Genomic DNA, 60,516 nt, shown 5'->3' on the forward strand with positions numbered 1-60,516 from the left:
AGAGAAATAACTTTATACTGAAAAACACAAGTAGAACTTTTTTAAAAACAATATTGAAAGGTTTCAAAAACAAGTAAAAATGCAAACTAAAAGCAAGAAGGAAAAAAGGAAGAAATAAATGTAAGGTTAAGTAAAAAAAGAAAAAAGAAGAAAAATAGATAAAAAAGGGTAGAATTATATAACTTTTAAAGTAATGAGTTACAATTTAAAAAGTACGAGTTGAAATTTGGAATCAAAACTAATGAGAATGAGCTTCAAATAGTATCCCAATCATTTTAATTAAAAACAACCCTGTCAGTTCTGTATGTAAAAAGTGCTGTGCATTGACTGTCATTTCTTTGCAAACAAACAAAAAATGTTACAGAAATAAATGTTTTGCTTCTGTTGATCAGAAATCTGCGTGGGAGCAACATTGCAGAGTTGGATCCTTTTCTCTGGTGCAACATCAGAACGATTTCTGTTCTTCCTTTTCATTGTAATGTGATATGAAAATCCTGCTCTACATAAATACATCAAACAATAAATAAGTAGCAGTCAGTTTGCTTGTTTTTTGCATTTGAAAACTCATGAATTATGCTGTTAAATTCACTTAGGGAATTGTTAAATATTTCTGTTGAGAATCAAAAATAAGGAACTCAGATTCTCATATTCATGGACTGCAGTACTGAGCTGACAGGCTTGACTAATTCAACAATTATTTGTGGGAGTGTAATATTAATCTGTTAATCAAATGTATACACTGCCAATCTCAGTGTCTAAGTGAATTTGAACTATTCTCAAAAAATAAAGCACAAATCCTACAGTTGCTGTCCTGTGGCCCTGTATATATTATCATATATACAGAACTGTTTTAACTATAATTAATACTTGATGATATAAGCTGATATATTAATAGATTTTTCTGACAATTGCCCACATTGAATTGCACAGTGGTAACAGCACTTGTAAAAGGGTTTTTTAGGACTGGTTCAATTTATTATGTTTTAAAAATTAAGAAAATAGTGCCAGCTGTAATCTTTCTATTCTTTTTTTCCTTTGATGGGGAACTCATCAAATTTGCAGATGACACCAAGCTGGCAGGAATAGCCAACACTCCAGAAGACAGGCTTCAGATACAGAAGGATCTGGACAGACTTGAACACTGGGCACTAACTAACAAAATGAAATTCAATGGTGAAAAAAGCAAGGTTCTACATTTAGGCAAGAAAAACCAAATGCACAAGTACAGCATAGGTGGCACCATGCTCAATAGTAGTAACTGTGAGAGGGACCTCGGAGTCCTAGTAGACAATCACTTAAATATGAGCCAGCAGTGTGCTGCAGCTGCCAAAAAGGCCAACACAGTGCTAGGCTGCATTAACAGAGGGATAGAATCAAGATCACGTGAAGTATTAATACCACTCTTCAATGCCTTGGTAAGGCCACACTTGGAATACTGCATCCAGTTTTGGTCACCACGATGTAAAAAAGATGTTGAGACTCTAGAAAGAGTACAGAGAAGAGCAACAAAGATGATTAGGGGACTGGAGGCTAAAACATATAAGGAACGGTTGCGAGAATTGGGTATGTCTAGTTTAACGAAGAGAAGGACAAGGGGGGACATGATAGCAGTATTCCAATATCTCAGGGGCTGCCATAAAGAAGAGGGAATTAAGCTATTTTCCAAAGCACCTGAAGGCAGGACAAGAAGCAACGGGTGGAAACTAATCAAGGAGAGAAGCAACCTAGAACTAAGGAGAAACTTCCTGACAGTGAGAACAATTAATCAGTGGAACAGCTTGCCTCCAGAAGCAGTAAATGCTCCAACACTGGAAGTTTTTAAGAAGAGACTGGACAGCCATTTGTCCGAAATGGTGTAGGGTTTCCTGCCCGAGCAGGGGGTTGGACTAGATGACCTCCAAGGTCCCTTCCAACTTTACTACTATTACTAATTACATGATTTGCTGAAAATTTGAAACACAAGAGTAAGACTAATACAAAATACAATAGAGCAAAAAAAAAAAAGGGGGGGGGACAGGGAAAGAAAAAATTAAAGATGCAAAAAGAAAAACAGTAGCAAAAAGAGAAGAGAAAAAAGATATTAAAAAGTAGCTTTCAATCTTTTTTACATCAGTTATAAATAAAAATTGGCCAATGTTATCATTATTAGCTGGGAATTGTAGAAGTTTTTGCACTTCCGGAGTTCACTAAGATACAAAATGCCAATCCATTGACTGACTCCACCTGATGCAGACATCTGATTGCAGATAAAAAGCAAAAACAATCTGAATTCTGAGCAGCCAAATTCTTGTGTATTAGAATTACTTGTCTCAACAAGAGTTTAATGCCAGTTTATTAATATCAGAGCTCTTGAGAAGATATTATAAAAGAGATTATGCAAATAACTGATGAATTCCAGGAATGTATTTTTAAGATGTATTTTGTCAGTATTCCTTGGTAATGAATCATTACTAAGGAAACACGCAAAGCAATAGCTAATTTACAGTGTCAACCCTTCTTCAACACTAATCTTTCCAAAAACATCTTTTGATTGCCTTGTGTACATGGAAGCAATTTCTCTTTCCAGCAGAGCATTTCCATTTAATGCCAAGTTAAACTGCCAATCTGGTATGCATTACCGAGATCCAGTTAGGCTCTCTCTGAAATGTGCCTTGCCAAATACAGGGTATGGCAACAGCCAAGTTCCAGGGCAACTGGAGGGGAATAGCAGTTGTCATCTGGGAGTCTGTTGGTCTTCAGGGACATTGCTGCACAAATTGCAGGTTATGAGATTCTGTTTCTGAAACTAGGTTTGTTGGATTGAGTTGAGATTGTTGCTACTGTGCCAACCTCTATACTACGTAACAACCTTCCTACCTGAGATATTGAAGGCCATCTCAAGAGTTGTCTGTGAAATTCCCCAGACTGATAGTCTTAGGGGACTTGAATTTGCCGCCCCCAGGACAGGCCTCAAAAGCAACTCAGAAGTTCATGGCCACCAGGGTCCTACTCAAAGCAGGAGGGACATATTAGACATAGTTTTCTTGAGGAAGTAGACAGGGTGTTTGAAACTGCAAGTGCAACCTCCTGTGAATTAAATTTGACCAACCCTCGTGGTTGGTCAAAGCTGTCTAGGAGATGAGATGTAGTGGGTGCTAGTGATGGTTAATTCATCCTCATCCTTTCATTACCAAACTAGGTAACATCATCAGTGCATTGTACATTGGTTTGATTCCCAGTTTTTAGGGAAGTGGGATTCTCCCTTCGTTAGAACTGTTACGTTTTCAGAAAAAATGTGCATTAACAATATTGTATTTATAGTGATCTATTGATATTGTACACTAAACGATACACTTTAATCATTGATTTTAATTTTAATTCAAACATTAGTGTTCCCTGCCCCATCCTGGTGTTCTCAAAGTGTATGAATTGCAACCCCCTAAACTCAGCCATCATAGCATATAACTGTTAGCTTGATGTTATATTAGTATACAACAGACTATGCCATATAAGTGTTATAAAATTATTATGAATATTATAAAATTGTCATTTGAGTATCATTGACAAATTATCAATTGTAATCCATTTATATAAAACAACAATCAAGTTCTCATTCTCTAAAGGAAGATCATCTAAATCAATAAGGAATTATTGTTGCTTTACAATAATACTTTCCCAAGTATTAGAGTGACACTTAGTGGAAAGGAAAGGAATATGCCAACTCATGTCTATTCTTTTTTTTCTGCAATAAATTAAATCACAGATGGTGTGCAGTCATAGTGAACTAATGTCAGTTGCTCACATACACAGTTTTGTTTTTGTTCCTTTTTATTTCTTGCTTTTTAGTGTAATAATCCTATTTTAAAAAATACTTTTTAAATTGGTAGTCAATGGACAGATTATTATTTTTCAAATAGGCAACATCTTCAAGAGTTTCTTCATCTGCAAGTGTTAGCAACTGTATATTTTTTAAACTAAATTCCTACCATCTTAAAGTGGGTCAAAATACATTTCAATATCTAATTGGCATCTTAAATCTCTTAAACTAGTCATATCTTAATTGTATTCTTTTTAATTTTATTACTGTAATGTATAAACAAAAAATTAAAAGTATAAAGTATAAAACTATGTTTTGAAAAAGCAACAAATGAAAAAAGCCTTGCCCATATAAAATTATAACAACTAATTTTCCTATAACTTAATAAAAATTCTGTTGAAAGGCTAGAGCTAACTATATATCTTCAGATAAGTTTTTTTTTTAAGTTGTGAGTATTGTACAGGTAATCCCAACTTACTACCACCATTGAACACAAAATATAAGTGTTTGCAAGTCACAAACAAGATTCCACTGGGACCACCAGTGAAATGAACTGAAGTGTGTACTGTCTCAGACAGCGAGGGACAGTCTTCTAAACCATCCAGGGTTACTCTCTCAGTTAAGCTTAAAGTCTTACATGTTGTTATTTTATAGCAGTGGTGAATTTGGAATCCCCCCCCCCAAAAAAATCCTGACATAACTGAGTCTTTCATCCAAACCAAGTACTTTTCAAGACACAAATAACGAACAAATAACTCCCAGAGGATTTGATCCTACTGATAAATCCTTGGAGGAAGACAAATGGAGGTATGTCACACAGAGAAGGAAACAATACTCAAAGAAAGAAACAGCATACAACAAACAAACTCCTGCCCAATCCTACACAACCAGAAGCAGCCCCATTAAAACTGAACAATTGATTTCTCCCCTTGGATGGAAACACGCAGACCCACAACTTCCCCTTCAAAGAAAACATGCCTAGCAAAAAAAACAACTTCAAATATCCCTAAAAATGTCTCTTCAAATATCCCTTTAAAAAGCCACATCAACAAACACACCTGAGATACATAGAAAAGCACCCCAGACTGCAGCCCCCCTAAAGGAAGGCAAGTGTTGGTAATAGGAGATTCTATCCCCAAAGGAACAGAATCATCCATCTGCAGACCAGACATACAATCCAGGGAGGTATGTTGTCTCCCTGGAGAAAAAAATCAAAGATGTGGCTGAGAACCTAACCAAAATAATTAGACCTACAGATTACTACCCCTTCCTCCTTCTCCACATTGGGATGGATGACACAACAAACAACCTGAGTACAATAGTGAGAGATTACAAACAACTAGGCAATACAGTTAAGAAGCTAGGAGCACAAGTAGTGTTCTCATCAGTACTCCCAACAAAAGGCCAACACCCATTGAGGGAAAAAAGAATTTTAGAAATAAACCATTGACTAAAGGGTTGATGTCACCAAAAATTTTTTGGTTTCCTGGATCAGGGACTGCATTTCCTATGTGAAGGACTCTTGGCAAGGGATGAGCTGCACCTCATGAAAACAGGGGAAAATGTACTTGGAAAAAGACTGGCCCAACTCATCAGGAAGGCTTTAAAATAAAACTGAGGGGGAAGGGTCACCAATCTCTAGAATCTCTAGAACCGAAAACCAATCACAAATCCCAAGAAAACATATCAAACAATGAGGTAGGTAGTGATGAGGAAAAAAGAAAAACTCAAACACAATCAAGAGATGCAGAAAGCATACCTATGGACAGGCATAAAAGTGTTAAATGCTTATATACAAATGCTCAAAGCTTGGGGAACAAATGGTGAACTAGAAGCAATAGAATACGGAAGGTATGACATAGTTGGTATAACAGAAACCTGGTGGGACGAAACCGATGAATGGAATGGAATGATGGATGGATACAAATTGTTCAAAAGAAACAGGTCTACAAAAAGAGGAGGCGGAGTTGCACTATATATAAGAGAACACTACATATCTACAAAAATGCACATGATCAAAGATAAAATCTCTCCAGAATGTATATGGGTCAATATAAAAGAGAAAAAAGTGACATTGCCATAGGTGTATGTTACAGGCCACCTAAGCAATCAGAGAACCTAGGAAAGATCACATGGATGAAAATCCTAAAGCGGAAAATAACCCAAGAAGCACGAAAACTTTCAAAAATGCGATCATAAAAGCCCAGACCAGCACAATACCACTGAAAAAGAAAAACAAGAAATTCAAGAAGAAATCAGCATGACTACACAAAGATCTCTCTGACAAACTGAAAGACAAAAAGGACAAACACAAAAAAATGGAAAGAGGGGCACATAACTAAGGCTGATTATCAGCAGACAGAACATGAAAAGATGAAGTCAGGAAAGCAAAGGCTCAGAATGAACAAAGTCTTGCAACAGAAATCATGGATAATAAAAAAAAGTTTCTTCCAACATATTAATAACAAGAAAAAAATCAAGGAAACTGTAGGCCCACTAAAGAGAGAAGATGGCAAGGAAATAACAAGCAACAGGGAGAAAGCAGAGATGCTTAACTCATACTTTGCATCAGTCTTCACACAAAAAGAAACTATAGCCCAACATACCAAAAAAAACTCCACTGCAAATGATAAGAGAACATCTATCTGACCTTGACGAGTATAAATCACTGGGACCCAACAGATTTCATCCCAGAGTTCTGAAAGAGCTGGCAGATGTTATCTCAGAACCATTGCACCACATCTTTCATAAATCCTGGAGCACTGGGGAAGTACTTGAGGATTGGAAAAGGGCTGATGTGGTTCCCATCTTCAAGAAAGGAAAAAAACGGACCCAGGAAACTACAGACCAATCAGTTTAACATCAATACCTGGGAAGATCCCAGAAAAGATAATCAAAAAGCAGATCTGCGAACAATTAGAAGCAAACAAAGTCATAACTAGTAGCTAGCATGGGTTTGTTAAAAACAGATGCCAAACCAATCTTATTTTATTCTTTGATAAAGTGACTAAACTAGTAGACTAGCAAAATGCTGTGGACGTAATATACTTAGATTTCAGTAAGACACTTGATAAAGTAGAGCACAACCTGCTCCTTGATAAGCTAGAAAAAGGTGGAATAGACAACATCCCCACCAAATGGATCTGTAGCTGGCTGGCAAACTGTACTCAATGAGTAGTCCTTAATGGCAGTACATCCACATGGAGAGAAGTAAGCAATAGGATACCACAAGGTTCCATCTTAGGCCCAGTACTCCTCAATATCTTCATTAATGACTTAAATGAGGGAATTGAAGGGGAATTCATCAAATTTGCAGATGACACCAAACTGACAGGAGTAGCCAACACCCCAGAAGACAAACTCAGTATCCAAAAAGATCTTGACAAACTTGAACAATGGGCCCTATCCAACAAAATGAGTTTCAATGTGGAGAAAAGCAAAGTTTTACATTTAGGCAGGAAAAATCAAAGGTACAAGTACAGATTGGGCGAACCTGGCTTAAAAACAGTAACTGTGAGAAGGACCTTGGAGTCCTAGTGGACGAACACTTGACTATGAGCCAGCAGTGTGCAGCAGCAACAAAAAAACTAATACAATCCTGGCCTAAAATCAAGATCATGCAAAGTATTAGTACCGCTTTATAAAATCTAGTAAGACCACATCTGGAATACTGCAGCCAGTTTTGATCACCATATCACAAAAAAGATGTTGAGAGTTTGGAAAAATTTTAGAGAAGACCAACTAAGATGATCAAAGGCCTGGAGACTAAAACATATGAAGAAAGCTGCGGGACTTGGGTTTTGCTAGTCTAAAGAAAAGAAGAAAGAGGGGAGACATTATAGCAGTATTCCAGTATCAGAGGGGCTGCCACAAGGAAGAGGGGGTCACGTTGTTCACCAGAGCACCAGAGAAAAGGACGAGAAATAATGGTTGGAAACTGATTAAAGAGAGAAGCAACCTGGAATTAAGGAGAAACTTCCTGACAGTGAGGACAATTAACCAACAGCTTACCTCCAGAAATCGTGGGCGTTCAATCACTAGAGATTTTAAAGAAGAGAGTAGACAATCACCTGTCTGGGATGGTATAGGTCAGTGGTGGCAAACCTATGGCACACATGCCACAGGTGGCATGCAGAGCCGTCCCTGTGAGCACACATGCCATTTCTGGGCTCCTCCCCTTCCCCTCTCCACACATGCACAGTCCGGGAATAGCTGCAAGAGCTGGGCAGGGTGAGGAAACATATAAAAGGAGCAGTTTTCGTGGGAGAGTGAGTGAGCCGCCATCTGCCTTCCTCAGTGCAGCCTTAACGGCGTGAGTGGAGACAGCCCTGGGACGGCCGGAAAGGAGCCCTCACCTGGTGCGGGTCCTGCCTACAGGGTGGCTCTGACAGGGATGGCGGCTGCTGCTCTGAGCCCCTTGACTGGCCAACCACACAGAGAAGCAGGAGGAGGAGGAGGCGGTGATCCCTGCATCACCAAGCCCAGCCGGCCGCAGATCTGGAAGCAAAGCTGTGCTGACCATCCTCATGCTGGTAGGGGCAGTGGTGGGGGAAGGTGAGCTGTGGCAGATGCCCTCCCCTCCCCATCCGGAGGCACATGTGGGACAATGTGCGGCAGTAGCAGCAAAGGGTGCCCGCATGCCAGATCCTGCCTACCCCCCCCCCATCGCTGCCGCCAGCACAAGGATGGTCGGCAGAGTTTCGCTTCCGGATCTGCTGCCTGACACTATTGGCCCCCACACACAGAAGCCAGCAAGCGCATGGGGGCCGACGGTGTCTGTCAGCAGCCACAGCATGCTGGCTGTCTTGCATAATGGCGGACTGGCCACAGAGCCCCATTGGCACGGGTGGAAATTGCTCTGGGATAGCCAGAAGAAAGCCTTTGCCTAGCCTGGGTGCATCCACTCGATGGATCTGACGGGGGTGGCTTCTGCTACTGCTCTGACTGGTCAGCCCTGCAGGGAAGCAGAAGGGGCAGCTGGTGCGCAAATCTGCCTTGACGGACTGCTAGTGAGCAGCCGAGGTGGCTCCAGACCCCCGGCTGCCCCTCCACCTCCTCCTGCTTCCCTGCATGGCTGACCGGTCAGAGCAGCAGCAGAAGCCACCCCCGTCAGATCCGCGAGTGGATGCGCCCAGGCCAGGTAAAGGCTTCCTCCTCCCCATAAATCGGCGAGAAGTAAAACCTCTCTTATTATGGCTTAGTTCACAACCATAATAAGTTGCAATAAGTTGCTCCTCCTGAGCAAAGGCACATGAGCTGGGTTTGCACCTCAACCTAGATTTTTGGGTGGAGGGGGGGAAATAGCAAGCCCCCGGGCGCTAATGCAGCAAAAAGATTAATGGGCTGCTGCGACCCGCCTCTTGTTCTGGCTGCTGCGTATGATGGAGCTGCCAGCACCAGGCAGAAGAGCGGAGCCCTGAGGTGGGGGGGTGAGTCTCATTCCCTGGGCTGCGAAGCGTAGAGCAATTGGGGGGTGGGGTACAGACAACACATGGGCAAGAGAATTGAGAATGAGAAAGACGTGGGCGGAAATGGCTCCGGGACACTTGCCTCGGGGCTCCGCTCTTCTGCTTGACTGCTAGGAAAAAAATTCTCAGGAACAAAGGTTTTTTTTATTGTTGTGAACTAAGCCGTAATAAGAGAGGTTTTACTTCTTACCGATTTATGGGGGGGAGGAAGCCCTTGCCCGGCATCCACTTGATGGATCTGATGGGGGTGGCTTCTGCTGCTGCTTGGACTGGTCAGCCATGCAGGGAAGCAGGAGGTGGAGGGGCAGCCAGGGGTCTGGAGCTGCCTCGGCTGCTCACTAGCAGCCCAACGAAGCAGTAGATTCATGCACCAGCTGCCCCTTCTGCTTCCCTGCAGGGCTGACTGGTCAGAGCAGCAGCAGCTACCGCCCCCCTCAGAGCCTCCTTGTAGACAGGACCTACACTAGGTGAGGGTTCCTTCTGGCCGTCCCAGGGCCATCTCCGCTTACGCCAATAGGGCTGCCATGATGCAGGAGGCTGTGGCTGCTGATGGACACCGGCGGCCCCCATGCGCTCACTGGCCTTTGTGTGTGGGGGGGCTGATGGTGTCAGGCAGCAGCTGCTCCAGCCCCTGCCTTGCTTTGCCTTGCCCCGCAGCAATTAGCACACACGCCCTGCCTCTCCTCTCCTTACCCCACAGGATGAGCCTCCGGTCCACCGCCCCACCCGCCAGAGACCCCTGGATCTCCCCCAACCCTGCCCGGACCCCACAAGCATCCCTCCACACAAACACCATCAAGATGGCTACACCCACTGTGGCCACGCCCACCCAGTTGGCTGTGACCACCGAGGCCATGCCCACCCAGTCAGCCACACCCACCCAGCATACAGTGATAAATAAATGGGTTTTGGGTTGCGATTTGGGCACTCGGTCTCTAAAAGGTTCCCCACCACTGGTATAGATTCTCCTGCTTGAGCAGGGGGCTGGACTAAAAAACCTCCAAGGTCCTTTCTGTCTGTATTCTATTCACTTCACACCTGTGTTGCCAGGCATAGCAAATTTAATAGCTGAAAAGATTTATATTTCCTGAACAGGCAAGGAACACTGCTAAACTTTTCCCCGTTGTGTTGCTCATGCATTTTTCATTTGGAATCCATTGAGAAATACTATTTTGCAAGTTTATTAAGTTGGTCTTTAAAATCATTTAGAATGCATGCCTTATAAATATGCATAGGATTCAAATGAAGCAAATGATATATGCAAGGGTATGACAGTTACATTTCATAAAATTAATATTGTATTTTAAATAAGAAAGGATGTATCTTAATGAGCTATAGAATAAGTGCCGATGTTTTAAATCCTCTTCAGAAATGTATAGCCTTAAATGCGCTGATTAATAGTGAATTTAATTACAGCTTGTTTAGATAGATGTCATAGTTTTAAATGTGATTGCTTGTCTCTTTATTTCTTAGAGATACAATGAAGATGTGTGGGTTGAAAAACAAAATATTCATGTTTGTTAATGGTACTTTCAGATTTTTATTTTGAAAATATTTTCTCTTTGAATAGATATTGAGTAAATATTAACGGCCAGTATCTTCATGCCTTAGAAGGGGGCATCTGACTGTGTAAAGCAACAGTCTGCGGGTATGGCTATGGATCAAAATCTGTAAGACAACAAGTATGTCATTGTGATCCATCCCCTGCCCCTTTTGTATGTGCCTGTGATGCCAACACACATACAAAAGAGGTGAAGCTTGGGTCACATTGCTGTATCCACTATTTTGTAGATTTTGATGTGACTGCAGATACTGTGAATGTACTGTTGTATATTCACAGTAGGGTTGTGTGTGCTCAAGATGGCAATTGGAATAGGGCAATTATAGAACAAGATTCTTTCAATATAGCTTTACAATAAAGTAGATTTAGCTTATCTGGTGGTGATGCCTATCTGGTTTACCCAGCAAAGCCAATATCAATTTTACAAGTCTGAAAGTACAATTCTTCTTGCCTCTCCCACTTTCTAGCTGCATGCTGTGCTGTCTCTCAGATGACCATTCCATTGGCAGCATTTCTTCACCTACTAACTCTAGGTCTTTCCTACATCTGATTTACAGCGTTGCTGAAAAGTAGACTTTGATTGTATCATCAATCTAAATGTGTCACGGACTGCAGTGGTTTAGAAGATGTTGAGAAAATACAGAGATTGAAGATTACTTCAGACCTAATTTAATTTGCTGTAAAACAGCAAATCTGTCAAAAGAATAATTCATAAAACACTCCAATCTGCTAAATTTGCAATAGAAAATTTGTGCTGAGAGGGTTTTTTATATAGTATAAAATATAGCACTTGATTGGATTTCTTTATTTAGGATAAAACATTTAACCTTAAAATGCCTCCCATAGAAGGATAATTTGCTTATTAAGGGACTCAGTGTAAAGAAAGCTCCTTCCATTTTTGAAGCAAACATGAGGTTAATAGAGATGCTTGAGATATGTAGGAGATTGTCATATAAAGATCCAGCTGAAAGTTTCTGTTATCAATGAAAAGCCCTGCCTCCTCACCAGATCAGAGGAAGAATGTTAGAAAAAACATTTTTTAATCCATTCCCCTAATATACATGGGAGCATATTTGTTCTAAATGGCAATAAGCCCAGGCAGAATTTTTGTAAATCCACTCTTTTCTTCTAAAAGAGACTCTAAGAATGATGCTTTGAAGGAATCATGTTTAGTTTTAGAGTCATTTGCAATGGAAAAAACCCTCCTGAATGTTTCAGTGAGAAAAATAGAAGAGTCAATGGGGCTTACTAATGAAACCATAATCCTACTTCTGGTGTAAAATGAACTCCTTGGTGATTAAATCACTGGGGACTTGAAAATCAGACACATTGTGATATTCTTCATAATAACAATTAAATTTCATGCCTACTTTCATTTCTCCCCTTACACTATTCTGAGGTAAATCCTTCCTCTGAAATAAAAGTTCACCTTTGAATGAAGCCCTTCTTTAGCATCAAAAGGGATTTCTCTGGCAATTGTTAACTTTAAACAAGCAATAAAAATTACATTTCCATGTACTTTTCAATGCTGTACCTCTGATATAATTCAGGAACATTTTCTCCATAACAAAAAAGTCTTACATTTTAACAGTTACAACGAACACTTCTATTTTCTCCATAATTGAAGTTCTCTGAGTAAATTAAAGAATTTAAAATTAAAAACTGAAAGACAAAAATAGTTCAAACAAGAAAATACACTAATAAATAATGTGAGAATTATATAACAGAATCCAGTCTAATGCAAAGTTTTAATATTAAAAGAAAAAGGTATGCAAATATCTGAAAGGACATCTTAAATTATTCCTAGCTGATCAAATCTTACTTTCCTAGTTTAAATATATATTTCACTGAATTATTTTAATTAGGAAAAAGACCAAGAAAACACAGCTTTTTTTTTCTTGTAACATTGTTTTATGTACAGCTGATGAAATCCCAATGGAAGATAGGAATCTCAGAGTTTGATCCTGAAGCCATAAGCCACCATGGATTTGTGGTATCTGGAGAGGTGAGAATAAATGGGAATATCCACAATAATTTCTTCTTGTGGAACTTTCTGCATAAGTTTCTTTCGGTCCTCCCCATGGCAAAGCCTCTCACTCTTCTCCAGAAATAGGGTGTCTTCTCGGGCTCCACTATATAGTTCAACCTGGTCAGCATGCTAATGAAGGAAAATCAGTTGTTTTATATCCATGTAGAAAGGGTCTTCCAATAATGATATGATTAACATTGGTATTAATTTATTTGAAATACAAGTAGTCCTTGAGTTATGACCACAACTGAGCCCAACTGTTGCTAAGTGAGACATTTGTTAAGTGAGTTTTGCCCCATTTTATACCTTTCTTGCCACATTTGTTAAGTGAATCACTGCAGATGTTAAGTTAGTAACACGGTTGTTATGTGAATCTGGCTTCCCCATAGACTTTACTTGTCAGAAGGTCAAAAAAGGGCATCAGATGACCCAGGATACTGCAACTGTCATAAATATGAGTCAGTTGCCAAGAGTTTGAATTTTGATCACATGACCACAGAGATGCTGCAATGGTCGTAAGTATGAAAATCAGTCATAAGTTACTTTTTTCAGTGCCATTGTAGCTTTGAAAGGTCACTAAATGAACTGTTGTACATCGAAGATTACCTGTAATATATTTATGCATGTAAACACCTTTATTTTACAACCAGTTCAGTCAAAAGAGTCTCTGGATGGTGAACAACAAACCAGAAACCAAATCATAAAATATACTATTACTAATCATAATTGTATACTAGTATTATAAGTCCATGAGCAGAGAAAAATTACAATGGATTTATCTGAGTACGCGGTGTGTACTCTTGAGATCTAATCTGAAAGGTCTTAATTTCAAAAGCTTCCTTGAAGCATGTGATGCCCCCAATGAATACCTGCAACCCATATTGTCCAACTTCAAAGTATTGTTTTTTTAAAAAATCACTGATACCCATGGCTCTGTATTCTTCAAAGAGGAAAGCTCTTACATGAATAAAATAAAATGGTCATAATTAATTCTGGAAGTGGAGATGCCTTTTCTCTCTGTTCTGTTTGTGTGGAATCAGACTTGGAAAGGTCTTTGAGTACAACTGCCTGCTATGTAAAAATTCAAATTGATGTATCCCAGACAGATGGCCATCTAACTTCTGATTAATACATCCAGTGAAAGGAAACGCACCATCTCTCTCTCTGGGCTATTGATTTAATTACCAAATTGATTTTTCTGAAAGTGTTTTCTACCACTAACATTTAACTAGAACCCGTCTTCCTGTAACTTCAGACCTTTATTCTATATCCTCTGGAATGATGGAAAATGGTCTTGAATTTCTTTCAGATATTCAGATATTCAGAAAACTGTCTTAACTTTCCTCAATTGCCTTTTCTCAGTTGAATTCTACCCAGCTGTTTCATTCCCTTGTTGTTGTTGTTATTGTAACTTAAAGTCAGTGTTGACTCGTAGTGACTACCTGGACAAGTCTCTACTGTTTGCTTGGCAAAATTTCAGAACTGGTTTGCCATTGCCTCTTTCCTAGGGCTGAGAGAGAATGAATTGGTCCAAGGCCACCCACCTGGCTTTGTGCCTAAGGTGCAGTGGTGGGAGTCAAATATGTGAACAACCGGTTCTCTGTGTGGATGCCACTTTCGGAAGTCCATTCTGGGCTGGGGCAAAAAAAAATTAGCTACCAATTCTGCCGAAGTGGTGCAAACTGGCTGAATACCATCACTGCTAAGGTGGGATTAGAACTCATGGTTTCCCAGATTTTAGTCTGGTGCTTTAATCACAACATGAAATTCACTCTCTATTCCCAAGTTAATCACTGTTGTCCTTCCCAAACCACTTCAGAATTTTCTGAATTCTCCTTAAAATGTGGTACTTGGAAAGATACTCAAAGTAGTATCTTATTAAATCATACATGCATACATGTATGTTTCATTAAGGATGTCTGGCCAATCATGGGTAAAGAGCCATGTTTGCCTTGGACATCAGGTTGAGCATGATTTTCTTCCTCTTTAATAGAAGAAAGAATGAGCTATTAAATTTGATAGGACTCAATAGTGATTTAATAAGTATTTATTGAGAGACAGTTTGGTGTAATGGTTAAGGCACCAGGCTAGAAACTGAGAGGCTATGAATTCTAGTCCCACCATAGCACAAAGCCAGCTGAATGACCTTAAGCCAGTCACTGTCTCTCAGTTCCAAGGAGACAATGGCAAACGATTTCTGAAAAACTTTGCCAAGAAAACTGCAAGGATTTATCCAGCCAGTCTCTGAGAATCAGACATGATTGACAGAGTAAAACACAATTATTACATGTTAAAAATGAGGCCCTTGTTGTTCTGCATAAAAAGCGTAATTGTTTCCCTGGTTCCTACCTGCAAATGTAATGCTCGGTATTTCATATCTTGTTTCCAGGGCATCACATACCGTTTTGGAATCATCCCATGTTTGCATGAAAAACTTGGTAAATGGCAGTGAATAAACCTGGGAATATAATAAGCAAGTAAGGAGGTGATAAATAAATGCATAAAAGTGTGAAAAGGATAACACTGCCATACATCAAAAACATTCACAATCTACTATGCAACCACATGGTCTCACCTTAGCACACAATCTAAATAAAGGTATCCAAAACATTCTAAGTAAACCAAAAGGCCCAGCAGCCCCAGAAGAAAAAACAGGAGTCATCTTACTACAACATACAGTGTAAGAATTGTACAGCCAGTGTGTAGGACAAACAGGCAGATTAGCAGAAAAACAAACTATCCAACACATAGTGACAGAGTGTCAAAACAGAATCTATAATTAAGATTTCACTAATTTTCTGTCTGCAACCAATGAAGTGCCCTCACAATGCCAATTATATTTGTACACTTTATATACTTTTGTAATCTTCCTGTTAAGATTTCATATTTTATATTCTGTGTTTTGTATTTTAGCCCTGTGTTCCTTTTTACTGAAATATCTTATGAATGTACCATAAGACAAATGATAATAATTTGCATCTAGAGGGCTGCAGAAAGCATGAAGATATAAAAAGCATGAAGGTCAGTTGGGGATCAAGCTATGTCAATCTCAATGTCTCTTTCTCACTGCCACTGATGATATTCCATGCTCTCCTTCTAGCTCCTAAAACTCGCAGAGGTGTAATAGTGCCAGTCAGTCAGAATAATCAAGGCTGTCTTTCATTAGTTGTGCAGCATGCTTTAATTGTTTCTGCATTCATTTCAAGTTACCACTTCAAATTTGCTCAAGTAAAATGAAGAAAACTCGTAGGAAAAAATGATAATTTAACATATTCATCTGGATTGGATATTAGCCTATGAAACATAATGTAATGTCTCTAAAACATTTCTTTGCATTATTGATCATTCATGCCAGATTAATTTTTTTAAACAAATCCATTTTTTTCAAAGCAAAGCATGAGCAAACATCAACATGTTTGTAAATTACTTGCCTTAACACAATGGTTCTCAACCTTTCTAATGACGTGACCCCATAATACAGTTCCCCATGTTGTGGTGACCCCCAACCACTTTTACATCACTGGGTGCCAGGGGCGTGGCCAAAGAAAAGGGGAAAAAATGGCGGACAGCCTTGTTTGGCGACCCCCGTGAAATGGTCGTTCGACCCCAAATGGAGTCCCGACCCACAGGTTGAGAACCACTGCCTTAACAATTCATATCTGTATCTTTGAAATTCTAATAGTGTCAAATCAGCTTTACCTTTATCCATCATTTCTTAATGTTATAGAAAAGAATGTTATAGAAAAAGAATGATTCTTCACATTAAGGAAACTCAAGAGGAAGACCTAATGCTTAACGAGCTTCTGTAATAAAGACATACCTCAAATTTAAAACAAAATATTATGCTTTACTTATATATTTTCCTTTTTATTATTCACCATTTCCCATTCTGATAATATGGACTATTTAAGCTGTTTTTTTATTTGTAAAAACTTTTAATAACTTTTTATAAAAATCAACATTTTTATTAAGTTTCATTCTGGTTAACAACCATCTCACTAGATGAGACAATGGAAAAGTTACGATCACATTACACACATTACCACAAACACTAAAAAGTAAGTTCAAAGAAAATGTTTACCATATTAAAGAGAAAAACATTGAAATACTTTGTTACCTATTATTCTTCAAAAATAAAAAAGTTCAAAATACATATGAGAACATTTTGGTGCTTTACCCCATTATCCTGTCCTAATTTTCAGTAAAATAGAATAATTACGGTAAGATAAAAATTCCTCTTAGGATACTAAAGATTTAAGGGATAAAGTACACCTTACACTATTTCATAAAAATGCAAAATGTTGCATTTTCTACAGTAAAGTGCTTTGGGAAATGATAATTTGTGCTGGAAATGGAATACAAGTAGTGGAAAAAAATGCTTGTTCTTTCCTAATTTATAAATTGCTTTTGATTCTAGAACATTTATTTTGCAAAAATGGGACTGATAGGAAATAAAACAAAATGCAGTCAAATATAGTCAAATAAGAAAAAAGGGGGAAAAAGCAATTGGCACAAGATAGCTTTTCAATGGAAAAGATCCAATTACAGCTTTTAAATTTCATGCTTGTGTAACTTCATGTTAATATAGTATACCCTTAAGGCCTGATGTGCATGCACAAACAAGCATAACCAATTCATGAGTTCAGATAAAATATTATGATGTTCAGCTGAGAATCCGCTGAAGAATTAACAAATAGGTTGCATGCATGCATGAAAAAAAAATTGCAAGTCAATGTAACTTTGTCTCAATGTGTACCAAGGTTCCTGAAGTATAATAATTATTATTACACTATAATAATTATTATTGGATAAGATGCTGGTCACAGGACTGATTTAAATTGATATCTGTATGTATATAAAATCATATTAGAACATGAACATGAGCTTCTCACATTGTTAAAAAAAGACATTTTAAAATATAACCACAAAACGTTGCTTGTTTTTAGTATTTCTAAAGCATTTTCTTATTTACATTTTTAAAGAGGATTACTGAACAAAGAATTGGGGACCTTTGGCAAGGTCACTGCATTCTTAATCATTAACTTCAACGTCTTCCATTTCTAAAATACCTTCTGTGCTTGTTTGTTATTTGCATAATAAACTGCAATTGAAAAGCAAGCACAATAACCCACTTGAGAAAAAATGGGCATTAAAATCCATCTGTTTCTGAGTGATGCTGCTGGAAGATACATTCTTATCCTCCCAAATATATGTTCAGTTTGAAATTCTGTCTTACCCTCTTAGGTCTGTATTGACCCCCTTGGAAATCCTATTGGTTTTAGACCCCTCAGGGGGTTCAGCTTTGTGGCTGCTCATGCTGCAGGAACTGCCACACTCTGTAATTGGTAACCTATCAAGCAAACTGGCGCCTGCATCAGGACAAGGATTATGATGCATCAGCCATTGTCAGGTTGATGACACAAATAATAAGAAATGCCCTCTCAGTCGACACATGGCTAAAATGTAACAAAATCCAAACAAAGCTTTGACTGTTTCCCTGAGGTATTGATGAGGAAGCAGATGCTTATATATTTTGATGCAGGTGGAAAATATAAAGAATAGTAGGCTTGACCGAGAGAAGAATATGGGGATGGGATCAAGATCATTGGAGCTTTGAAAACCTAGACTATCAGAGGAAACAGGGCAAGACAGAAGGTAGTTGTTCTTAGCTGATCTTGGGAGAAGATCAAACTAATTCAACAGAGCCTTTATATATGATTAAATTATCAAACATAATTGTGCTTCCAATTTAAGTCTATTGGCGAGTATGCAGTTAGTAAGCTTCATTATTAGAAAGGGACATAACGTGGGTTTCTACTATGATGTCTTACTGCTCTCTTCCTGCCATTCCCATTCTTATGAGTGCAACTTATACTGCAACATTTTAGGAAAGTAGAGATGTAAATGTAATATTTTACGCATGATAGGAATTGACTATGCTATGTGAGTATTGATGATAGCGATTATGTATCTAAGGCCATTGGTATCTAAATATCATTATGTATCTAAGGCCAAGAGACTAGGAGTTTGGGGAGGTCAGATCTGCTGTACAGGCAGTCCTCAACGTACAACCACAATTGAGTCCAAAATTTCCATTGCTAAGCAAGCCGTTAAGTGAGTTTTGTCCCATTTTACAACCTTTCTTGTCACAATTGTTAAGTGAATCATTTCATTGTTAAGTTAGCACAGTTTAAGTGAATCTGACTTCCCCCTTGACTTTGGTGGTAGGTCACAAAAGGTGATGTCATGACCCAGAACACTACAACTGTCATAAATACGTATCAGTTGCCAAGCATCTGAATTTTGATCACATGGGGATGATGCAATGCTCATGCGAAAAATGGTCATAAATCAGTTTTTTCATAAGTCATAAGTCAGTGCCATGGTAACTTCGGACAGTCAAATATAATGTTGTAAGTTGAGGACTACCTGTATTTTCTCTGGTCGTTGATAAAATATATACTAATTTATACGTTATTTCTTCCTCAAAGGATTCACAAATCAGGAACAAATATGTACATGAAGGGAAAAAAATGGATGCGTGACAAATACCAATCCCACAGGAACAGCCTTACCTCTCATCTACTTCACCAATATTTTTTTAAAAAATCTTTTAAACATCCTAGCAATAACTAAAAATTGATTAAATCATTCCAAGGCAATATGGTTTCTTTCTGATTATAAAGGAAGCACTGACTTTTAGGTTTCTAAGAATTCCCATCATAATGAAAAGACCGCAAGGTACTAAAGGAAGACTAGAGGAAAATATAACTTTGCTACAGGCAGTTCAGTGTACAAATCCTTTTAATACACAAAAACACAAACTTTTTTTTTTGTTCAGCAGCATCTCCTATTTTCACAATAAAATCACTGAAACTCATTGTGTAAGTTTGAACTAAAAATTTAATATATGCAAATGTATATAACTGAAAGAAGTTGTTATATAACTGTATATAACTGAAAGAAGCTGTTGCACTTCAAGGACTTAATTACCAGTGGTGAAGTTTGATATATTGACAGAATAATTTAAGCAACACAGAGTTCATTTCACTTTCCCACCTCTTTCATTTTTTTAAAGGCCAACTGACATCCTAAAGTCTGGGCAAATTGAATAAATACATTTTAAAAAAACCAATAATTTTATTTATTGTACATATTATAAATGAAAATTAAACCAGATTTGCAATTTCCACTCTAATAATGTGAAACCTTGGACTTATGATACATAAGTCTCTTGCTATAATTCAGACAAATGCGCTGCTTGACTTCTTAACTGTTTTGTTCCTTTAAAATTATTGTAATTAATAGGAAGAACAATGCTAAGTAAATCTTACAGTCAACTCCCATCTTCAGAATTATTAACTTCAAAACAAAATGTGAAACTGAGACAAGTTTTCTACCCATTTATGCTGGCTGAATTCAAACAGAGGGGTTCTTCAGATCTCTGATATCAATTAAGTCTAAGTCACAACTAAAGATTCACTGATTTAAGTGGTCTACTTTTAGTACAACTAATTTTATACAGGATTGTTAGCTCAAAACTCAGGTATAAGAAACTGAAAACTGAAAAAATTGTAAAAGAGAAAAGTCTGTTTTAATTATTGCAAGTTTATATGATTTCCTCAGAACTAATGGTCAACGTAAGCTGAAATTGAAGTTCTCTACGCATGCAACATGTAGTATTTACCATTTTGTATTAAGGAACAAAATCTCAGGTTCTATCATTAAAACAGGAGACAAACTGGACAAGAGCATATCTTCTTTAGAAACAGTCTTTTCAATTGTTAAGGGCATCCAAATAAAGAATATTTGACATGGCTGCATTATATTCTTTACTGTTCCATCTAAAATATCTTGCAAGCAGACTGAATACCGATCTGGCTCATAGGTAAAACCTGTTCCCAAATTCATCATGAAAACAATGATCATGCTAAAAGGCTTCCATATCAGAATGTCAGTGATATTTGTTTATATTACTATTAGTTAAATGAAACAGTGTTTCCATGCAGTTACATTCAGTTCCATACACAGGTTTTACTCTGGGATGAGAGCATTCAGTTGTTTTCTAATGTTAAACTAACCTTGAAATGAAAGAATGTACATCAGGTGTTAAGTATCTGTTGAAGTTATGAAATAAATGAAACTATACAGCATTCATGATCTGAAGCAAACTGAAAACTTAAGCATCAATTGTGAGAAATAAAACGATCCTTTCCAGCACCTGACTGATTCACATAATAGGCACTATTGCAACTAATGACAAGATATAAAATTGACCATTAATACAGACATCAAAAGATTTTGATTCCTCAAGTATCTAGTGCACAAAATATAGCATCACCTTCATCTATTTCAAAAACATGTTCTACATCAAGTTTTATTTCCCCATGTCCTTCTTGCAAGTCATCCAGAGAAGCCAGGGCTTCATTTGTGTCACTTGCAAAAGTCTCTCGGGAGGCATCATCGTATTCGTGAAGATTAAGTCCTTTAATAGCTTGCTTCATCTTTTTGCCCAGCACTTGAAATCTCCTCTTCTTTGCAGCACATTTGTTCTCATACTCCTTCTGATTTTCAATATAGAAGATTTCCTTTAAAGAGAATGTTAATACCCCATGAAGTGAGAAGGAATAATAGACAAAAGCAGCTTTCAGAAAACACCAATTGCCCTAACCAACTTTTAGAGATAATCATGGCTACCTAACAAAGAACCCTCAAGTTTTTTTAAAAGCCATTATTTTTTCAAATATTGCTGCAGAATTACTTGAAGATGTATTCTTCTCTATAAAGTTAAAAGAAAGCCTTGTTGTAAAATAATAATTTTATAATAAAATAGATGTCTCTCCATTTATAATATTGAGAAAGAGAGTATCTAAAAATTGAGAGATATACCTTGGATCTATTGAAAGGAAGGGGGCAAAAAAAAAAAAAAAAAGCAGGAGAATGAGCCAGTTTATTGTAGATAGGAAATATGCTACAAGGAGAATTTGAATCCCAAAAAACATCCTTGCAGAGATGAGGCTTCTCGCCTTTGCCTTTACCTCAGAAGAGAGACACTAAGCAATAAAGTGGACCGGCCCACAGACTCGGCATTCTCTTCTTTCTACTTTTTGGAAATCCATGCATTCTAAAGATTACATATGTTTTTCTTCTTTACGCATTAAATATGTACTCTACAAAGAAGCTTTACAGAGAGCAAAAAGGCACACAAACTTTGAATGAAAAGAATAGGCATCCTACAATTTGAAATAAAGAAAGGCACCAGGCAGAGTTAGCAATATCAATTCCATACATCTTTCAAATAAAGTTGGACAGGATCCAAATATAAAACACAACAGTGGGGTGTTATTTAGCTGACTTACTACAACAGAGGCCTCATGCCTACAATAAGACAATTATCATTTACTAGTTTGTCAGCTTGGGTTATTCCATCATTATATTACTAGAACAGTATATTTACAGGCAGTTGTCTGCAGAGTGAAGAATTTAACGATTAGGGAATGCTGATTTTGAGTATACAATGTTCTTTTTTGTCAGTTCATTTTTGCATACTTGCAGCTATACGAGAAAGAGTTGAACCTGAAATTGCTTAAGAGTAACCTCTGCAATAGTAAGAGTTAAGAATGAAAGCCTGGGTTATTGGTATAGAAAACAGCTGACAGGAAGTCCTTGACTTACAACCACTTGTTTACTGACCGTTCAAAGTTACAACACACTGAAAAAAGTGACTCACTGTATGACCATTTTTCACACTCATGAGACCCTTGCAGCATCCCTATGCATGTGATCAAAATTTGGATGCTTGGCAACTGGCATGTATTTATAATGGTTGCAGAGTCCCACAGTCATGTGATCACCTTTTGCCACCTTCTGACAAGCAAAGTCAATGGATTCTCTTAACAACCGGATTACTAACAACTGCAGTGATTCACTTAACGACTGTAGCAAGAATGGTCATAAAATGAGGCAAAACTCAACAACTGTCTTGCTTAGCAACAGAAACGTTTGGGTTCAATTGTGGCTGTAAGATGAGGATTACCTGTATTTCATGAAATATATAAAGGAATGTGAGAAAGTAAAGCCAGAATATTGTATTAATAATTTTTTTTTAAGTTGTATAAAACTATGAGGCAAATTGGAATGTAGAAAGTAATATTTACCTTGATTTGTTCACTGGTTATGCAAGGTGTGTTTTTCAGCAAGTTTATATAAACTCCACCTGGAGTTCTTCTTCTAGAACCATCCTGAATGATGAAAAATTAACCTTTTAAAAGCTGCAAGTATAAAATGTATCAAATGTTTTGGACTTGGAATCTGAGTATTTATCTGAGATACAATGAGAAATAGAAAATGCAAAATGAGAAATAGAAAATGCAATTATTAGTAAAAATATTAACAGGGCTTTATATAATTATTAAAAGACTGACTGTATAAACTGAAAAAATATTGTTTGAAATGTCAAATGTTTCAAGAAATAAAGCAGCAATCAGTAGAGATTATGGTTTCGTCCTATTTTGTTTTTCTTGAAGGTTTCTGGCAAGATAGTGATGTGTTATAATGTTATTTATTTCTCTAGCCTTCCAAAATTTGTGAAAACAGTACTTGTGATTTTTTTTTTTTTTTTAAAAAAGTTAGTATGGGCAATGGAAAAAAAGTCACGGTATGTTGCGACACATCACGTCATGTTGCGAATTTGACACCCCTGAGCTAGTAGGCAAAAATACAAATTATATTGTTATTTGTTATTCCTAATGTTTTGGTAGGATTAAAAATTAAGTTTTAAAACCTCAGAGAGAGTCTTTCTGCTTTGGGTTCTGTTCCAATTGTGCAGACATCCTTCAGACAGCCTCTGAATTCTGATTTCTATAGAAGTGAATTAAACCTGGAAGTGAGATTTTGAGTGAAAAATTATCCATACATCCCTTTATGAGGTCTGGCTGAAACCCCAACCCAAAAGGGAAATACATAGACAATAACTCTCCTTCTTGTAATTCCATCAGATGTTTCTAAGATGTGACCAATTTTGAGATTCTGGTAATGTTAGACCACACATGTCAAACTTGTGACATCACGTGACATCGCGCAACATATCGGAGCTTTTTCGCCATTGTCAGCAATGGGGTGGGCGTGGTTTCCCGATGACGCATCCGGCCCATGGGCCGGCAGTTTGACACCCCTATGTTAGACACAATAACTTGCCATCTCTTAGAGCAGGGATCCCCAACTTATGGGCTGCGGCCTCTTGGCCAGTGGGCTATAGCAATGGCTGGCCGGTATGCGCACATATGCACACACATTCCCTGCCATTTGCGCTAGCGCCCATGGGCCCGTTTGCGCATGCGTGTGGGTACGAATGGGGCAGCTAGCGCCAGGTGTGTGTGCATGGACCTTTTCCACATGTGTGAATGGGGATGCTAGCCCAGGCTGGTGTGCGCGGCCCTTTTGCACAAGTGCAAACAGGGCTACTAGTACCACACCAGCTCGTGGCACCGTTTGTGTGAACACACACCAATTTGGAACCTGTTCTCCTTCCCTCCGGGCCACGAACCCGGAAAGGTTGGAGACCTCTGTCTTAGAGTATACTGACAAAGCAGAATACATGGAGGAAAAAAAATCTAATAATATTTAAGAAAAAGTTAAAAAACAAGAAAGAATCAAAGCAAATGAGAAATAAATTAGTCATTCAAAATAAAACAAGATACAGTATAAAGAGCTGTTGGCTTGCCAGGAAGCGCTGGAAAATATTCAAGGTCATGTATGTCGAAGTAAAATGCCTTCAGGAACTACTTCAATTAAGCTATGCTGATTAGATTGACAGAGTCCCTTGGAGTCATAATCTCCCAATCCTCTTATCATATCTTTGCAGATCTGAATGGGATAAAATATTATAAGCAAATAAAATAATCCAAATGTTGGGTTATGGGGTAAAGAAAACTCACTTTATTTCTATAATTGTCTCAGGCATTATAAAAAGAATGGAAGTTTCCTTGAATATGCCCTGTGGCCAAGTAAAAGAGGATAAAGACCTTTTCTTTTCTACATTCTGCAATTTTGAGCTTATTCCTGGACCCTCGTGGAAGGCAACTGAACAACCCAGTTAGTTACTTTGGGGGCCCTACGAAATTATCCCAAAAGCCTGGCCAGAAATGATTTCATGGTTTGAATGGTAGGTTTTAAGAAAATACCATTAAGAAAAAATATGTATTGGTTTCACTGAAATATTTCACACATTGACAAGATAATAGTCACATTTTCATGGAAGGAATGAACACCTAGGATTTCTCTTTTAAACCTACTGCTTTTACGTGATGAAGGTGGTTTTAATTTCCTGATTTTAATTATAATTAAGCATGTGTTAACTTAAGGCATTGGTATGGAAAAGGCATTGATTCTTCACCACTATAGAGAGGCTCAACTGGAGTGTCACTCAACTGGAGTGACTCTAATATAGCAGAAATTTGGTATATTTTTCAACCCTGAAGACAGTTAAAACACATTCAGATCCCACTGGGAAAAAAATTCAGTAGATTCCTGTTCGCATGAGAAATTGATGCTGTGACTAATCTTTATTTCAAAACAACTGGGAATATTTTGGAGGAGAGAGAATTTGGGCTGAAAATGAAAATAATGCTCCCATTCAGATGATGATGAAAATAATAATGATGATGTTGGAAAGTCCAACCCTCTGCTCAGGCAGGAAACCCTATTCCATTTCAGTCTCTTCTTAAAAACATCCAGTGTTGGAGCATTTACAACTTCTTGAGGCAGGTTGTTCCACTGATTAATTATTCTGTCAGGCAATTTCTCCTTAGTTCTAGGTTGCTTCTCTCCTTGATTAGTTTCCATCCATTGCTTCTTGTCCTGCCTTCAGATGTTTTGGAGAATAGCTTGACTCCCTCTTCTTTGTGGCAACCCCTGAGATATTGGAATACTGCTATCATGTCACCCCTCGTCCTTCTCTTGATTAAACTAAATAATAGCTGATAGACCAGATAATACAACCAATGCCTTCAACTCTTCTAAGCATCATCAAAACTACCTAATATAACGGAATATTACAAAGCTTGTAGGCATATGTATTTGAGAACCTAAAGTATTTCATCAACCAATCTGTCAAATTATGGTCAAATAATTTGGGGTCTCCAACCTTGACAACTTTAAGACTTATGGACATCCAGAATTCCTCAGACCGCCATTTATTACAATACCAAAGTCATTTTTCCAGTGAGAATTGTATGTAATAAGCTAATTCATTAACCATCATCAGCACCAAGGCTTATTTAAACACAATAAAAGAAGTGCTGGTTAACTATCAATGTTTGACCCAAATGGCTGATCTGTAATCCTAACGTGAGCCAATAATGCAATTTAATTCAAAGAGGATGGTTATGAATATATTGTGCTTTTACAGCAGGTAAAATTGCCAAAAGAAAGTATCTAATAGATATACAGGTAATCTGATAGGGATAGTGTTTGATAGCAACAAATGTATTCATTGGATGGTAATGGGTAATGGAACAAAAGTGACATTATCAATAGTAACAAGCAGGAAAAATATAGGGAAAGAAATACCATTTGGTCTCATTTAATATTAGTTAAGCTGCAATCCTAACAAACTACATGACAAATTATTTCTTACCATGATTAAAAGACCTCCATTTTGCTCCACCTCAGTGGTTTCCATCAATAGTTCAATAGATTTCTTTTTCCCAATGATTTTCACTACCCGTGCAATTAGATCTTTCTTTGGTTCATGAAGCCTGAAAGAAAGATGGAAATTCTGTATTTGCCAAATAATTTGAGTGGCAATATTTTCAAAAACAAATCCATTATTACAAATTTTAGTTATGTTTTGGCATATTTGATAACAAAAAGTTTTCCTTTTGCAGCCATAATTACAGTGACATGGATAGGTGTATATATATATGTATATATATATATATGAGAAAGAAAGATCTGGAACAGATATTTAGCACTCTGAATAACAAAAGCACTTGAATGGACTTTAAAGTTGTTTATCTAAACAACAGCTTTTCTTTAAGATAAAAAAATGCTTTAATAAAAATTATTCAAAACCAGAATATCTTTATCTTTTGCTATTATCGTGAAACATCACTTTTGTTGAAAATTTCTTAAATAAAATATCAAAATCTTACCGATACGCAATTTCATCTGCCACTTTTTCTTCAGGATCGTCTTCTGTAATTTCATATCTCCCTTTATAATTCATTTCTTGTCTTTGACCGAATTTCTCCTTTATGGGCCTTTTCCGTTTCCAGAGACCTTGTCCATTCACCTCTTCTTCCTCCTCTTTTGATACAGTCTTTTTATCATCTTGCATATATTCTTCCAACTCTTTGTCTAGTGTCTTAACTGCTTCTGATTCAGAGCTTTTCACCAACTCTTTTGCTAACATGTAGTTGTAGGTCTCGGAGCCTCGACTTCTGTCCAGGTTGCCATCCATCCATAGAATCCCAAGATTTCTTGACATATCATCTTGATTCTGTTTCTGCAGAACTTCACCCCATATATTGTTGACTTTTTTACGGATCTCTTTGTGAGGGTTTGGAGAAAAATGGAAAGGCTCTGGTTTGAGGGGAGGATGGTTTGAACATTTTTGTCGCTTTCGCTTCCATAGACCACTCTCTTCATCAGAATCTGAAAAACTTTCATCAGTTGAATCCATACTTTTCACGGTCCGATAAGGAACACTTGTTGTTGATTGTGAACTGCTGCTTGGAAAAGATATTGCTGGATTACCACTATCATTCTGAAATATAAATGTATATATTTATATTAACAAACCACTTTCACTATTTTTAACTTTTTCATGTAGCATGCGAGAGAAAAAATGCTGAAATTTTAGTAGGGATTAATTAGAAATCCAAAACTTGCAGAAATCTATATTGGGGGAGAATATTCAGAGAGCTCCCAACACACAAAAACAATTAAGGGAGAATTTGGGCAGAGTGAACAGAACTTCAGGTACAACAGAAAATTTAACAGAGTACCTTGGACCTTATCACAGGTAATCCACGTGTATAAAAATATTATATTATTACAATATTTTTTACAAAATTAAATGTTATTCATTATGTCAACCTTGCTGCTTAATGGGAATGATAGCCCAATATATTTGAAGTGCACATGCTGAACTCAGAGAATTGATAAAATCAATTGATGAATGTTGAGAGGACAAAGACACCTAAGTGCCTTTAAATTTGATTTAATATGACATCTGTTAAAAATGCATACAAATCATAACAATCATCTACTGATGGTACACTCAGATCGCATATACACACTCTGTCTGTCTATATCTTCTATCTTTCTATCTATTCCCCTCTTCCCTGAAGAACTCGCTCTTCTGCAAAGCACAAACTCTAAATAGTGTTTATTAGATAGTTAAAGATTTTGTTTTAAAAATTATAAAAAATTTGAGCCGCCTATCGAATTTGATTTCAGATTTCTTTATAAATGATAATTAGAAGCCTTGGTGGTACAATGGTTAAAATGCATTATTTCAGGCTGACTCTGCCCACAACCTGGAGTTCGACCCTGATGGGCTCAAGGTTGATTCAGCCTTCCATCCTTCTGAGGTTAGAAAAATGAGACCCAGAGTGTTGGGGGCAATAGGCTGACACTATAAACCGCTCAGAGAGTGCTGTAAAGTACTGTGGGGTGGTATGTAAGTGTAAGGGCTACTGCTACTGCTAATTTTTTAAAAAGATGCAATTGTCTCAACAATTATGAAGTTGTTTGTAATATTAAATATATCACTTTTTACTGTAAAGTTCATTCATGTTTATTCACCACATTGAAAATATATAGACACTTATATGTCTAAGTAATCATAAAGTGATAAAGAATGAATGGTAGAATGGTATTCAGTACTGTCATATGCAAGTTATCAAAACAGCTGCACACATATGTCATCAGAAATATTTCACATAAAGATACTATATTTTTACCAGATAGTGCAGTAAGAGTTTAGGCCAGTGTCTTTTAACCTTGCTTTTATCACCCTTATAATAGTTTGCTGGTTGATAATTATAGATTGCCTACATTATTGTCCAATATATCTGGAAAGCAGCAAATTGGGAAGAGAATGCTAGTTTATACAGATAATTTTATACAAGCTTTTCCTTGTTATACTGCAGCAATAGAAGACTGTTTTCAGAACATCTTGGTCATATTAAACATTTAAGTGCTTTGCAGTTAATGGATATTTGATAGTGTAAGGTATTCTAAGGACATTTTAATAATTCTTAAATCTGAAGATGTCAACAGTCCACTCACATTTTATAGAAGATGCTGATGCCTACTTTTTACTACACCAATTACCTTTTTCTATTACTGCATTAAAAAGTAACTCCTAGCACAAACATGAGATTCATACTAATCCAATAAACATGTTCCTATTTACTTATAAGAAAGCTCCATTAAACAAAATAGGAGATACCTCTAAGTAGATATTAGATTACACCATAAAAATCTGATGTAAGACTAAGCACTGTAAGATCAGCTAATGGCAATTCATGCTTCTCACAGCAATAATTCATGCACTCTTCGTATGGAATTAGACTGTATTGACATCCAGGGCATACTGACCTAACTATCTATTTAAAACAACTATTATGACTAATATTTACATTGCTGTTAATAGTTCTTAACTAGTTCTTAACTCAAGTATGTTCTACTTAGGTTAGTTTTATCTTGAAGATATTTTATGAGGGGGGAAAATAAAGATTACTGAAATTCACAGAAGATTCCAGTATTTTGCTGATGTATTGCAGGGCTTTTCAACATTTTCACCCATTGTACCACTTTTAGGATATGGCAATATCCGAGTACCACCAGTCGCCTAGCAAGGTGTCAAAAACTTGATAACAAAAAAAAAGGGAAAAAAGTGATAAAGTACAGGTAGTCCTCGACTTACAACAGTTCGTTTAGTGACTGTTTGAAGTTACAATGGCACTGAAAAAGTGCCCCCCAAGCCACAGCCGGGCAAGACAGCACCCAGCAGCACTCTTCCTCCCGTCCAAGGTTTTCATTGTTGTGAGCATTTTTGTTGAGGATTGGCAGCAGGGGTGGGGTGGGGGTGTTTGGTTTTTATTCCCCCCCTCTCTGCTGGGTGGTTGCAGCAAGTTTTGGTCACTTCACATGACCCTGGGACACTGTGACCGTCATAAATATGAGTCAATTGCCAAGCATCTGAATGTAAATCACAAGACCCTGGAGATGCTGCAACATTCCAGCTGATCGGCGCTTCTTCTGGGCTCAGCAGAAGCACCAGGATCAGTGCCGAGCTCCAGCTGGAGCCTGGCGTTGATCCTGGAGCTTCCACTGAGCCCTGACGGCCCCGAAGAAGTGTCGATCAGCTGGAAAGCGGCAGGATCCTGGCGCTTCTGCAGAGCCCTGACAGCCCTGCAGCTCCAGCCATCTCTTGCTCAGGCTTGTGCAGTGCTACCACCGGTTCAGCTCATTCCTCTCCCCGCTACCACTTTTCTAGGATGGTCGTGTATTACCTGCCAGGTGCCAATGTACCACAGGTGGTACCTGTAACACTGGTTGAAAAGTCCTGAATTGGATACAAGTTATTTGCCATCATACAAAAATTTAAATATAATCTGCTGCTGAAAATTGAAATTCTATGATGCAAATTCATATCATCTGCATGAGGTTGCCCCATAGAATTTTAATTTTCAGTGTTCTGCATAAAAAGTTTAATTGGCCAGACAACCTGGATGGTCATAGGCAGCTTTCTGAGAATCATGGGAATTATAGATCCACCTTACAACTGAGACCATAATTTCCACTGCTAAGAAAGACAGTTGTTCAGTTAGTTATGACCCATTTCCAACCTTTTTGCCGTGGTCGATAAGTGAATCAATACAGTTGTTAAGTGAATCGTGAGGTCATTAAGCAAATCTGCTTTCCCCCATTGACTTTGCTTGTCACAAGCTCCTAGGAAGGTTGCAAATGACTATCCCAGGACACCAAGACACTGCAATCATTGTAAATATATGCTGGCTGGCAGGCACCCAAAGTTTGATCATGTGAATGAGGAATGCTGCAATAGTCGTAAGTGTGAGAACTAGTCATAAGTGATTTTCTTCAGTGCTGTTGATCTCTGAACTGTCATTCAAGAAATGGTTATAAGTTGAAGATTACCTGTATATGGATGCAGAATTCTATGAAACCATGCAGTAATACGCCCAGTGAACCATGGCTTATGAAGGAAAGCTTTAGATCATTGTATGCAATTGAAACAATGAATTAAATATCCTACTAAGGCTGCAGGTGTGCTAAAACTGTTGCAAGTAGCATGCCCTGCCAGAAGTATTTTATTATATATAAAATCAAAAAAGATTTTTGAATATTTCACTTTTACTTTATATAATCTCACTAATAACCCATCTAAATAATGTTCTTTATCCTTAGAAAAGAGAATTAAGAATTCCACAAGGTTAGAAAAATAAATGTTGCTGATTCTATACAGCCCATCTCTGACATAATGGGTCCAGGCTGGATGTTTGTGGGGACACTTTTTAAGCGAATGAACTATCTGAATTATCATATACCACTGTGTATTATTTTTCCCACATTTAATAGACTAAAATTAGCATGCCTTTAAACACGAAGATCAAATTTGAAGTTATTGTCTCTTCAGAAGCATGTTTGGGTATCTTAATGCAGACTGAGTCACTGCTGTTTAAAGTACCCCTTCTCCCAAACTGTCAGAAAAAGGGCATCATCAGTAGATAGCTGGATCCGGAATAAAAATAAAACCGTAAAATACTAAAAAATAAAAAAAAAGTTTTGTTTCAATAACGAAACAGGTCTGAAGACCTTGCAGCAAATCTGTCTCTTACCAAAAAATCAGAAACCCTGCTCTCACAGAATGTTTTCAGAAGCATATCCAAATTTGCTAACAAAGATGCCAAGTGAAAGAGCTGGGATGAAAGTGAAAGAGCTCAGAACCATACAGCAGAAATAATTTTTTTCCTAATATGAATATTTAAAGACACAAACCACAGCACCTATCTACAATTTGAAAATTAATAGCAACGTTGAGGAAAACTAGGGTGTGCAGAAGTACAAAACCTTTCTGGATAAAGAGAAAAATCACATCTTCCTCTTCAAAATAGATCCTGAAACAGGGTCTGCTGGCTGCAATCTCCAGAGAAAACACTCTGTCTATTACTGGCCCATGTATCCAGGAAACCATTCATATCATTTATACATCAGAAATCTTATGACTTAGTATTTTCTGTGCAAGTACACTGACGAATCGCTTACAAGGCAGGACCTCGGGAGAAGCCATTGTACGAAGAAGTAGCAACAACTAGCTTGGCGGGTAGGAACGGATCCTACTCAGGTTCAAACGGGGAAAAAAAGCCTAGTGATTCATTCCAGTAGGATAGTGCCAAAATAAGAACAGGCAGACTCGGATTACAAGCTTTCTCCCAAGATGCTAATCTCCCCGTCTGCACATTACAAAAAGCTCGCCGGTTTTCCTCTGTGCAGCAAAATATCGTCTGCCCTCTTAAGCCTTCAGCTCACAGGAAGAACTGGTAAGAGTTTGCCAGACCTGTTGGGGACTCCTGGAAGGAGCCGAGACCGGCATTTCGTAGTCCGAGTCCAAAAGTTCTCCATCTTCGACATCCTGCTCCATTCTTGGAACTCCCGACGCCATCTTTCCTCTCTCAATCAGACCAGAAGCCGCGAAGGGACAAATGCTGGCCTTAGTCTAGAAAAACTACAGAGACCACAATGCTTTGCTCTAAGGAAAAAAGGCGGGACAATTAGCATTTCTTCCCTTCCTTCTTGAATCTTCATGAATTGTAGTCTTTTAATTTCTTTCCGCCCGAGAATTTAGATCCGTTTTCTCTATTGAGAGATTTCCTACGTTGGTCCTTTCAGACCTGTATTTTATGCTCTAGACAGGTGTGAAAATGCGTTTGACTTCTGGAGCCATTGGATAAACTTCAGTTGTTCGCGCCTTTGACTTTTAGATGCGCGAATGAGGCAGAAATTCGGACAGCCCCAACGCGCAGATAGGATACGCCGAGTCTCTATGAGTCGACGCTAGATGGAGGCGTGTCTTATTTGGTCCGCCAGGCAACGTCGGAGCGAGCGTTTTGTCTTCTCCAATCCGGGCTCTGCATTTGGGGGTGGGTTCTTGACGGACGCCTCTTTGGCTATTGGTGATTCAATGTGCCTCGGCCCCTTCTCGCTATGCTGCTGCAAGTTGGACTTTCGGTGCTCGCCAGGCGTTCTCTGCTAAGGAAGAGCGTCTCCTTCACCGCTTCTTGCAACAGACCGGCCGCCTTCATGTCGACCTTGCTGATCAACCAAGGCCAGTACGCGTGGCTGAAAGAATTGGGGCTTCAAGAAGAAAACGAGGGAGTTTACAATGGTTCCTGGGGAGGAAGAGGCGAGGTAGGCTTGCAACGCGGGGTGGGAGCAAGTTTGACAGACAGCCGTAAAAACTGAGGTGGAATGGTTCTGCGGGCACTTTTTGAAGTTGTTTCTCCAGTTCTTTGAGATTAGCATCGCGTCTTCGTTTTAAGTCTGCGGTTTTCTTTTTTCTTTTTTTTTTTTTGTTTGCATTTTAAGAAACGTTTCCACGTCTCACAATTAAGGTGGCAGCCCATATTAGAATTGGCAGAAAGAGACAAGTCTCGGTTTAATCATTCATTTCTCTCGGCTCGGAAAGAGAATGCGTGTCTTGCAGCCCTGCAGCTTTTTTCGGCTCTTCCCTCTTTTGTGACTTTCATCAGCAGGTAGACCTAAAAACATTGCAGACAGTATTAAAGTGGGAAGCTGGAAAAATACTGATTGTCTAATTGATTGTCTAACAGAAATTGTGGGTGAAAGGGAGGTTTCCTGCCTCCCAGACGACACATAAATTTAGAAATGCCAGATCAGCCCAATATCCTGTTTTTAACTTTGCACATGATATATTGCAAACTGCCTAGCAAATGATATATTGCAAACTGCCTAAGTAGCTTTTCTATGTTAGAATAAGGAACTGTAGAATATAACCATGTATGGAATATTCCATGATCAGGAAATAATTATGTATTAAAGAGTATAAGAATGTTCACCCATGCCCCTGTTCGGGGTTCAGACCCTTTTTGCTGTGATTAGCTCTCTGAACCTGCACAATAAACCTTCCCTTTCTCAAAAGAGCTGACTCAAGTCTCTCACTTCTACAACAGTATACTTTTCTGACTTATCCTCATTATAATATTTCTGCATGCCTTTATGATGAGATGAGTCACCATATCTTGCTGTTATTTTTTCTGCATTTCGCATTCAGCTACTTCTTGTATAGCTTGGTTCCTGGACTTTGACTTTTGCCTGAACTCATTCTGGTTTATCAGTTCCTATAATGTGACTTGGCATAAAAACTGTTCTGTTGATTTGGATCCAGCCAATGCCAGAACTTGTGCCAGCTTTTGACCATGAGGTTTATGATTATAGGGATGGTTACTAAATGGGACTGAAATGTTTTTTCTTTAGGTTGTGACTACATACTGTCCTGCAAATAATCAGCCCATAGCTAAAGTTCGCCAGGTAAGATGAATTTATATATATATATATATATATATATATATATATATATATTTGACTCTTTAGTAAAAAGCATCATTAGGAGAAAAAAATCATAAGCAGATCTCAGGGCTGGAATGTTAAAAAAATTCATGAGATGAATAAGAAATGCAGACTAGCTAAAAGCAATGCAAGTAGAAAATATTATAGATTACTCCCCCCCCCCACCAGATAGAGATTTTGTGTAGAAATAGGGCTAATCGGTGTTTAAATAACAATGAAACCCCCAAACTGAACTTGATTACTGATGACTTTATGAAACATCTGTGTAGTTTCCAATTCTCCATTGATTTATGAAAAACTGAGTCTTGTGTTATCACTTTGTCCATTACAGCATTTTTTTAATGCTTGGTTTTAGGCAAATTTGGAAGACTATGAAGAAACAATAAAAAAAGCTAAAGAAGCTTGGCAAATATGGGCAGAGGTGAGTTAAATCTTGAATGCTAGGGATAGTTTTGATAGTGACGCTACAGTCTGTTTTTTCAGATCAAATGTTCATATTTTTAAATCATACACATGAATCGTACTCTTGTCTAAGAGTATCAAGTAGTGTTTTTTTCTGTATGATTTTAAAATCTGATCCTATTCAGGTTCATCTGAGAGTAAGTTAAAGTATATTTCATAGAATTTCCTTCCAGTTAAACAATGTGTGATATATTAATCAAAATAAATGTTGGAATATGACTTAATTTTGTTAGCTGTCATTCTGCTGGCTCAATTAACTTGATAGCTAAGTTTTTGAGGCATTTAAAAATAGTAATATATTTCAAAAAGTGCACAGGTAGTCCTTGACTTGTGACCACAGTTGGAACTGGAATTTTGGTCACTAAGCAATGCGGTCATTAAACTTGTAGTATCATGTGACACTTGATTTTATTATCATTTTTCTGTGGTAATAAGTGTGAATGAATCACCTCAGTCATTGTAGGAATCACATGGTTAATAAGCAAATCATATGGTAATTAAGTGAATCCAGCTTCCTCAGTTCACTTGTCAGAAGCCAGCTGGGAAGATTGTAAATTGTGACTTCAAGATGTTCAACCTTTGTAAATGCATGCTACTTGCCAAGCATCTGAATTGCAATCATGCAAGTATGGATGGTGAAATGGTTGTAACTTTAAGGACTGGTTGTAAGTCACTTTTTTTGGAAGCTGTTGTAACTTTAAATTGTTGTTAAACAAATAGCTGTGGTAAATTGAGGACTACCTTTAATGGTAAAAATTGTAAAATGTGTAACCAAATTGGTCAGACAGGATTATTTTTTTTTCCTAATTTATGTCATAGAATATTTTAATTTTCACTACAGCAACTTCTGTACATTTACTTGTTTTACCAATCTAGTGTAGGCTTTGTTCAGTATTCATAGTGGTAAAATATCAAATCATTTTATGTCCAGAAATATATTTTGCATGATTTTAGGGAAAGTATGCAGGATTCTGAAAGACTGGACTTAAGCAAATAATTTTTTTTGCTTTCTTTTTATAGGTTCCTGCACCTAAACGAGGAGAAATAGTGAGACAGATTGGAGACGCCTTAAGAGACAAAATCAAAATTTTGGGAAATTTAGTAAGTTTTATCATGGAATTGATAATAATTAAATTAGTAAAAAAAGAAAAGAAGTGCAGTCATTAGTTCCTGTTGTGTTGCTTCTGGAGTGCATTGCTAATTTAATCAATTAGATTTCTAAACACTGACAAATGCCATTATGCTGATATGGCAACAGACTTGATTTCTTTTAGCAAGTATTGATTAAAGTTAAGGCGGCATGTTTTGTGTTCTGAATAAAACAGCTTGAAATTATTCCATTGAACTTCCTAAATTAGTTTTTATGACAGAATAAAAATGTGAAAGTAGGGATTTAAAATAATTCAAGCATTTCATTTCTTGTGGGATATGGGATTTCACCCCCCAAACTATAATTCCATGGATCAACTTTCTGTTGGTTGAGTAGCAGCTAACAGCATTCACTACCAATCCACCTATTAACCAATCCAAACAACATGTTGTTTTTTCTTTTTCAATTCTTGTCTCACAGCACAAGGTGATAAAAAAGGCATTGGTTGCCTGTGTTTTGTTCAGCAAAAAAAAAAAAAAAATGCTACTATTTAATTCTTGCATCAATAGTTCTTTTGCTTTAGTTCAGGCATGTCAAACTCGTGACATCATGTGACATCGCGCGACGTACCCATTACCGGCAATGGGGTGGGTGCAGTTTCAGTATGATGCATTTAGCCTGCAGGCCGGCAGTTTGAAATGCCTGCTTTAGTTTATCCTCAAGTTCAGCATTGTAGGGCACAAGAACTGGGTGTACATAGATTCTAGAATTCATTAGATAAATGCAAACAATTCCATTATATTAGTATTTCCATTTACAGCTGAAAATCACAACAGCATGAGCAATTGATTGGTTGCATACATAATGTAATTATACAATTAGAAAAGGCAGCAAGACAGGTTTCTTCCTATTCTATTCTCTGTTGCGAAGATCTAAGGCAGAGTTCTTCAAACTTGGCCCTTTTATGACTTGCGTGCCTGGCTGAGGAATTCTGGGAGTTGCAGTCCACAAGTTGTAAAAGAGCAAGTTTGAAGCCCTCTGATCTAAGGAAACTGTAAGCATTCATAACAATAACAATAATAGAGTTGGAAGGGACCTTAGAGATCTTCTAGTCCAGTGGTTCTCAACCTGTGGGTCGGGACCCCATTTGGGGTCAAACAACCATTTCACGGGGGTCGCCAAACAACACAGTCCACCATTTTCCCCCCCTTTTCCTTAGCTGTGCTACTCCCTTTTATTCTACTGGCTTTTGAAAGCCAATAGAATAGACTCTCTTGAATAGAGTCTAATTCTATTGGCTTTCAAAAGCCAATAGGAATTGTACAGGCTGTCTCTGCCCTGCTGAGCCCGCCAAAAATCCCATTCTGCAAACGGTGCTGCACCAGTTGAGTAGTCCTCGACTTACGACCGGTTGAGTAGTCCTCGACTTACGACCAGTTGGGGGGGTCGTGGCATTAAAAAGGTTGAGAACCACTGTTCTAGTCCAACCCCCTGCTCAGGCAGGAAACGCTATACCATTTCAGAAAATGGTTGTTCAATCTTCCCTTTAAAACTTCCAGTGTTGGAGCATTAATTAATTGTTCTAACTGTCAGGAAATTTTTCCTTAGTTTATCTCATCATGTTCTGTGTGATTAATGTTTTCCTTAATGCTTTTAGGTATCATTAGAAATGGGGAAGATCTTTGTTGAAGGTGTTGGTGAAGTCCAGGAATATGTAGATATCTGTGATTATGCTGTTGGTTTATCTCGAATGTTTGGTGGACCCGTGCTGCCTTCAGAAAGTAAGCCTACATTTTTGCCTGCATAAGAATTTATTCTGGATGTTATTAAAGTAATCTGATATAGAAAATCTCAGTAATAGAATAGTGAATTATTTTGGACATAGGTAATATTTTAAGTTTATATTCTTCAGGACAAGCCAAAATATTTATTTGTCCTAATCAGACATTATATCAGCCTTTCATAAACTTGGTCAAAATATATAATTTATAGATTTTCTCCCGTCTGTAGGAAATTCAACTGACATAGTAGTTTCTACCTCTATATCAGGGGTCTTCAAACTCGGCCCTTTTATGACTCATGGACTTCAATTACCAGAATTCCCCAGCTAGCATGCCTGGCTGAGGAATTCTGGGAGTTGAAGTCCATGAGTCATAAAAGGGCCGAGTTTGAAGACCCCTGCTCTATATAAATATTCATCCCTCTCCACCAATCTGCTCCAGAATGAGAGGGAAAACAATGAAGAAAGATCACTGTTATACCAGTGGAAATCTTGAGTGCACTTGTATACCACTGTAAATAGTCACCTGACTCTTGAATTGAGCTTTTCTGTGGAAGGTTTGATCCTAGGATTATTTCTCTGTGACTACTAACTTAGATAAATATGCTGCTTGATCTAGGGCCAAGTTTATTAACTCAGCGCTAACAATAGAAGAGTTGTTGTAACAATAAGTTTGGATACTTTTTATATAGATGCCCGATCTCTTTGGACAATGGGATAGATAAGTAAAAAAAAAAAACACCTGAACTTGCCAAACAAAACTGCTGTTTTTGCTTTCAGGACCTGGACATGCCTTAATAGAACAATGGAACCCTTTGGGATTAGTTGGCATCATCACAGCCTTTAATTTCCCTGTTGCAGTTTATGGATGGAACAATGCGATTGCACTCATCTGTGGCAATGTCTGCTTGTGGTAAGGTATTTTTTTCCAGTTTCAAGATGAGTGTTTTCAGTGGCAGTCTCCATACTTTACACTATGTGCACAAACATACCTTATATAAATGTTTGTGCACATAGAATACAATGAAACAAACAAAAATTCAGAATGATATAAAGCCAGTTTAGTAAGCTATAACCCTACATCAGGGGTAGGCAACCTCGGCTCTTTTATGACTCATGGACTTCAACTCCCAGAATTCCTGAGTCAGCATAGCCGAAGTCCATGGGTCATAAAAGAGCCGAGGTTGCTTACCCCTGCCCTACATGATGAAGAGTAAGACTTTCTTTTCTCTGGAATTTGGTTAGACTTTTAGCACTAAAGGCAGTTCCTCTCAGGAAGAAAATTAAAATTTGATTCCTGTTCTTATGACAAATGGGTGCTATAGAAAAAAAGTCTCAATTTAAAAAGAGCTGGAAAGATTTATTGGTGGCAGAGGAGATAAATTTGGGCTCAAAAATGGGATAAATACTCTCAATCGAGTAATGTTTAAGCATCACAAAAAAGTCCAACTACTCTGCATAGCTGAATGGCAATGTATACAGATGCCACAATCACATTCAAAGCCCAGTTTTACTTCAAATGTGTTTGCGCTATTCCGGGTAAGGCAGGATATCTCTAATCTAGGGACTATTTAGCTAGGGAACATATTATTGCCTGTACCCCACAACTCAGAGGTAGTCAAGAGTCCTGAAATATGCTTAAGATGCCAGCTTGCTTCTTTGAAGCAAAGTAGTGCATTTCCAGATTGATGCTTTACAGGAAGACCTCAGCTTACAGCCACAATTGGGACTGGAATCTTAGTCACTGAGTAAAGCGATTGTTAACTGAGACCCCCACCTGACTGCTTTGCTCAACAGCCTCAATCCCAGCTCTCTCAGTTGTAGTCACTAAGTGACTGTGCAGGTCATTAAGCAGACGGAGCGAAAGAGCTGTCTGCTGAAGGAGAGCAGGTAGTTCCCAGCCGTGCATGGAAAGGGACTCCTGCATTTGGCTAGAAAAAATGAAGTTTGCATTTTTGCGATCCCTCCTTCGTTTCTCCAGGCCCACATCGGAATTCCTCTTCCCTCTGTGCACAGAAGGCAATTCCCAAGCTTGGCTGGAGAAATGAAGCAGGGACTTCAGAAGACCGAGCTTTATTTTTGCAGCCCAGGGAAAGATTTCCAGGGGAGGGAAATCCTTTGGTAGGCAGCAACAGCTTGCCAGCTTCCCTGTTGACTTTCTGGGGAAGTCAGCAGGGAAGGTTGGAAATGGTGATCGCATGATTGCGGGGCACTGGGCAATCCGTCATAAGTGCAAACAGGATGCCAAACAGATCACAGTCACATGATGTAGGAGGGGCACCATTTTATGATGCCAGGTGATTGATTTAAGATGAACCATAAAGTACTGTTTATGATCCATCATAATTTCCAATAGTAGTTAAACGACTGTAAGTCAAGGACCACCTGTATATATATAGTCAGTGGTTATGTGCCATTTGTAAATGGTACAAAAACATAGGATATTGCAGCTGCTAGGTGTGCAAAGCAACTGTATGTCTTTAGGAAATTAGATGATATTTTTATCTCATTTACAGCCCCATATTCTAGTTAATACATTATATATTAATATATGTTAGATAGTATTGCCTTAAAAGAGAGTGATATAAGATGGCAATCCTTGGCTTACTGAATTTATACTGCAGTAAACGTGGCCTGTTGTTTCTTTGTTTCTGTATATAACACAGTAAGGAACCCATCAACCCTTCACACTGGGATAGTGTAGTGTGTCATGTATGCTGCCAAGATAACTGGCATGCCACAAATTACCCATCTTGTCTCTGGATGAGTCTTGATCATTAGGCACTTCCCAAGATTTCTAGCGGCTTAAGTTTAAAAATAGCTCTCTATGCCTGCCATACATGAAGTACTGCAGTTTGGTCATTGTTAATAGAGCAAGCAAACCATCCTCATGCTTTGTGTCAGGTTGGCGAATGCACAAAGCCACCCTAATTTATGCTGCTACCAAGCTGTGAAATGTGGTAGTTTAAATGCAGTTTTTGTAGTGTTTGTGCTCAAATAATTGAGTTGAAAAAGTAAATGCTGTAAGAGTGGGAACAAGCACACTAAGTAACAGCCACATAGTGAGGGTTTTTTTTTAATTGTATGTTAACCTGACAATTCCTCCAAGGGAGTAGCTAATCAATTTTAGAAACAAATGGCCCAATACGTTGTTAAAATAGCCTTATTCATATGAAGATAGTTCTAACAATAAGAATAACAGGTAGAGTCTGGAGGAACTTTAGTAGATTGTATGAGATAAAGGGTAATCATGTGATTAATTTTTCTTTTGCTATGACAGATTATTATGAGGTATTAATTTTTCTGAAATTGCTTTTTGCTCAAACTCTTTAGCACAACTCTCAATTGCATCACCTGCTGTGGTTAGAATTGGAATTGGCTGTTTAAAACGTGGATAAGGACATATAGAAATCTCTTTATGATTTCAGTAGGTTTCATTTTTAGAAAAACCTTTTTATAGTGATCCTGTACTTCTGTAGGTTTCAGTGCTTAATTAATGTAGCAATATGTCTCAAAATACCATATATTATTCATTTTAATTTAGATTATTCCTATGTCTAAGAATCTTTAGCTCTCCCCTCCCCTTTTTTCTAAAGGAAAGGTGCACCCACGACATCCCTCACCAGTGTGGCTGTTACAAAGTAAGTTTCTTTCCTTTATTGCTACGACTTGCATGCAGTTTCAATTTTGTTTTGTCTTCTACATTGCTTCAAGAAGTTTGTTGTTTGATATTTCACCTTTTTGCCCTTTTTCTGAGTTGGCTGCCTGGACACCCAGTAGTATGCATGCATGTGTGAAGGCAATCCAGACTTAAAACCTCTATAGTGAGGTGATGTGGGAAATCTAGGTAATCATTAACTTACAAATAGTCACTTAGCAACTGTTTGACATTGCGACAGCTTCCCCCCAAAGCTACTTACAACCAGGTTTCAAAGTTAAGACTGCTACAGTCTCCCCCCCCCCCACCTGGCAGTCATTTGCCTTTACGACTGACTGCAGAGATGCTGCAGTGTGCCCCCTGCCTATTCCCCCATCCCATCCTTTCCTGCTGAATCCCTGCAGGCTCTGTGTCTGCTTTGCCAGCCCACTGGGTTCCACATTCTTCTCCCCACCTCAGTCACCAAATCGTTCACTTACCCTTTTGAAGATCTCCAGAGCTCCGGAAGTGGGGTAGAGAAGGACGACAGGCAGCTACATTGGAGGGCCACTTAAGTAAGTAAACAGCAGTTCTCTCCTTCATGAAAAAGAATTGTATTCAACAACATCTAGATATGCTTGCAAGATGAAATTGTCAAAAGTGAAATATTAGATATCTATCCAAACTTATTTTATTTTCCCCATTGGAAATATTGTATTATTAATCAATGTCTTATTTGATTACCAGAATAATTGCACAAGTCCTAGAGAAGAACAAGCTCCCTGGTGCTATTTGCTCTCTGGCTTGTGGTGGAGCAGATATTGGGTAAGTGCAACATGTTGAATATTATGTAGATTTTAGACAAATTCCGATACTACTGAAATCATGTTTTTATTTGTTTCCAAGAGTGTAATCCTGCAGTTCTTGATGTAGTGATCCACAGTTCATTGGATACCTAGAGCTTCCTGTGCCCAGGTTGCAGATATGATTCTGACCTTGAAGAGAAAAAGTTAATGTCAGATCTTCTCTCTTTTCAGTTTCTGCAGATACTTCTTTTAGAAGTTCTTCAGCTCTGTTTCCCAAAGCTGAAATATGTTAGACCTGGTTTAGAACTGGTCTAAACAATCTCCTGTCATTGGGAAAGCTTTCTGTTTTAAAGGACAGACAGATGCAAGCCTGCTTTCAGTGTCACTTTTCCATTGTGGCCTCATCCATTTATCAAAACTTTCCAGAGGATTGCTATTGTATTTTTGAAGCTTAGAGGTGTCACTTAAAATATTTGTGGTGTCATTGTGGTGGTTTTAAGAAAGAAGCTTTCTTGTAGAGGGGATGAAGAGGGAAGAGAGAGGTGGGCAATAGTAAAACTCAGACAGTGATCGATTGGGGTTGTCAAATATCTGGTGCAAATCCAATTCCCTTTTTTACAGTTGGACTACATAAATCAATTAATTCCCAGTCCCCAGACTCTCAGGAGTAATTTCTTGTCTTAAGCAACCAATCTTATGAGAATCACTCTCTGAATTCCCCCCTTCCCAATTCACTAATTATTTCTACTCTATTGGTATTTTTATACTTTTTTCTTCTGTAGTTCTGATTTAGCTTTTGCCTATAGTTTCTGACTAGGTACAATTTATTTATTGTATTGCCCGAAATAAAGTATTCATGCTTTTTCATGTTTTTGTGCTTATGTTGATGCATAATGCATTTTTGGCAATGAGTTATATTCTTTTTAGGAATGCTAACATGATTCTTTAAAAACATCCTTCTCCTTTCTATACTCTCAGCTTCTGTATCTGAAATCTCACAAGTGTATTCACCACAGACCAGGTGATGGCTACAGATTCCTTCTGTGGAATAGCTTGTCTCCAAATATTCAAATTGTCCCTTTCCTATTGAACAACTGCTCAATTGTCCCTATTGTTAGTTGTTCCTTTTGAGCCATTGTTCAATTGTCTGCAAGCCTCCTAGAGTCACTGAAAGTTAGTGGGCAGCCAAATAAATTCTCTAAATAAATAAATAAATTGCAGAGCTGTGAAGACATAGCTCTTCAGAAAAGTGCTGAGGACAATGAAGTTTAACCAACCAACCCTATTGGATGGCACATTTAGTGGAGGGTCCTGTTACATTATATATTTATTCTTTTTAATCTTGCTATTGATAGAAATTCTCAGAGATTTGAAAATTATTGGGCAGCATGGTAGTCATAGTGAATTAATTCATCCAAATGAATTCTATCCTCAATAATGTTATGTCTCTCTCTCTCTCCTTCCCTCCCTCCCTCCTTCCCTCCATCTTTCTTCCATATTGTTGGCTGAACTTAAGAAAAGGGGAATTGTTGTATATGGTGCCATTGAAATCACTTTTAAATAAGAAAATAACAATTTTCAGTGGACATAGATCATTAGTGTAACCCTATAGTCCCAGACATAGAATTGCAGTTTAAATGTGCTGCCATTGGTAAAATGATTAGAAATGTAGTTGTACTGAAAAGAAAATGAAGCAGAATTGACAAACTGTTTCTCCATCAATACAGTGTTATAATGGATAGAATGGATTGTTTGCTTTTCTTTAACTTTGGTGGACCATTAATTTATGTGGCATTGTCTTGAAGCGGAAATATTTTTTAGAAATGTCAAGACAACAGGGAAAAAATTAATTCTATAGGAATTAATATAGTACATAGAGGTGCATAAGTCTTTCTATTTGTGTTGTTATTAACACTCACTTTGGAAAATAAAATCTGGTTAGTACAGTGAAAACATTTTAATAACAAGTTGTATGAAATTAAAGATGGGAACCTGGAAAATTTACAGTTCAAGGGACTACAAAAAACTTTTTATTCCTGTATTGTCTTGTTTAGCACAGCAATGGCAAGAGATGAGCGAATTGATCTGCTCTCCTTCACTGGCAGCACCAAGGTGGGCAAGCAAGTAGCTGTGACCGTCCAGGAGAGATTTGGTAAGTGTAATATTATAAAACTTTTCTCACTTTCTTTTAATGGCTCTAGATGCAAGAAAGAGAAATGAAAGAGAAATGACCAAAGGCACATAGTGCTACCCTATACTGCTCTTTTGGCAACTCTTGTGTGTCACACATTACCACTGAGGCTCAAATAACAAAATAGGTTGCAAGAGCGCACACTACAGTTCTTTCCTGTGCAGGCATTAATCTAATTATTCTGAATATTAGTAAGATAAACAGCTTAGAATCTATGCTACCAATAGTTACAATTGCAAAAGATGTTTTCTCAGTGGAGTTTGTATGAAAAATGTATGAAAAAGAAATGATGGGGAAAAAAAATCATTTTTGTTGTTTGGCTGTTTTGATCAGGTAGCCATGTACCTACCTAACAACCTTTCCATCTGTCTTTATTTTTGAAGAATGAATCCTTTTCATACTTGCCATTTCTGCCAATATTCTCTCAGTTTCTGGACCAAGGACCTTTTCAAGAACCATGTTCAAAACCCTCTTTTAAACTGTTTAAATTCTAATTTTTGCTATGGCTAAGTATTAGAGCAAAATATAAAACCCTAATCCTACATGAAATGCTAATATGCACTATTTGTTTGTAAATGGTAGCAAAAATGAGTATTTTTGGCTATGTAAATAAAACAATTGTACATTTTTGTTAAATGTTTTCATTTCTTGGATTCACATTTTTTAAATAAAATTGTGATGAGATGGCGGGAGATGGGCTAGTATAAATGCTAGTTAATGGCTAGATTAATGTGACTTACAGTTTATTTTACTAGGACAATGCCTGTTGGAGCTTGGTGGAAACAACGCTATTATTGGTAATTATAATTAATATTTCCATTTAAATCTGGTAGAGCTTACTACTCCTTGGCTCATTGAATATGTACAGAAACTAATACTATACATTGGCCAGATATAGGCTTTTTAATGGTCCTCTTGAATAGTTGATTAAAATGCAAACATTATTTTGGTGATGGATTATTAATGCTTATGTTTGAGTGCTCAAAATGCTTTTTGAATTACAGTATATGCATATTATTTTTTTCTGGGCAACTCTCACTGTCTCTACTTTTTTTTTCTGCTTTATTATTTGGTTACTTTCTTCCAGTCCACAGTTCAATAATCTACTAATCTCACTGCATAAGGTGGGTAGGTAATAATTCAGAAAGTGTCCTTTATTTATAGTTATCAGTTGCCCTTTTTCTCTTTTTCATTTTCACTTTAGTTTATACAGGAAAAGAGTTACCGTATATGCCGGCGTATAAGGCGACTTCCGCGAGCGCTAAAATCGGCGCCAAAGACGGGGGTCGTCTTATACGCCGAGTCGTCTTACACACCAGAAATAGTGATAGTTTCCGGCGTATAAGATGACGTTCTAGGAATGCGGCCCGGCGATAAAGACGGGGGTTGTCTTATATGCCGGGCCGCCTTGTATGCCGGCATATACGGTATTGCCTCTAATAACTGCCCCAAAACTTGCTGCTTTTAGTTAGCAATCATGGAATTGCTGGCCTGCAAAGCTATTCAGATCCACCAAGTTGATTTGTCCAGTTTTTAGAGTTTTGAGGAAACTGAACTGCACTGAAAACTTATAATGTTCTGATGGAATAGGAATGAATTATGCATGGACTTTTAAAAGTTCCCTTCTGCTGCTACTAATTTTAAGATCCTTCTGCTTTATATATTTTGTTGTGTTTTTCTCATCATCTAAGGCAGAGCTTTTCAACCAGTGGTACGGGTACCACCTGTGGTACATTGGCATCTGACATCCTAGAAAAGTGGTAGCAGGGGAGGGGAATGAACTGAACCAGTGGTAGCACCGCACAAGCCTGAGTGAGAGATGGCTGGAGCTGCAGGGCTGTCAGGGCTCAGCGGAAGCGCCAGGATCAGTGCCGCTTTCCAGCTGATCGGCATTTCTTCGGGACTGTCAGGGCTCAGTGGAAGTGCCAGGATCAGCGCCAGGCTCCAGCTGGAGGTCGGCGCTGATCCTGGTGCTTCTGCTGAGCCCTGAAGAAACACCAATCAGCTGGAAATCAGCACTGATCCTGGCGCTTCTGCTGAGCCCAGAAGAAACACTGATTAGCTGGAATGTTGCAGCATCTCCAGGGTCTTGTGATTTACATTCAGATGCTTGGCAACTGATTCATATTTATGACGATCACAGTGTCCCAGGGTCATGTCAAGTGACCAAAACCTGCTGCAACCACCCAGCAGACGGGGGGAATAAAAACCAAACACTCCCCACCCCACCCCTGCTGCCAATCCTCAACAGAAATGCTCACAACAATGAAAACCTTGGACAGGAGGAAGAGCGCCGCCGGGTAGGCAGGCAGGTGTCTTGCTTGGCTGTGGCTTGGGGGGCACTTTTTTCAGTGCCATTGTAACTTCGAACAGTCACTAAACGAACTGTTGTAAGTCGAGGACTACCTGTACTTTATCACTTTCCCCCCCCCCTTTTTTTTTTTTTTGGTCATCAAGTTTTTTACACCTTGCTAGGCGACTGGTGGTACTCAGATGTTGCCATATCCTAAAAGTGGTACAATGGGTGAAAAGGTTGAAAAGCCCTGGTCTAAGGGAAAAGAATTGTTCTTTCCAACTCTGTATGAATCTAGAAGACTTCCTTGAATGAAAGCAAAGTTTGTTTGATAAAGTCTATATCACTGACCTTTGCAGATGTTTTGTTTTTGGCTATAAGTGTCTCTGATATATTTAGAATAAAAATTGTTGACAGTCTTTCACCAGTAGTTGTTGCTTAATTCCTTATAGTTGGTATTTATTTTGCTTATATTTTGCACTGGTCCATCATGATCTGCTTCTGTTCCTTGCAGTATTTGAAGATGCAGATCTCAACCTGGTCATCCCATCAACCCTCTTTGCAGCTGTGGGTACAGCAGGCCAGAGATGCACAACTGCTAGGAGGCTGGTAAATAATTCTTAATATCTCTATGTATTTTACTATCTGGATGAGTGGACTGATAGATAGATAGGCAGACAGATAGTTAATACATGTAGAGAAAGACAGACAATAGATATATAGACAGATTTCTTAGTCATTCTCTTCATATCTTCTGCATAATCTTGATAGTAATTTGTGCATACAACTGCTTCTGGCCCTGGCAAATATACTGTAATATTTTCCCATGGAGATATTGTGTTCTATTTGTTCTTTACTGCCTTTACAAAAATTAAGTCTCTAGAAAAATCTGAAAGATCTTCAGAAGATAAGATAGTTTTCTGCAGGATGCTGAAGTTGTGCTGTTACTGCCAATAATATTCATGACTTTCTGCTTAGTTTTTGCATGAAAGCATCCATGATCAAGTGGTAGAAAAACTCATGAAGGCATATGCTCAAGTCCGTATTGGAGATCCATGGGATGGTAAGAGCTTTGTTTTATTCCTGAAAATAGACTGTGATAGTACTTGGCTAAAATCTAATTACTTTTACAGTAGCTTTTAGTCTTGTGTCCAGGCTACCTCAGAGAACTTTTTCCTTTCTTTATAACCATGCCCTGGTGTACCATGTACTAATGGATGATATACATGAATAACTACATACTGATATAACGAAGTTGCTCCAAGCAGTTCCAGTTGTAGCCATGAGCTTTTAAAATAAATCTAATGGATTTCTCAATATATTCTTATACATTTTATTTGGCTTTCACTTAGACCTTTTTTTTTAATTGCAGCCAACACCCTGTATGGTCCTCTTCATACAAAGCAAGCAGTTAAGATGTTCCTTGATGCCGTGGAAGTGGCCAAACAACAAGGTGGCTCTGTTGTCTATGGTGGGAAGGTGATTATTCTCTTTTACATCTATAATATAAAACTTAAAAGCAATGGTGTCGAAGAATGTGTTGTTTTGACTAATACTATGTACCTCCATCAAGCTCTTGTTGCTTTTATCCTTCACCTGATAAATAATCTTCACCTTCAAATTTTATTTCACCAAGTTTAACCAAATATATTTCCTGGTTGTATAATGTTTACATAATCTGTAATAATGTACACTTTATCATGTTTGAAAACTGCCCATCCAATAGGTGGCACTTAGTTGAATTTATCCAATTTGAGCACAGTCATCCTGTTTAGTACTTGAATAGGTGAACACCTGGCAATTCTAGAGGTAGATTAGCAAATTAAAATGGTGTGGAGGGGTGCCTTTTGCCACTACAAAATGAAGACAAAGTAACAGATCTGTCCATGACATTTTCAGTTGAAGGAGACTTTATGTTTGTAGATACAGATTTCTACAAACTAGAAGTAGAGCAGTTACTTCCTATAACAGTATGAAGCCCAATTATGGAAGGTTGAGAAGGGCCAAAAGATAGATCTTTCTTGGGTAACTTTCACATGGTTTCCTATTGATAACTAGTAATCTATCTTATATTGTCCTTATCTAGCATGATTAGGGTTATTACTAGTTGTCTCTTTAAGAAGCTACTTACAAAGAAAGGCAAATCAGCTCTCCTGATATGAGCAGTTAAATGAAGATGATTCTCCTGGCAACTCACACTTCTGACAAGCTAATATTCAGAATTGCAGTTGTATTGTTGCTTTTAGGCATGGTTTGTATGTTGTCAACATAGCTGTTGAAGGAAGTTTATGCAATAGATATTTTCATGTGTAGAGATTGATTTGGCTGAAACTAGTGAGTTTTTCCCTTCTCTTTTAAATTCAAGGTTATAGAACGTCCTGGAAACTATGTTGAACCAACCATTGTGATTGGCCTTCCTCATAATTCTCCAATTGTGCACACAGAGACATTTGCTCCTATTCTCTATGTGCTCAAATTTAAGGTAAGTAAAACAGCTTTTTAATTAGATGCTAGCAAGGTTATATCAACTTGAAATCCAAAGGACTACAATAATAGTGTTAGCAGTTAATGCAGCTGCATGGGGTTTTTTCCTGCTTTGGAAATACAGTAAATATCTCAAGAGCTTAGGAATTGTTGGTAGCAGCTCTCTGGGATTATCCAAGGACTTTATACAAAGTACATTGAGAGATCAGTACTATGATAAGGCCTACCTATTCTTGGACCAGTATAATGAGTGTAATGAGTACTGGAAAAGTGAGTATTTGATAATAACATTCTGCTTGCCTTATAGTTTGAGGCATGCTTCAGTCATTTTGTGACTTTACTAGGCCTTGCGCATAGTTAAGCATTGTAGACGTTCTGGTTATCATTCTATTTTTGTGGTTATAGTTAGCGCTAAGTTCATGTAGTTTTTTTTTTAATTTATTTTGCTTTTCAGACAGAGGAAGAAGCTTTTGGTTGGAACAATAGTGTGAAACAAGGCTTGTCGAGCAGCATCTTCACTAAGGATTTGGGCAGAATATTCCGATGGCTAGGGTATGAATCTTCCCTTTTCTTTAACAGGGAAAATATGAATCTGCTTAAAATGTATGACATAACAACTTAGTTGTTGAATTTTTATTTCTCCTGTCTCAAAGGTGCTCTTGTAAAAGGCAACTAGACTGTTTTTCCTTGAGGAAGAAGAAGAAACATTTTGCTTCTCATCCAAGAAGCTTCATCACTTGTGATGGTGGGGGGGGGGGGAATGAAAGGATATGTATACCCCCCCCCACCATCCAAGCTTCTTGGATGAGAAGAGAAATGTTTCTTCTTCTTCTTCTTCTTCTTCTTCTTCTTCTTCTTCTTCTTCTTCTTCTTCTTCTTCTTCTTCTTCTTCTTCTTCTTCTTCTTCTTCTTCTTCTTCTACTTCTTCTTCTTCTTCTTCTTCTTCTTCTTCTTCTTCTTCTTCTTCTTCTTCTTCTTCTCCTTCTCCTTCTCCTTCTCCTTCTCCTTCTCCTTCTCCTCCTTCTCCTTCTCCTCCTCCTCCTCCTCCTCCTCCTCCTTCTCCTTGGAAGTCTAGTTGCGTTTCACAAAAGCATATTTGAGACAACTATGACCTGAATGACTGACAATCTCCACAGATGTTTATTTTACTTATTTTTAGACTATTCATATACATGATGTGTTCAGAGTCGGCCTTTATAGACATACTCCATAGAACATAGACATAATTTAATTACGTAAATTAATGTAATGTTTGAATTGGATTTATTCTCTTCTAAATTTGTAAATAAATAATTAAGTAAATAGTGCTTCCTTGTTATCTTACAGTATTTCTCAGCTTCGGCACTTCACAGAATTCTAGGAGTTGAAGTTATGTATCTTAAAATTGCCTAAGTTGAAAAACATTGTTCATTAACTCATGACCTTTGTTACTAAGTAAAGTAACATTGAACTGAAAATAAATATTAATTAAAAAACCGTGATTGTCCTGTGGGGCCTGACTTTTGGAATACTCTGTGTATTTCTATTTTTTTTATTTGTAAATCAAAAAGACTAACAAAGCATAGAAATGCTTTTTAAAAAAATGATAAGCACACCTGCAAGAAAATAAAACTTGAAAGGTTATGTAATATGTATTTGTGTGGTATGTGTTTATTCACACATACACTTATATACACCCAGGTGATTTTAAAAAGTACAGAGATTTTAAACAAGTTTATCTATTGTGGGAAACATGTTTAGTGTAATCCAGAAATGGTGTTCTGATTTGATGGATTTTGTTTTTCACTATTAGGTTTTGCAAAGTTAGATTGTATCTAGATTGTAAACCAGTGTAAGGATTTATTATGAAAGACTGTTCAGTGATTTTCCACCAAAAAAGATCAGTTGGCTATGGTTATCATGTGCCAACTTGTTTACCATCCCATTAACACAGTTCGTGTTAAATATCAGAATGAATATGATGCAATTTTAGCACAATGTAATGCAACCTGTGGCTTATTATACTAGTAATTTATGTGGCCTCCTGTGCCTCAAAAGAACAAATGAAATATTCTATATATCCCTCTTGAAATTTAAGACTTTCACGGGAATTCATATTAATTGCAGTTTTCTTTTTCTTTCTTCCTAGGCCCAAGGGGTCAGACTGTGGAATCGTTAATGTCAATATCCCTACCAGTGGGGCTGAAATTGGAGGTGCATTCGGTAAGTTGTATAGATATAGCTAAATCTCCGTAACTTTGTTACCCTACACATAGTTCAAGTACTTGCGAATGTTTCAGGGTAATTCTGTTATCCAATTGCATTGAAGTCAGAAGTATATTTGCTTCATATGCAAAATTATTATTTGCAGAGAGTGTGTTAAGTGATGAGTGAACAGACTAACATTTATTGGTGTGCTAATAGGGATCTGAGTTTGGATTTCTTTGGAGGCAGTTCACCCTCCTGCACTCATTTCCCTTGAAAGAGTGATCAGAAGCAATTACTTTTTCAAGAATTGGATACTATTTCATGACCTCATATGATGACGGGAGTGTCTCCAGGTTCCCTCTCTCCCCAATAACTCATATAAGAATGATATTGCATGAAATTTAATGAACTAGTTAGAATTGGACTAAATATATATTTAACCTGTTATTTAAGTTAGGTAGGTTTTGGGTGTACACTCTGGAATGTTTGGGGAAATAATTGTTTTATCTGATAAAATTATTCTGAAAGTGATCTGTGCTGAAGAATTTGCAGATTACAGATAGTTCTTGATTAACAACCATTTGTTTAGCAATCATTCAAAAATACGGTGTGCTAAACGAAAGGAATTGAGACACATGCCCAAAGTGCTGTTGCAGCGTCCCCACAGTCACGTGATTGTGATCTGGCCTTTTGGCAACCCATGTACCTTTACCAAAGGTTGTCAAGTATCCTGCAATCATGTGATCACCATTTGCAATCTTCCCTGCCGGTTTCCTTAGGAAGGTTGCACACCGCTGCCACCCATCTCCCTCTGGTTCTGAAAAAAGGTCTGATCTGAAACCCAAACAGGTTTTTGGCACGAGACGTTTGCAGCATGGGGTGTTTGGAGCCAGTCCCCCAAAATGAGAGGGAGTCCAGCACCACAGTTCTCCCCCACCCCCACCCCCCGCCAAAGTAATCCAAGCTTTTTTCCACAGCCCAGTACCGGAATTCTCCCCCACCCCACCTCCAGCTACCGCATGCACAGAAGGGAACTTCAGCATGCTATGAAAATGATTCATTTTTATGACACTTGGAAATGCAAAGTAGCACTGCTTGGTTTTAGAAATATAATTTCTATTTTCTTTCCTCTTCTAGGAGGTAATAAACACACGGGTGGTGGAAGAGAATCTGGTAGTGATTCATGGAAGCAGTATATGAGGCGATCCACTTGGTAAGATCTGAAGAGTTTATGTACATGTAAACTAACTTTCCATAATCGGATGTCCTCCAGTTACTTTTGTAGTTTTGTAATTTTCCAGGCATATCTCTAGGGTATCAGGTTGATGATACTTGGTATAAGTGTTCTGCTAATCACTCTAGAGATGGGCAGAGAAACTCATAAAAGGGCAGAAATGTAGTACCCCCTTAGAAAAATGTTTAAAAGACTTAATGGGAAAAGGAGAAATTATTAAGGGCACAAGAAGTTATCTTAATACATTCTTCTTCTTGTTCCATATCCGTTATCGGATGTTGGTGATCATGTTGGCGATCCTGTTTTTATCAGTAGCCGCATGAAAAAGTGTTGTGAGTTTTGTCCAAACCAGTCCCTTAGATTTTGAATAATAATAATAATACATTAATTTAATTAATTTAGATGACATTACATTTAATTGTAAAACTGAATTAAATGAAAATTGGTTCTCATTTGGCCCTGCCTTTTTTTGGCTGCTAAGCATGTCCCTCAAAATTTAAGGATGATCTTTTGTTGTGTCTGTCTCCTCTAGAGGGACATTTAAGGCAATACAAGTGTTCTAAATGTAGAATTTCTAGCAAACTGCTTATTCAGCTAATTTTCTTGCAAAGGAGAATAGAATACTCTGTCAAGAAGTTTAATAATTTGATGTTAAAAGTAATGGTATACATGAATTCAGAACAAATATAAGCATGCATATACCGTATTTTCTGGCGTATAACATGACTTTCTAAACCATGCAAATTGTCTCCGAAGTCGGGGGTTGTCTTATACGCCGAGTCGTCTTATATGCCAGAAAATACAGTACTAAAAATTGCATTTTAGGGGATTTTATGTTTTATATCTGATGACATATGAGATTTTGTGAGGAAACTGCAGAGAGGGGAGTCAAGCATAATACTATTTGTGATGTGGCTGAAATGTTTCTAGGTCATTTAAAAAAGATCATGGGAAATGCTTATTGAAGTGATAGTAGGATTGCTGCTATGATAACAAAATTTTGCTTGAAATATTCCTGTTTTGGAATAGCTATGCATATCTTCCCTAATTTGATACAGAATTTCATTTGCTGTTGTTCTTTAATTAAATAACACATCTGAAGCCATAGGAATGGTTCACTAACTGAAATCTGATGGTTCTACGTAACTTGCTCTATGGCAGGATACAGAATTATTAGAGAGAATTGTTTCTGTATGTTCATTCTAATTCTTTCCATCCTGCCATTTTGATATTCACTTGCCTTGTTAAATGTATTAGATATTCTGTAACAGCTCTGAATTAAAAAGAAACATTAACATTAAAAAGAGCCAATTTGGTGTAATGGTTGGGTTCAGAACCAATAGACTGAATTCTGGCTGGGAGACTTTGGGCCATTCATTTTCTCTCAACCCAACTCACCTTAGAGCAGGGGTGTCAAATTCAATTTCACTGAGTGCTGCATCAGCATTATAGTTGCCTTCAAAGGGCCAGTTGCTGTCCCCTTCTCTCCCTCAGGCTTGCCTCACCAACATCTCTCCTCTCTCCTCTCCTGCCTATTGCCTTCTCTCCCCCCACTACTCTTTCCCGCCAAAACCCGTCCTTTTATATCCTCTCGCCCATGCGTTCACTCACTGCCCGGCTGGCCTTTTCATGCAGCACTCATTAGCTGGAACTGTGTGCACTGATTCTGGGGTCCTGCCAACTGCCAGCAGCCCCGCAGCTCTAGCTGACTCTTCCCCAGAAGACTGCGTGTGGCTGCTGGCCACCCCTGATGCCGCCGGAAGCCTTGATCAGCTGGAGCTGCACGTGCCGGTCCCAGGGTCTCAGCCAAGCCACAACACCACAGCTCCAGCTGACTCTCCCCCAGGCCTCTCTGGTGTTGCCACCAGTTAAGCTCACTCCCCCGCTACATACTCAGTCACCTCCTCCTATTAGTCTTCTTGCAGGCCAGATCTAAACACATCATGGGCTGGATCTGGTCTGAGGGCCTTGAGATTGATAGATCTGCCTTAGGGGGTTGTTGTAGGGAAAATAGGAGGAAGGAGTATTAGGTACGTTTGTCACCTTGAGTTATTTTCTAAGTTAACAAAAGTGGGATAAAAATCTAAATATGAATAAATCTAAAAAATAAAATGATATATATGGTCATGAATATAGAAACCTCCTTAGCAAACCTGCATATGAATGGTTCTTTCCAGTATTGTGACACTACCTTGATGTACTTCCATTTGAATTCATGTTCTCAATTCTGAAAATGTCTTCTGACCTGACTGATTATTTTAGTAACTCAATATTGAGGTAAATGTGCATTTAGTTTTGTCTAGATGGACTTTTTCTAAAACCTGCATATTCAATTTTTCTGTTTTATCTTTCAGCACAATTAACTACAGCAAAGATTTGCCTCTTGCTCAAGGAATCAAATTTAATTAAGAGACAGGTGGAAACACTATCTTTGGTGAACCTTGCATTAAGAAACCAAATATCCATCGATTTCTGAAACTATCTGAAACATTGAGGATGTTTGTAACTGCTCCACTACTTTCATCCAGAAAATTCAAATTATGTTATGTATGGCAATCATGTTAAAAATATGCCCAAATTCTGATTCTGTGCAATGGAGGTGAGATGAAGAGTTTGGCAATGAAGTAGAATTTGGATTATGGGCTACAAAATTTGGATTATGAGTGGACAAATCCTAAAACCCTATCTTTGGTAGCGCAATGGCAACCAGTGTGTTTGGAAATAATTTATATGATCCTGGCTTCACTGCAGAAATAAACTTTATAAAGCTCTTGTTATTATGGAGTACCTGATTCTTTATTTCTTTAAAATATTATTTTTTGGAAGACCACAGTATCTTTCTTCAAATAAAATCTTTCCCGGTATTAGAGAGGATTATTCTTACAGTAGAATTCTCAACCTAGTCTTGCAGTTCATGCCATCTGCAACTGGCGTGGCTGGTATGATAGAAGTTGTGGTCCTGCACATCTGGAGGGCACCAGATTAGGAAGGGATAGTTTGATTTGTGGAATGAAGTCACCTTTCTTCACCTTGAAACAGAACTGGCAGGCGGAATAAAGCTGCGTAAACAGTCTTAAACAAACAGTGACAAATTCTCCTTTAGGCTTAAGTTGAAACAATCAGTGCAGCGATAGCTTTGTTCTTGTTATACAAAAATTCCTTGAGCTTTTTTTAAGCATTTGACGGCCCCTCAAAATGTTTCTATTATTGATTCAGGTACTAGAATCAAAGCATTGCTTTCAGGGAGCTATATTGCATTATAGAAATCTTAAAAGGGTGGTTTTTAAGGCTCGTGGGAGGAACAAAGCGAGGCTCTGAGAAATATAGCCTTCTCTTTCAACCAAGCAAATGCTTGCTTCTCCAACTGTATTTTTAAAGTTATATTTAAAAAGTTTAAACTATCAATTTAAAAAAAAATATGAATGAAGTAGGGCTATTTACAATCATATCTCGGATTTTTTTTATGTATGTGAGTGAAAAGATTTCTAGAGTACATAATCTAGCAATCTCTTCTTATCGATGAAAGATCCATTTTTGATCTTGATTGTAAGATTATAAGATACATGTATTATGTTTTGTACACTGCCCTGTGTTAAATATAAGTAAATTAATATAGCCATCCATACCACCAAACTCAGGGCAGTGTACAAAGCATAATAAAAAATAAAACACTCCAAAAAATATATATAAAAACAAAAATATCCAAAATTACAGGAGAACAGTTGTCACTTGACATATTGCAGGTTCACTATGGAATCCTCTAGGCCAGTGTTTCCCAAACTTGACAATTTTAAGGCATGTGGACTTCAACTCCCAGAATTCCACAGCCAGCGTTGCTGGCTGTGGAATTCTGGGAGTTGAAGTCCTCATGCCTTAAAATTGTCAAGTTTGGGAAACACTGCTCTAGGCCAGAGATGTCAAACTGTCGGCCTGCGGGCCAGTTGCATCATACAGAGGCTGAGCCCACCCCAGCTCCGGCAATGCAAAAAAAATCATGATATATCACAACACGTTACGTGATGCGGCGAGTTTGACACCCGTGCTCTAAGCTGACGGAAGAATTATGTTTTCAGGGCTTTCCATAAGGCATGGATTGGGCCAGCTTCTCTTGGGGGGGGGGGAATGATGTTTCAGAAATGGGGCGACAACAGAAAAGCCTCTGGATGCTGCAAGATGGAACTCCTTAGTAGACAGGATCCACAGCATACCTTTTGCTTTAACCTGATGGAGCAGGTAGATGTAATCTGGAAGAGGGACATGGGCAATTTTTAAATATAAATAAAAAAAGAGGCAGACCCTCAGATAACCTGGTCTTATGTCAAGTAAGGCTTTAAAGATCAAAACCAGCACCTAGAACTCCACTTAGATGGAAGTTGGCAGGCAATGCCGCTCATGGAACAAACGTGTATTGTGTGCCATCCTATTGTGTGCACATAACTGCGTAGCTGAATTTTGCACTAGTTGAGGCTCCTGGATACCCTGCAAGGGCAGCCCTATCTATGGCATGTTAGAGTAATCCATTCTGGAGATGACCAGGACATGAGTATCTGCGAGTAATTAATGAAAAGCTATGGGCATTTGGAGAGGATATGGACTTGTTTTGATTAGAAATCTTGGAATTTTAATCATATTTTCTTATAAATTTAAGTGCACAATGTGGGAAATAATTGAATATAAAATGAAATGAAGCATGATACAGTTCTTATGCACAAAACTTTTGTTTAAATGTGGGATATAAGAATGGGATAGAAACCAAAACTTCTCTGACTCATTTGTCCTTATGTTGAATCTGTGTGTTTTACTGGCAAGGAATGAATAAAAATGAAATAAATTCTGCAGCACCACTTCTGATATCATGTTGAATTGTGTGATTAGGGAAAACAGCTCTACTTTCTTTTGGAAACATCAATCTTACAAATAGTGGATAAAATCAAATTTTATTTTAAAACAAAAGGATAAAAATCTTTATACTTTAAATACTCATATGCAAGACATTCGGTATGAAGGAAATGCAATCATGGCATTGCAAATGAACCCCCAGCACAAAAATACACAGGAAATGACAACTTTCTGATGGAACACAGAATAATGCTAGTTTATAGGCAGTTTTGTAAAAAAAAAAGGGGGGGGGGTTCTAAATTGTATACAAAATCACATAGTTGAATTTGTATAGACAATACATACCAAAGCAAAAAAAACCCCCTCCTCATTTGTTAGCACACATAGAAATTAAACTTAGTATAGTTCTTACTTAACTTTTTTCTGTACTTCCATAGAATAGATGACTCTTGCAACAAATATTATTTATTAGTTTATTCTCTGAAAAATACTTCTTCCTGAAAACTCCACTTTAAATGTGAGGTTGGAAGGCAATCATAGCTTTTCCTCTTCTCCCTTCTCAACTGGGTCTGTATCAATTTCTTCTTTTCGTCTTAGTGAGTTTTCTGTCTGGGATCTACTCTCAAAGGCATCCTAGGCAAAGGAACCTTTTAAACAAGAGTCCTAGATATGTATTAGTGCTCAAACTAATATGCAATTATTGGCTAAAAACAGATCCTTGGATCGGTTGGCTAAGAATAAAACCATTTTTCAACATAAAAAAGTACCTGTCATTGAGCCTTGACACAGTTTTTAAGAAGCATCTATCCTAGAACAAGATATGAGTTTTGGTTAAATATGGCCACTTCCACTACTTGCCTATTATGAAAGAACTTGCATATAGTATCTGATACCCCAGCCATTGAAAATATTACTCATATTTTGTTTGACTGTTGGTTTATATGCCCCCATTAGGCTTAAATACTCTTCATCCCTATTGGAAAGAACAGCCCACTGGGATCCAAACCACAGACAATCATTATTTCCTTCTGGGCTCAAATATACATACAGTATTGTATGCAGAACTGCTAAGTTTATAACTAAGGCAGTGGTCCTAAGACCCCATACATTGAACAAATTGGGATACTCTATAAGGGAAATTCATTTATCTGATTGCTGACATTTTGTATTACCACATAAGTATTTTATCCTGTCTTTTCTCCTAGCTATTTTATCCTGGAACTAAATTGTGTACTGTATTTTATAAAGTAAAATAAAATAAGGCCATTCTATAAACACCCCCCTCTCCTCCTCAGTTCTGAATGCAGTTTTCCAAACAATGAAAGCTCTTCTGTCTGGCAAGAAAGGACTTAAGAGAACATCTCTTTATGCTACATTTTCAAGTAAACATCTTTCTGTCAAGGGGATGTTGATTTGAACGTCTGAGCTGGCAGTTTACTGGCTGGCGTGGAAGCCTGGCAGATAGGCTGCAATAGCGGGTTGTTACAGCTTGCCAATGCACTACATTGCTATTCTCCAGATGTATCACATTGCCCTTCATGACAGGAACTACCATGTTTGATGCCTGAATGTGTAGCCGTTGAGGAAGCCTGATTTTATAGAATTGTCAGGTCCAGGTACTGACTCACTGCTACTGAATCAGCAAATTTTTTCAGCCACTCCGGTGGGAACAGCCCACATGACCTTTAGCAAACATATTTGGCAGGGATTCCACATTATAGATAAGCTTTTAAGAACAGCAGTATTTATGGGAAGCTAATAAAACAAAGACAAGTATAAAGATACCGTAAACAAGTTGATGTTCCTTAATTTCTAGCTTAATTATCAAAGGCTATTTGAGTAGATTATAAACTGCGGCAGCAGCTAGTTGATTATTGTTCCCTGAGGAACCCTGTTTGAGTAGTTGTAAAATATGTCCTAGACCTGCCACTGCATTATGTGTGGCAAAAAGCTGCTTAGAGTTTAATACAGCTGCTCCTTGCAGCTTCTGCCTTTGCATATATTTAATTACCATTGAATTTGTATCATCAGTGACTCCTGAGTGCTAAATTACACGGGCGATCAATAATTCATTTGCTCTCCTTGTATTGTTTTACTACAGAATGACCTTGTGAGAAAAGAACAGCTGAAAATTAATGTTCCCTTCTTATAGTTGTAGCATCTTTAGGGATTGGCTAGTGGAAAAGGGCATTCAAAAATATTGTCACGCTAGAAGGCATGAGTTTGTTTGCCAAAATAGGGGGGGGGGGGAAAACCTCTCGAAAGCTGATAGACAGGTTTATATGGTCGGTTGCTGGATAAATCCATGTACATTGTAATCATTGATCACCATTAAACCTAATTAAGTACAAGCCAAGGACGTATGTGTGTGTTTGTGTGTGTATGTGTCAAAAAAGTCCAGAGGGTAGCTGTGACCATACAGTTGTAGTCTGACTTCTTTTACATCCATTGTGCATGCAATTCATACTTTTTAAAAGAGGAGGTATGTTAGTACCTCTATTTATTGCAGGTCTAAAAAAACTAGTTTAAGGAGCTATTTTTTTCCATTTTCAATCTCTATTTTGACATGTAAAATGGTGGATATTGCTGGTCATAGGAAAGCAATATCTGTTGCAAAATTTACAATCTGTGGCTGGGTTTGGATCCCTAAATTCCTCCATGTGTTGCCACCAAATTATAGTTTTTAACCCGAACAGATTAGGGAATTTTTTTGTAATTAATTGGTTAAAACTGTCCTACCCAGTGCACAAGTCAGCACAATCATTTTACATGATTTGGAAGTAATTATATTAACAGTGTTGACATTAATTTCAATTATGTTAAATTAAATCAAGTATTGAAGTTCCTCTGCTCAGCTTATGCTGACCATGTCCACTTTTCAGAGTTTAATTCTTGGTATAACCCTCCAAGATCAAGGACAGTCCTTGTAAAGGAATTGTGCATTTTTTGTTTTATCGTATCACAGGTGATTATTACATTTTATTTTATAATTAATTATATGCTTATATGGACTAAAAAAATATTTTCTGCAGTATTAA

General features: G+C 37.9%; 3 protein-coding genes and 1 long non-coding RNA gene across 5 annotated transcripts; 2 read left to right on the forward strand and 2 right to left on the reverse strand.

Annotated features, from left to right (window-relative positions):
* Positions 1-12,684: 12,684 nt before the first annotated feature.
* TEX43 (testis expressed 43) lies at positions 12,685-18,993 on the reverse strand. The gene is made up of 3 exons (XM_039334166.1): positions 18,091-18,993; positions 15,204-15,312; positions 12,685-12,983 (listed from the first exon to the last, which is right to left on the reverse strand). The coding sequence occupies exons 1-3, from the start codon at positions 18,249-18,251 to the stop codon at positions 12,777-12,779; spliced, it is 477 nt and encodes a 158-aa protein (XP_039190100.1). The 5' UTR covers positions 18,252-18,993; the 3' UTR covers positions 12,685-12,776.
* On the forward strand, positions 18,373-19,985 carry LOC120304062. The gene is made up of 2 exons (XR_005555599.1): positions 18,373-18,509; positions 19,346-19,985. It is a non-coding gene; the product is annotated as an uncharacterized LOC120304062 (long non-coding RNA).
* On the reverse strand, positions 19,740-32,820 carry PHAX (phosphorylated adaptor for RNA export). Its single transcript, XM_039334165.1, has 5 exons — positions 32,446-32,820; positions 27,008-27,621; positions 26,491-26,611; positions 23,012-23,095; positions 19,740-21,442 (listed from the first exon to the last, which is right to left on the reverse strand). The coding sequence occupies exons 1-5, from the start codon at positions 32,548-32,550 to the stop codon at positions 21,164-21,166; spliced, it is 1,203 nt and encodes a 400-aa protein (XP_039190099.1). The 5' UTR covers positions 32,551-32,820; the 3' UTR covers positions 19,740-21,163.
* Positions 32,821-32,966: 146 nt separating this feature from the next.
* On the forward strand, positions 32,967-55,416 carry ALDH7A1 (aldehyde dehydrogenase 7 family member A1). Of its 2 annotated transcripts, XM_039334163.1 has the most exons (18): positions 32,970-33,296; positions 34,383-34,436; positions 34,831-34,896; positions 35,958-36,038; positions 37,685-37,808; positions 38,588-38,720; positions 41,404-41,448; positions 42,192-42,269; positions 44,305-44,402; positions 45,197-45,238; positions 47,249-47,343; positions 47,713-47,797; positions 48,107-48,213; positions 49,100-49,216; positions 49,673-49,770; positions 51,347-51,420; positions 52,543-52,618; positions 54,994-55,416. In XM_039334163.1, exons 1-18 carry the CDS (start codon positions 33,093-33,095, stop codon positions 55,046-55,048), a joined length of 1,632 nt encoding a protein of 543 aa, XP_039190097.1. In that variant the 5' UTR covers positions 32,970-33,092; the 3' UTR covers positions 55,049-55,416. The 2 variants fall into 2 exon arrangements, with proteins under 2 accessions (XP_039190098.1, XP_039190097.1); XM_039334164.1 differs by lacking the exon at positions 34,383-34,436 and having other exon boundaries at positions 32,967-33,296.
* Positions 55,417-60,516: the final 5,100 nt, after the last annotated feature.

Source organism: Crotalus tigris, unplaced genomic scaffold, assembly GCF_016545835.1.
Source record: "Crotalus tigris isolate CLP2741 ecotype Arizona unplaced genomic scaffold, ASM1654583v1 scf7180000017628.32516253702:7417878, whole genome shotgun sequence".
NCBI lineage: Eukaryota > Metazoa > Chordata > Lepidosauria > Squamata > Viperidae > Crotalus > Crotalus tigris.

Excerpts from the sequence above, each read along its gene's own strand:
- TEX43 (XM_039334166.1), bottom strand. The coding sequence starts at position 18,251 with ATGCATCATAATCCTTGTCCTGATGCAGGCGCCAGTTTGCTTGATAGG. Across the intron at positions 15,313-18,090 it reads GTCAATACAGACCTAAGAGG|GTTTATTCACTGCCATTTAC; the intron begins GTAAGACAGAAT and ends TTATATTCCCAG. Across the intron at positions 12,984-15,203 it reads ACCGAGCATTACATTTGCAG|CATGCTGACCAGGTTGAACT; the intron begins GTAGGAACCAGG and ends TTCCTTCATTAG.
- PHAX (XM_039334165.1), bottom strand. The coding sequence starts at position 32,550 with ATGGCGTCGGGAGTTCCAAGAATGGAGCAGGATGTCGAAGATGGAGAA. Across the intron at positions 23,096-26,490 it reads ATGGAGGTCTTTTAATCATG|GATGGTTCTAGAAGAAGAAC; the intron begins GTAAGAAATAAT and ends TTCATCATTCAG. Across the intron at positions 21,443-23,011 it reads TAACCAGTGAACAAATCAAG|GAAATCTTCTATATTGAAAA; the intron begins GTAAATATTACT and ends TTCTCTTTAAAG.
- ALDH7A1 (XM_039334163.1), top strand. The coding sequence starts at position 33,093 with ATGCTGCTGCAAGTTGGACTTTCGGTGCTCGCCAGGCGTTCTCTGCTA. Across the intron at positions 36,039-37,684 it reads TCAAAATTTTGGGAAATTTA|GTATCATTAGAAATGGGGAA; the intron begins GTAAGTTTTATC and ends TAATGCTTTTAG. Across the intron at positions 51,421-52,542 it reads TGAAATTGGAGGTGCATTCG|GAGGTAATAAACACACGGGT; the intron begins GTAAGTTGTATA and ends TTCCTCTTCTAG.